The 72,089-nt window shown below is 43.1% G+C and overlaps 1 protein-coding gene across 2 annotated transcripts; it reads right to left on the reverse strand.

Moving 5' to 3' along the window:
- Positions 1–1,240: 1,240 nt before the first annotated feature.
- nwd2 (NACHT and WD repeat domain containing 2) lies at positions 1,241–56,773 on the reverse strand. 2 transcript variants are annotated; one of them, XM_080905477.1, is made up of 8 exons: positions 56,612–56,773; positions 55,491–55,662; positions 43,669–43,757; positions 31,776–31,892; positions 14,349–14,552; positions 12,383–12,533; positions 9,924–10,513; positions 1,241–5,269 (listed from the first exon to the last, which is right to left on the reverse strand). In XM_080905477.1, exons 1-8 carry the CDS (start codon positions 56,624–56,626, stop codon positions 1,373–1,375), a joined length of 5,235 nt encoding a protein of 1,744 aa, XP_080761603.1. In that variant the 5' UTR covers positions 56,627–56,773; the 3' UTR covers positions 1,241–1,372. The 2 variants fall into 2 exon arrangements, with proteins under 2 accessions (XP_080761603.1, XP_080761604.1); XM_080905478.1 differs by lacking the exons at positions 31,776–31,892; positions 43,669–43,757; positions 55,491–55,662; positions 56,612–56,773 and adding an exon at positions 18,801–19,010.
- Between the last annotated feature and the right edge of the window lie 15,316 nt (positions 56,774–72,089).

The following is a 72,089-nucleotide window of genomic DNA, read 5'->3' on the forward strand; positions in this document are numbered from 1 at the left end:
ATTCAGAATCTTCAGTGTCTTGTCCAAAGTTTTTACACAGGGTGACAAACAATGTCAAGTACCGACCCATATTTAATACCACTGATTACCAAAGCTGTTCCACTATGACGTCAGCTGCTAAAACGACAGCATCGACATTTGTAATGATACCAGGCACATATGAAGAGACTAGCATTTCAAGTGAGCCCGCTGTAGCCTGCAAGTGCCCGAATAGCTTGTGTCTTTCTGTAGATAAATCTTAAGACAAACCTAGATCACTTTCAACAATTTATACGTCTCATATGAATAAATCTAATAATTTCTCACAAAAACCACTTATAAAGTGCTTCCACCTACAGCCTACACTTCTAAATATATTCACACGGCCGAGCTGTTTCAGAGAAACATTGGGCTAATCACTCTTTTCTTTAATACTGAAACACTTGAACAAACGCCACTAAGCCTAAAGCAAATACACTGGTTAAGGCGTGAATGTGCATGGTGCTATGCTACTTTTATGCTCAATAGTGGTGTTTCCCTTAAAAAAACGAACAGCAGACAAACTGATGGAACTGCAGGCAAATTCACATCCAATTTACGTAAACTGTTCCAAGAAATTTCTACAACTATCGTTACAGAGAGCAATGCCTTCCATCTCCCGCGTTGTTGACCAGTACACTGATCGCTCACATCTGGCGTCAATGCAAGTATTATGCAACGGTGCGTAGACTGTGTGTACAAATTCCCTGCATTTTCATAAATCTTGTAATCTGCACATAAAGAACATTTTAAATTCCAGGCACTCACTTTGATTGCATTAAGCACAACATAACTTTTTTGTTTAGTTTTTTTAAGGACAAATTGCAGCAGCCAAAAAGAGACATGTACATATGTTCATAGTTCTTCCATTTTGTACAGTACAGCCTGATATTAATACAAACATGAATATACTCTTTTACGAACAACAGTATGGCTTAATGTGCACAATATAAATAAAGATATGGTAGGATGATAGTGGCTGAGATCACTGGAATGGCTTTGTAAATGTTTGAACGAGACTTCTGAATCATAACTTTGTTCTTCAAATGCAAAAGGACACATAATGGCAAACTAATACTTCACACGATTTACATGTGTTTTCTTTTGAAAAAACAGTATTTTCTAACAGTCTTAATGCGTAAAACAAAGTGTGTCGTAAGTTGGAAGTAATTCATACATAACTTGAGTGCAGCGATAAAAACCGGTCGGCCCATTAACTACCCATAGGGCTGACATCTGCAGCTGAATCACGTGGCTGTAAACAAGAATCAACTGCGACCCCAGAGATTCTAAGCTTTGTCGCCTGTCTCCGCCCTCCCACCTTAGCTCCTCCCACTCCTCTGTTCTCCACCTGTCACTGCAGCAGTTCAGTCTTTTTCGTAGGTGTTGTCGACTCACCTTCTCCAGAGTCGGACACGTTGATGGGGCTGTCCCTGGAAAAGACCTCTGTTGACTCTCTCCAAATGCAGTCGGCAACAGTCTTAAAGGAATGATTGCTGCATTTGGGACGGACCTTCTGGGAGGCATTGTTGACAATCTGGCGGCTGTTGGAGGTGGCTATCTTTATCTTGAGGGCAGCATCCACACGATCCACTACTGTGTACGTGCCAATGCTGCCGTCCTCAAAGCCGATGATGATGTTTAGTGCTCGCTGGGAGAGAGACAGGAAGGTGGGGGTCTTGTAAAGCGAGCATGTGCCAATGCTCTTGCCATCGGCAAGGCGCATCACGATCAGGTTGGACACAACGCCCGCGTCGTCGTCTTCGTCACAGTTCCGGAAACATATGTATACAAGGTAACGCCCATCTCTTGATAACTTCTGACGCCAAATTATACCGGCGGCATGAACAAGCCTGAGCTTCCCACTGTGAAGGTCCAAGACGTTAATATTCTCGTCACCTTTGGAGACAATCCCTAATTTTCCGTTGGGTGAGATTTGGAAGTCCTCTAGATTTTTGAGGAAATTGGCTGGCAACTGGACTCTCCTGCAAACGGACTCATCTGCAACGCTCCAGATGAAGACTGTCTCGGTGGACGTGATGAAGACTACACAGTCAGGGCAGTCGGGAATGAGTTTGAAGTTGACAATGGTAATGCCATCATCGCAGACAAACTTCTTTGATACGCTGCCTGACCACAGGCTGACAGCGAGAAGCTTGTTTTTTGACGTTCCCACAAGGAAAGTGTTCGCTGTGGTGATCAGTGCATTCTGGAGGGTAACTAAGATGTTGCAGACTTTGTGCCCCGTAGCAAGCCTCCACACTCTGGAGGCATTCTGCTCACAAAGGGACACCACAAACTGGTCATTGTGCGTAATTAACAATTGTGATATTCTCTGTCCATTGATGCGGAAGATGTTTTCTCCTGTGTTGGTTTGCCAGACATACTGACTGGACTTGTCATCCGAAGTCACCATGAGATCCCCTGAGGAGGTTAGGACACAGTTCTCTACTATGCCCTCGTGCTTAAAGACTGTCTCAATGAAGCCAGTGCTAAAGTTCCACTTGTGGACAGCTTCTGAGCCGTCCATGGTAAACACATAGTCCTCTCTGCCAGACAGCTGCAAGGTCTGGATCTTCTTCCCTGTTTTGTCAATGTTGGACATGGCGGTGATGATATCAATGTCCCAAACAGACAGAACTCCACTGCTGGCAACCGAAAGGAGCAAGTTGTGGTGGATTGATTTGATGAGTTTCACGATAGCCCCTGAGATCTCAATCAGGCTAGCCATGCACTGTCCACTGTCTCTCCTCCAGACAAAGATAGAGGAGGTATTTTCCATGGAGGCCACAATGCTTTGGCCATTCTTGGAGAGTACAGCGGCAACAAAGCGTTCACTACGTTTGGCTTTAAACTTTTCTACCATCTTCCATACTTTTGTGTCCAGCACCTCTATACTTCGAGCCTTGCAAATGAGAATGGAACGTTGGTCTTCTGCTAACTCAATGCCCACTACTTCGGTCTCATCCCCTCTACAATCATAATCCTCCATCAGCTTCGGGTTAGTGACCTCTTTGGTGTTCCACACGGACAAACTGCCTTCATTGTCAATCATCACCATTTGGCTGAGAGTGTCGAGTACAAGAATGGACTTGACAAACCCTCCAGAAAACTCAGACGTCACAGTGGCCAACTTGTCACCATTTCCAAGATGAAAGATGGAGACCGTGTTGAGGTACTGGCCACAGAAGGCATACATTCCATCTGGCGAGCACTGGACACAAGTCACCTCATACCAGCAGTGGAACTGGTACAAAGGCCAACCATAGAGGAGGTCAATGACGTTCACATCTTTACTAGCCTCAAGCCATGCCAAAGCATGATGGGTAGATAAAGTAAAACCGTTAATGAAAGCAACGCCACCAGTGATGCCAGCATGCTTGGAGCCCTTGATTTCAACCTCAGATAAAAGGCAGGACTTGTGATTATCATAGATGAGCAGTGTGTTTTTAGTTGTGGCCACAACCAGATACTTCTCATCAGAGGTTAACCTGATTCCCAGCACAACAGATCTGGCTGTGTCGATCTGCCGTAGAAGTTGCCTGCTCTCTACATCCCAGGTGCTGACAGATCCATCTTCCAGTGCTACGAGGACTATGTTTGGGGCTAGAGTGGGCAGGATCTCCACAATCTGCATGTAGCTGGAGCAAAGAGGAAGCCTCTCTGGACTGTAAGTAACATCCATAGAGGAGTGGAGAGGCACAATAGAGCAGTACTTTGGGCCATCTTTGTCACACTCCAGAAGGAGGTGTCTGAGTTTAGGCAGGGAGGTGACAACTGGCAGAAGTCTTTGCTGCAGCTCTGCAGACAGCGACGCCGGATTCTTCAGCACTTTTACTTTGATGCTACGGAGAGTTGTGGCTAAAAACTTCAGCTCTTTCTCTTGGGTGTAACTGTAAGCTAGGTCAATGTCTGTTAGAGCCTTTTCAAACTGGCCAATCTTGATCATTGTGTAGAGCCAGCTGAAGTTCATTATGACACCAAACATGAGGTCATCTGTACGCCCACTCCTGGTAAGGTGGTACACCAGCTCTGTCATTTTTCTGTGGTTGACAAAGAAAATGTCAGGCTCCAAAAGGTTGCACTGGAACACCCAAGGTTGTTCAGGAGTCTGTCTGTCATAGGAGTACTTATCAGAAGATGTCTTTTCATGGGACTGCTGATGGTGAGGGTTTTTGTGATGAGAAATGTTCAAGGAAGTGAAATGGTTGTTATCATAGGTAAAGATCTTCTTTCTGCCCCCTGACCATGCCCCTAGAAAATACTCAGCTAAGAGGCTATGCATCTGATGCACGTCCTCCTCATTGCTAAGGTACAGCTTCTGGGCAATAAGGTGCAGGTGCCTGTTGGCCCAGACCATCAAAGTGACGTTCCGTACCTGACGTTCCACCAGATACCCCTCAAGCTCCTCTCTGAGCTTCGCAATCAAGTCATAGGCGATTCTCAATGGGTTTTTGAGGTAAGTTGCCACAATGACATCACCAAGAACTATGTTATCAAGGGACAGGATATCTTCCAGCTCAACTTCAGTTAGCCCAGCCTTGGCCATGGTGATATACCCTAGTGCTCTGAAGACAAATCGTTGGCCTAATTTGTTTTCCACAGAGTAGAACAACTGCTCTATGCTTTCGTGCACCGTCGAACAGAGCGACTTATCGTCCACATCTTTATGTGACCTCCAGTGAACTACTTCCCTGTAGATGAGGTTAACAAACATTGGCAAAGTACACTTGGCAAGTGCCTCATTGACATAGATCTGCTGGCCTGAGGTGACCTTTCTCTTCACCCCCAGCAGTTGCTGCTTTAATGTCTGACTGCAGACTTTGCGGTCTCTCTGGATTAATTCAACGTAATACCCCTCATCATGGATGAGGTGGCGAAGCTTCTGCAGGATGCCGTGTTTATTGGGCAATGTTGACACCACAATGCGGACCGTCCGAGGGAGGTGTATGGGGAGCCACCACAGCTTGCGAGCTTCATCAGCTTCAGAGAGCTGCTCCAGGGCATCTAGGACAATGACCAAGGGCCTGTGGAATGACGGTTCCCCTAAGAGGTTGATCAGGAGTTCCTTCATCTCCTGAATCTTGTTAGGCAAAAAGTGAATCAGGCAGCGGTAGTTTAATGCAATCTGTTCACAGATGCTCTGGAGGAGGGTTCGTAGGTCTGTGGAGAGCTGGCTGGAGCCGATATAACGAACAATGACCACTGGGTCGCTTTCAGGGCCCATCTCTTTCTGCAGCCACGTGTAGGCCTGAAAAACAGCATTGAGAGATTATTACTATGGATAAATCCAACATGGAAACCATTTTTAATCATTTTCTAGTTACTGGACATGTGTAATGTGTAACACTCCGTTAAAATATTCTGTAAATGAGAACTACTCTAGTTTTGAAGCTATAGTGATCTTATAATTTCAGTCATGAATTCATTAAATGGCCCAGAAGAGATTTCATTTGACATTAAAAATGTTAACTGACATATTCAGGGCAACACGAAGACACTCCACATTTGACTTTCAGTGAGTTTGAGAGAGAGGGAGAGAAAAAGACAGACACACACAGACAGATTCGGTCTACTGCGTATTTAAAATGTTATGTTTTACATGTGTTTGCATCTCCATTCCTCATTCTGCGGGTAAGGAATGTGAGCAGACGCTGAATTTATAAAACTGTAAATATCAAAGACCAAACATATGTGTAGAAAAATCATTTAACATTTTTCCTCAAACAGTGTCTGGCACCTTTATTTAACTCAGCAGGCAGAAGATAACAGCCTTTATTCTCAGGCAGGTTTACATTAGAGCACGGCTTTTGTTTCTAAGACCTTCTGTTTGAATAGTATACTGTCAAATACAAAGTCTCAGTTTCCTGTGCTCAAAGATAAATATTTTTTAAAGTTACTGCATGACGCTAACTGTACTTCAGCACATTATAATGATAGACATCCTCACAACAGGCTGTCTTTGTGCACAATCGGTTTATTTTAGCAACGCTGCGTTCAAGGTGTCCAGGCTTTTATTACCAACATAGAAGTAAAAAAAAAAAAAAATGAATTTGAAGGACTTGAAATGCAATAAAACAGCAAACTCATAACACTGTAGAAAATGTTTAAAAGCTTTGCTTCTGCAAACCTGGAACACCAGGCTGGTGCTGGGTGTTTATATGGTAATGTAAAGAGCCTACAATAATACAGAGAAATTATAAATAATCACATAACTCCCTACGAGCAAGCACTTGTTGACAGGGAGAAGAAAAAACTCCCTTTTAACAGGAAGAAACTTCCAGCAGAACCAGGATCAAGGGGAGGTGACATTCTGCTGCAAATGGTATTAACTGTGCACGCTTCTCACTCACAGCTGTAATCACATGACTGACTTACATCAATGAAAGACGACAGTTAACAGTAACACAGAAGTTGTTCAGCAGAGCAAACAGTATGGCACACAAAATAAAGGATTTCTAACACTAGGAACTGCACATTTACAAACGTCAGTGAGCCAGGCAACACAGCAGTGTGTTAGCAGCTGTGAGGAGCTATGTTCACACAGATGCAGGATGAACAAAAGAGAGCAGCAGCACACACACACGCACATAGAGCACCTGGGCACCAGGTGAGACAATGACAATGTGTTTCTCAAGGCTAACAGGCGTTTTTCGTGATAGCAAAATAATCCGTTCTGTGAACTTATAAAAAAAAGAGTCCGTTTCTTATTGTTTTGGCTGTGTAGATTTTTCCAACTGCAAACCTATATAAAGGGCGACGTCATTGTTATAGTCTTCGTTGGTGTTTGTTTCACATGTTACGTTTCAGTAAGAGAATAACAACCCTGTCCCAAATGAAAACGTGTCAGCAAATTCCTGAAGGGAGCATTTCTGAAACTATCAAAAAAAGAAAAAGAGGGAGTATCCAGGAGAGAAAATGAATCTATGTCATAACTTAATGTAACCAGAAACCTCTTTTAACCCATAACCTTCGACACTGCTCAGTCGTCCTGGCGTGCACTGACCCTGCGTGTAGTTACATGTCCCGGGAAGTGCATGTCAGGTTACGTGGAAGGTTACGGCGTAGGGTTAAAAGGGGTTTCCAGTTCCATGTCCAACTGGAATGAGTCTAAATCGGCTGTTACAGGTTTGAAACGTGACACTGATGACGAGGTGCCTTAAGCCTGCATTCTTCTTAATGGTCACCAGGGGGCGAGAGCTGAAGAAGAAAGACTGTAAAGAAGTCTATGGGAAAGCGGCTAATCCAATCTTTGATTATCCAGGATATGCTCATTGGCTAACAAGGTGATTGATAAGTGATTAGCCAATGAGCACGCTGTTACACTGTCATATCCACGCCTGGCTTTTAAAATACCAATCAGACAGCGGGGAAAATGTTGATCTCGAGGCTTCAAAACAGGACTTCTGAAACCACTGAGCGTAGCTACATCCATCTTAATTACAACCAACTAATATAGCACATACATAAAATGCAACATAACCGCAACAGAAACACCACAGAACTATAAAACGCACATTTGTTTTGAAAGTGACTTGATTATAAATGTGCATAACTTTAATTAACCCAATCCTTAAGTACACTAAATGCCGACGATTATCACGAGCCGCAAACTCAGCAGCCTCTAAAGACTAATTTCTGCATAGCCAGTAATCTCTAACTGTGCCAAAGCAGCCATTCCACTCTTAGGAACCCATTACCTATTGCTGTGTATTACGCTATTAAAGTCTCCTTAACGGCTAGTTTAATTTATCATCCGATATATTTATCTTAATTCTGCATTTCTGTGTGGTTTGGGTGATGATATGAAAATCTGTTTTATTTCCTCGCACATCTGTTATCATCATAAAACACGACCGAGGCCTAAAGCTACTCTGAGAACTGAGGTATTTAAGCTCCAAATAAAAAATCCAGTCTTTGTCCTTTCATTCTTTTCAGCTACTTCCTTAAAGTGTGCAAAGAAAATCAGTATTACTAGAATAAAACAGTCCAAACTCTAACACCAGTGTAGGACATTTTGACTGGGACTGGCTAAATACTACATTACACATCAAAGACATAGTTAAATAGATATGCAGTGCACCTCATCTTCAGATGGAAATGAAGATTGTGTGCTGGCTGTCCGGGTCTTCTCCATCACAGATGCTTCACAGAGAAGCAGGGTAATAAAATATGCTATTTAGAGGACATAGCTGACGGTTATTAAATAATCATTTGTAGCGTTTACATTTCCGTTAAATTGTTTCGTAATAAAAATGCTCTTCTCTCCACAAACACACCACAGTGTGGAGGAACACAGATCTATATTTTCCAGCAGACCCAGCTTTGCCTAAGCTTGGATTCAAATGAAACAAACCCAACAGGCCCAGTGTGAGTCGTGCACACCGGCCTCGAGTGGCTGCAAGCTTCTACACCTTATTAAGCTCCTTGAATCTAACAGCGTCCCTTTCTCATCAACCCCAGGCCCGCCGAACAGTTCAAATACATTTATTTTCTTACTAATTTGCTGAAAGTGACTGGAGACTAATACACGGGTTAATGCTGAAGTTCAAACTGAGCATTGTTGTTGGTACCAGAGATGCTGGTGTGAGTATTCCATAAACTGCCGATCTGCTGGGATTTTTCCACTAACCGTCTCTAGAGTTTAGAGAGAAAGATCTCTGTGCGAAAACGCCTTGTTGACATCAAAGATCATCAGGGAAAGATCAGACTGCTTTAAGCTGATAGGAAGGCAACAATAAGTCAAATAACCACTTGTTGCAGCTAAGATATGCAGAAAAACACCTGCGAATCCCTGAAGCAGATGAGCTGTGGCAGCAGAAAACCACACTGAGTGCCTCTCCTATCAGCTAAGAACAGGAAACTGAGGATAACGTTTGAAAAAAGATTCACCAAAACAAAATAGAAGATTGTAAAAATGTTGCCTGATCTCATGAGTCTCGATTTCTGCCGCAGCTTTCAGATGTTGGGTCAGAATTTGGTGTAAACAACGTGAAAGCAGTTCAGGCTTGCTGTGGTGTGATTGTGTATGACCACAGTGAACCATCTTCTGATGGCAACACAATCATCTCAAACTGGTGTCCTGAACACGACAACGAGTTCACTGTACTCGGACGGCGTCCACAGTCACCAGATCGTAGAAAACAGATAAGCAGTCCATACCATAGATCGTTTTAATGTTGCTGTTTAAACTGCAGCGTCTTCTTACACCCTCCCACTCATCCTTTTACTTTGAAGTTTAAAACTTTTCCTGTCGTCTCCCGGAAATCTTTACCGCTGAACTTTAGGCTTTCATCATCATTTTGTTGCACCTTGTAACATTTTTATACCACCTCTATAGCTCCGCTTTTGGGCAAATACTTGAATGGTGCTTAAAATAAATGTGAGATTTATTACAAAGGTTGGACAGGAGGGGTGGATGTGTGGGTGTCTGCTGTGTGATCTTGGCTACAGTGTGATCTTAATGTAGCCGGGCGGCCAGATGGCACACAAAAGCCGGAGAGTGAACAGAGAGTGAGGTGCGTGTGCACAAAGAGAAGTCCACACACACACATTGGCTTCCACTGAACAATAAATGTACCCATTGCAACTGTTTCAATAAGCAAACTTTCCAGAAGTTCCACACAGATGTAGGCAAACGTGTACACACGCAGTTGCATGGCTTCGTGGGAAATTAGAAGCATGTGCATGGTGATGGACTGCCTCTTGGCAGACACACAGATGGTCAAGCAAGCGTTTGATGAGAAGAGATGAACAGTCTCACGCTCCCTCATGCTCTGTTGTACAAAGATGGACACGTGCTTGGATCAGACAGACGAGCGCGAACGCACAGCGAGAGCCAAAATGAGAGGAAAACTGAGACGTGGGTGGCACAAAAAGACGAAGTTACCGCCTGCATGCCTCACCTGTTTTGCCACCTCGGACAGCAGCAGCGTCTTTCCGGTGCAGGGTCCCCCGTACACCACTAGAGGGCTTGTCCTGCTCCCCTTAGATGGCATCAGATACTCCTGCACGTAATCCAGAGACTCGGTCTTGTACTCGTAGAGGGCCGCGTAGGACTTACACAGGGACAGGTGCTGCAGGATCTCGTCGTACAGCGGGTCAGACTCCGTGTCAAAGTTCTGCTGGACCGTGGCCTGGATGACGTCCACCATGTCCTCGTAGAACTGCTTGCACAGACCTTCTACATAGTGGCTTTCCACTTCTTGGGAGTAGCCTAACTTCATGTCGCAGTGGGTGACAGAAGAATAGACGCGGAGATTGGAGGCGGCCACGACCGTGGGGATGAACTCATCCCGCACCTTCAGGAGGCGTTCGTAGGCCTCCTGGTTGCGCATGACCCGATCGCTGCTGACCACGATGTCCATGTAGCGAGCCATCTCAGGGAGTTTGGCGAAGCGGTCAAAGTTGGAGATCTTGCGAATGTAGCAGACACATTTCCTGAGAAAGGCAGGCGTTTGTTTCCCAAGGGCAAAGTCTAATTCATCCTCCAAGGCTGAAAGAAGAAAAAAGACATTTTTTAATTGATCATATTCGAGTAGCACACAAAACCCACGAGCAACCTGCAAAGGTAAAAATTCATGACATGACACGAGCAGAACGGAACAGGTTTAAGGAGCTTTTAGCCTCCCATTATATTTCTCTTGAATCTTATTCACAAGAAGGTTTGTAAAAGTCTTACAATGCAGCTTTACTGAACTGTATCACAGGCTCGCCCACAAAGAGCCCACTGACTGAAACTCTGCTTTCAGCTGAGCTCACAGGGCAGTCTGCTAATGACGGAGGGGAAGAGACAAAGAGTGAAAGGAATGCTGGGAGTTCTGGGAGACGGCACAACTTCCTCCACAGACTCTTCAATTAATGTGCATAAAAACTAGAAGCGTCCTTGTTATCTAAAATGATAAAACTCTAAGCGACACTCCTTAATTAGCTCATATTATTCCCGATTTCCACAATTTAAACGACTAAACTGTGCCTGGTTGATAAGACTGTCATTAAAGTGTCATTAGTAGTGTGTTGCTTGCACTGTGACAGCATCAGAAAAGAAAAGCAGATGGACCGCCTTTTATAGAGGTGACTTTTAATGCAGAGAGAGTCAGAAAATTAGATGCAACTTCAGCAAGTTGTAATGATTTTAATTTCTTATTTTATTCATTTTAAACATGCATCGGAAATATGGCTGCCCTGAGAGTTCATTTAGATTCATATTCTATTACTCTCATTGTATACTTGCAATGACACATTGTTCTGCAGTCACACTAGAAAAACACCATGGTTGGAGACTGCAGCTGCAACTTTGTGCACTTAACTCGCAATCCTTGCCTTTGAAATAACTGCTTCTGAGACGGGGACCAGGTCTGCACCAATTGCAGTCAGTTGCTGTCTTCGAAGCAACTTTGATGCATCAAAGTGGCAATAAATAAGAAACAATCAGAAGCCAGTCTCTAGTATTCAGTCGGTTTGTGATTGAACGCAGTCGCGTTATCAACTGTGTGAAATCTGCTTGTGATGAATGAAATGCAAAAATCTGTTGCCATCTACTTACAACCAGGGCAAGTGCCACCACATACATCTCCATTTAGACACACCCCTGCTGCTATGGGGCACAGACAACACAGAAAACAGACTCGCAACAATAATAATAATAATAAATAATAATAAAAAGTTGTGAAAGGCAACCATCAGCTTCTTTCTGATTAAAAAAAGAAGGGTTGTCTGACACTGCGACACGCTGCTTGGATAAATAACTCGGAAGAGAGGCGAATATGTGATCGATCAATCACTGTCGTCCGCTGAGGTGACTCTGATAGATCCTGATTGCATCTCATCTCTTGTTATCAATTTAGTTACAAGGTGACAGGCTCACTTATTAAATATACGGCCTTTGCCGTGTGATTTTTTGTTCCCCACAAAGGTTAATGTTGTTTTTATTCCAGCCAGTTGCAACCTTGGCATATAAGTGTTCTTTAATTGGGTATTTTATGTTGTGCGCATAAAACAACTTTTTAATTTATTTATTAGGAATAAACTCACCGTGTTTTATTTACTGTAGCAATCGAGGCTGCGACCAACAAACTTTTTTCATTATTGAACAATTGTAAGGAGAAATTAGCTGGCTTTTATTGTAACATCATTGTAACAACCCCAAGCCGACTTTTTAAAACTTGAAAACATCCAGCGAGGTATCACAGAAGAAACAAATCAATTTTTTAAAATCTAAAATTCCAATAATTTTCAAAAACCAAATGAAAAGCCAGAAACATAAAAGTGAGCAGCAGTCCAGCAGACAAAGACGTGTTCCTATTTGAAAAGAAGGTATCGAGAAAAATATGACATGAAAAGAAAAAGCAGACGTGAAATTTACCAGAGCAAAGGAATTTCTTGGCCTGAGCGCTCTTCATGGTCCCTTTCTCTTGCAGCTGCAGCACCGCCGTTCGGAAGATCCTCTTGATCTCCTCTGACACGTTCCTCCAGGCCTTGTCGTTCTTGGTCTTGACTACGCTGCTTGACTCCATCTAAGCAGAAGAGGGGGCAGAGAGAGGACAGTCTGACTGCACAGCATGGACTCTTACCATGTACGGAGCGAGTGCTGTCACTCGCTTCTGTGCAAGAAGACGTGTGCGGCGACACAGGAAACATTCAAGTGTTTCATATGAAACAAGCTCATCATAAAGCTGACTTTAGCTCCTCTCCCTTTAGGTTCATTTTATTCTGATTGGTTGCCACATGCAAACAGAAGGTTTGAAGAAAAGGGGGTGGGGCTTCTTTGCTCATAAAGATGAACATATTAGAGCTATTCCTCTAACTGAGAGTCACTCAAAAACTGTCTACAAAGAAGCATGGATGTTCTGAAGAGATTACTTGGACTTATTATATATGCCTCACTAGTAGATGATTAGACCCTGTTTTGCCTTCAGAACTGCTTTAATTCTTCATGGCACAGATTCAACGAGGTCCTGGAAACATTCCTCAGAGATTTCTGTCCATACTGACATGACAGGATCACGCAGCTCCCATTCCACAACATCCCAAAGATGCTCTACTGGACTGAGATCTGATCACTGTGGAGATCATCTGAGTACAGTGAACTCATTGTCATGCTCAAACAACCAGTGTGAGACATTCTGAGCTTTGTGACATGGTGTTATCAGAAGATGGGTTCACTTTGGTCATAAAGGGTTGGACATGGTCAGAAGTCAAAGGAGCTTGCAAAGAAAAGCGTCTGGACTTCTTTAAGTTGCTTGAAGACGTTTCACCTCTCATCCGAGAAGCTTCTTCAGTTCTAAGGTCAAATGGTGGGGAGTCCCCGATTTAAACCTAGTGGGAGTAACCCCCCACAGAGGGACAAAAGGACCCCCTGATGATCCTCTAATCGCCTGGGCCAAGGTGTGAAACTGGGTGTGGGTCCCAATCAGCCAGGGTTTCGGGTGAGCTCATTGTGAAACCTGGCCCCACCTTATCATGCGAATTCCTGAGATCAGATGGCTCAGGATGTGAGTGGGCGTTAAGGCGTCTGGGGAGGGAACTCAAAGGTTTATATCTGGGACTCTCCACCATTTGACCTTAGAACTGAAGAAGCTTCTCGGATGAGAGGTGAAACGTCTTCAAGCAACTTAAAGAAGTCCAGACGCTTTTCTTTGCAAGTTCCTTTGACTACGATGACCTGGATGACTGAGAACCTTCACAGACAGACATGGTCAGAAACAATACCTGGCTGTAGGCTGTGCTGTTTAAACGTTGCTCAGACTTTCAGATTTTTCCATCGCCATGTTCAAAGTACCTAAAATGATCTTTCTTCCTCATTCTGATGCTCAGGTTGAAGTTTTTGACCCTACAAATATCTGTGTTAAAAAATGTGCGACGAAGTGTACCTAAAAAAAATGGCCGGTGTGTTTATGTATGACATCGAGTAAGGAAAGGCAAAACGACTGGTTCTCTTTAATGCTTAAATCTTGAATTTTCTCTGTGATTATTTTTATCATCAAAGTCTTTCACAGCACTTTTTTTTTTTACTTCAGCGAAGCTCAAGAGAACATCAAGATGGTGTACTTAAGAAAACTGAGGCGTACTACTTCTTGAAAGTTAAAGGCAGACCTTGGACGTTTTATTTAAAATAAATGTTGCTAACAGATTCTTTAAGTGGCTTTTCAGGCTGATTTGCAAGGATGTGAAACATTTAAAAAGACAAAGTTCACTCATCGACCTCAAAGAACAGCTGCTCTTCTTTTTCCTGCACGCTGAATTTAATTCATTCCACACAAAAATCAAGGACACGAACAGCGGGAGCCTCCTGTTAGTGTGACTGAGTGCGATTGAAGCTCTGGACTCACAGAGTTCTGGTAGTTCTTGAGCATTTGGGCTTTGGGTTTGAGGTAGTATGCGGGTGGCACCGAGTTTTCATCCCTGCAGTACCACTCTTCCAGGATGTGTGTGTCCAGCCCCGCCTCCACCGCTGCATCCAAGATCATCTCAAACTCCGCCGATTCCACCTCCCCCGGCACTCGGATGCTGCCGTACTTTTCTCCCACCAGACCCTGATGGAAAGAAAAAGGAGAAGGAGAGAAAGGAAGAGGGCGAGGTGAGAAGGAGAGGCGGGAAATGCGTCTCGTCGCGACAGTTTCGGGGGCTCTATTTTTTGGATCAGTGGCGCGGGGTGAATGGCGAAGTCAATGATGCGCACAGTGCGACTTATTTAAAGCAATTTCAGAGCCACGGGCGCACACGCGGTGCGGTGGGCACATCAAGCAGCCACTTTGTGACGGCAGGGATGTAACTGCTGCCGCAATCCCCACTCCCGTGCGCACCGTGCTGAGCGATGACAGCTTTATGGAGGATGGAAATTGCTTTACGCGACAGTTACAGTAAGGAAATGATGCGCCTCTTTTCCCCACACAGAAATATTTATTCGGTGAGGGTTCAGAAATAATGCTCACCAAAAGTTAATCACTATCACACAAATATCACAACATACAGCGCTGTGAAAGAGAAACCTTTAGTTTACAGAAGGAGACACAAGCTTTCCACCAGTTATTTATTTTATTAGTTACTGTTTGTTTAACCCTTCATACATGAGCCAGAAACACTCAAGACATTAAAAAAAGCAGGTAAAGAACCATGAAAATGTCCTAATACTGTTTCACCTGTTCTGCTGACTTCTATACACTTATGTTCCCTAACTCAGGTCCGTGAGTCGTTTGGTACCGGGCCGCGAGAGTTGAGGTTCAGGTGTGAAATGTATAGTTTTCAGGTTTTTTATCGTTTTTCAGCGTTATTTTGTTATCGTTTTTATCGTTTACTCGGTTTTCCTGGGTCTTCTCACGTGTGTTATGAATAAATTTTCTTTTTTTCGGTACTGGTACTGGTTTTATTTTGTTGTATTTATCTGAGACACCTTAAAGGCCGGTCCATGAAAATATTGTCGGGCATAAACCGGTCCGTGGCGCAAAAAGGTTGGAGACCGCTGCCCTAACAAGTCTGTCTCTTGTCCGGTCTTCCTCGCCTCACCCCCAACCAGTCGCAGCAGATGGGCCTGGTTCAGTCAGAGGTTTCTTCTGGTTAAAGGGGAGGTTTTCCTTCCCACTGTTGCCAAGCGTTTGCTCACAGGTGGCTGCCTGATTTTTGGGCTTTCTCTGTGTTATTGTAGGATCTTTAACTTATGTTTTGAGACCTCTGCTGTTGCAATTTGGCACTATTTTAATAAAACTTTTTTGAATTTATGAATGGATCCAAACGAGGTTAAAAAGGTAAATGGACTGCTTCTTATTTAGTGCCTTCTTACTATACATGAGCACCCAAAGCGATTAATACATCATGCCTTATTAACAAGCATTTTTTTTTTGCACAAGGAGCGATTTGGGCTTCGGTTTCTTGCCTATGGGTACTTTAGTATACAGACTAGAGCAAATCGTCAACCTTCTGATGAGTAGATGAGTTGCTTTACCTCCTGAGCATCGGTCAAGGCAGTGACTTTGAGTTGGCTACTCAACAATCAGAAGCCTTGTGTGTGTGTGTGTTCAGATGCTTGTTAATGCGCATATGAGCTAATTACATGGCAGCAACTTGATGTTTTCAGCTGCTATATTGATGCTATATGCTAACCTGTCAGGTTGACTGATGATTACACCATGAGGTGGATAAGCAGTATACGCTTTTACCCACAGAGCTCAGAAACTTTTTTTCGTGACAACTCAATCAAATTTTTGTCTTTTTACTCAAACAAAAAGACTTTTTTTTACTTGTTACGCCAACCAAGCACTAGCAACATGTTACTAATGAAGTGGCTGGCAGGTATGCATTATTTTCTCTTCATGCTGTATGCAGAGGTGCAGACAGGCAACCAGTGGGATTGATCTGTATTGCAGTGGGTGGGCAGTACACAATGAATACCGTTGCAGTATTTTTAATATTTCCTAAACCTATGCTAACACGATGACATGAGAAAAATACACTTCAAATTATTTTGGTGCCTGGTAGCCAGTATTGTACGTGTCCACAGGCAGGTTTCTGCACGCAAGCATGAAAACGAAAGTGCTCCGACTCTCCTGCAGGCACAAACACAGACCTGTCTGCATCCTGCTTTCAAACTGAAACCAACCCGGTGGCTAACATGCAAACATTCTTATATATTATGGAAATATATACACCTGAATGTATGTCATTTGAAGAGGGAAATAAGGCATGAAGCTGCCATATTACACAGGACTATTTTTCAGGAGTTTGCAGAGGCATCTGATTTAGGCTTCAGCTTCATGCAAAAAAGCAGCTGCCAACTCGGCCCTTGTTGCTCGAAACTCAGTGTATAAGGCATGTTGAGGTAATAATAATAATAATAATAATGGATACTTTATTGATCCCCATGGGGAAATTACTTGTTTTTCTCTGCATTTGACCCATTCACTCAGTGAAGCAGTGGGCAGCCCACTAAGCAGGCGCCCGGGGAGCAGTGTGTAGGGACGGTACCTTGCTCAGGGGTACCTCAGGGTAGCCGTTAAGTGGATTCGAACCGCCGACCTTCCGATCATGGGGCGACCACTTTACCTACTGAGCTATCCCTGCCCTAGATGTTTTTATTATAATACCTGTTCTGATTTTTCCTGAATCTTGCTTCTGACATGTGCTTTCAATACAGTAACAATTAAAATGACTTAAAAAGGGAACATTTTCAGAGGTTAGCGCTGTTGCCTTACAGCAGGGAATGGTCTGGGTTTAAATCCACCATCTGGCTGGACTGCGTTTGTGTGGTTTTACCACCTTAAGTATTCAGGTTTCCTTTCAGAATCCAAAGAGATGCAGTTAATGAGAACAAGTTATTCTAAATTCCCCGTATATCTGAATGGTTGTCTGTCTCTTTGTCTCTATCTTCTAGTCCTGTCACAGGCTGTACCCCATCTCCTGCTGTCTCCATGCAGCTGGAATAGGCTCCAGCCCACCTGTAACCATGAGGGTGATCAAAGTCAAGCATATATACATATATAGATATTAGGGGTGCAACGACACACAAAATTCACGGTTCGGTTCGGTTCGATACTTTGGTGTCACGGTTCGATATTTTTTCGATACAAAAAAAATGTTCATGCCTTTTTAATTTGTCATTTATTAAAATTATAAATATATATTTTAACTCAAAAGTACAGTTTTTAAATTTAACCCTAACCCTTGTGCGCGTTTTTTATTTTGACAGCGAATGCGCACCTGCGGACCACTTATGTGCAGCCCTGGTTATTTAGCTCATCATATCGCAGCCACAGAAATTCTTTTGTCCATGAAACCATAAAGCTGCACTTTCTTTTTGCCTTATAGTCTCATTTGTCATAACTTCTCCGTTTTGTGGTAAGCTTTTCTTTGGCTGTCACTTCTTCACCCTGACCTGTCTTATTTGGCTCAGCAGAACTAAAATATATATACTGCTACTTTTACACACGGACTCACATAAGCTCAGCGATTCTCTGCGCGATCAACCTCTCACATGTTTAAGCTTGCTGCGGGAGATTTCACTTGTCATGTTTGCGTAGTAAGCTAACGATTAATAAGACGATGTCAGAGGAATTGGTGCACAAATTATCATCACTCACAGATCAGTGCTGTCATTGCAAAGTGAAAGCAAAAAAACAAGCGCAAATTCAAACGCGATTTCAATATGTCACATATTGACAGTGGCTCACCGATGCCAATGACATAATTACCCAGCTACATTTCTGAAAGAATGCAAAAGCATTGACATATATTTTTCCTACAATAGCCCGACGGGCAGGGAAGAGATAGATTTTGGTAGCCCGACTGGAAAGATCGCTAGCTCCGGGACGTCGGGCTAGCGATATTGCAAGCCCTGTATCTGATTGAGGAATCACTCATCTTTGGAAAAGAGAGTTTATTACAGAGAAATGTCTCTTTCCAAAATAAAAGCTATACTATCTGCTTCTTCTGGGCTATATTCTCAGCAGCATAAGGAGAATCACGTGCTAACAGCTGTCTAAATGACTCGGCTAAAGTTAGTAGCATGCTTGTTGTTTTTGTCTTTGCACTAGGATGATGTCGGCGTAAATGTGCAGTCATATTCGTTGTGTTCCCACTAGTGCTTTCAGGTTAATCTCGTTGAAATGACCTTAACGCCACAACACGGCAAATCTCCGTTAACGAGCTACCGCCGATCGCCCCGTGCATGGGGCTAGACGGCCAACACGTTAACGAGCTAACTGCGCTAACACACTAGTTCACACCAATGTAATTAAGCATTGCATGGCACATCCAACATACTGTTTTACTTTAGTCCATGACTCGCTTACCTTCAGGGTCATACGTCACATGAAAACCAAAATAATTCCAAACGCCAGATCTGAATGAGGGTGGGGGAGGTCCATCTTGCAAGGAGAGCTTAACTTCTGTCTCGCTAGCTTGCCCTGCGCTCTTCCTCCTGACTATGCTGTCTGTGTTGAGCGCTCAGTGGATCTGCGCTCGACAGTGCAGCCTAGGCGGAGTAGTCGAACGCAGATTCACTGAGCGCTCAACACAAACAGCATCGTCAGAAGGAAAGTTGATAAAATAAATTACAAATGTTGTATTGTTCGATACATATGCGTACCGAACCGAAAGCACTGTATCGAACGGTTCAATATCGATACGAATATCGTTGCACCCCTAATAGATATATATATATTCAAATAAAGCAGAGTGCACCCTTAAACATAAGCAACAATCTCAAAAAACAGATTTGTTCTGCTGGTGCACAAAAACATTTGAATGACAAGTGGCTGTAAAATGCACAGACATGGTCCAAATTTTCTAATTCCCAGTAATAAGCAGTATTAGGGAAAATAAGCAGATTTGCTTTTCATATAGAGCAGACGGGGCTGTTTTGAAGGAAAGGAACTGAATGCACTAATTAAAGGGAAGTGGAAGTTAGGATTGTGAAATTGAATTTGTGTGCTATAAGTAAAGGTTATTATCATCACCATCATATGCCAAGCCAATACCCACAATCTCATCCACAATCTTCTAAGTCAGATGCAAGAACACTGCAAAGAGTGGACGAATAATTAGGCAGCATCGAATCAAATCACAGCCTCTTCATCCCGCTATTATCTCGAACTCCGCGTGGCATATCTGCCAAGAGTTCCAGTGAGCCGTCGAGCTTCCCGTCAGCTTTGGAGTGACAGCACATTCAATACCACTAGAAATCATCTGGGCCATTTTCTGGCGCCTTTCTCGCTGCTCTCTATCAGCCTCATCTGAGGACAATGAGAGCAAAAATAAATAAGATACTAGAAGACCTCCTTTGTAAAACCAGCTGATCTTTACTCCACGTGTCATGACACAAACCGTGCGAGCTACAAGCCAAATGACGGCGAGCTCCGATGAGCGGGAAAGCCACGGCGACAGTACGCCCCCCTCTTCAATGACGATTCAAAGCCGTTCCACGCTGGACTTCTTGTTCTCTTGGCAGTCGCAGTGGGAGAAGATGCAGAGAACGATCAGATGACGGCATGTGTCCGTAGGACGGCCTACCGTCGCCTGAGTGAGATTCATTTACATTCAACCAGTTTTGTGTCCATGTAGCGAGCGTTCGTTTGAACGTACAAGATGGTTGTGTCAGTTGCTTCGGAGGAGGAGGTGTGCCGTGTTTGAGTGCAACAGCATATTAAAGATGGTGCTCTGGCAACAAAAAGCAAAGCTAAGGGCTTTTATGAAACAACAGGCTTAGCGCTACTGTGACTTTATTTCCAATAAAGCAAGAAGCCCATTAAAACAAGAATGCCAATGTGAGAGCAAAATAAGTGCCAGGCAAATTTAAAAGACAGACACAATACAAGCAAGAAATGTCAGGAGAAGGCTGGGATTCCCCCTGTGCGCGACTCCCCGCCTGCTCTTCCTGCCAAAATAAAGAGTTTCACAGAAAAGTAGGGCAGGCTGCTCGCTATCTTCAGTTGTGTCATGAGCTGGATCCAAGCCCAAAATGTTTCAAGTAACGAATGAACTGTTTGGCTCAGAGTGCTCCAAATAAGAGAGAATGAAGAAAACCATGTGGTTTCTTGTCTTTTTTAACATTTGCACTCCAAAAACAAAGACAAAAATATCGCATTTCCTTTTGTTACTTAAACCAACAAACAACCTGAAACCTCACTGAGATCAATGTGATAACACAGGTTTTGTGTTCTGTACAAGCAGCAACATCTGAGACTGAGCTACTGGGACAGCATGAAGATACATGTGCAGGAAGTAAGTGTGCAAACCTTCAGCCACCAAACTGGATCTGTGCTCTGGTGTTGGTGCCTTTTGGAAAGATTTTCACTGCCCTTTGACCTCTTCGTTAGGAACACTGGGTTGGACCCAAGTTTGCGCCTTCAGAGCTGTTTTGATTCTTTATGGTTCAACGAGGTGTTCCAAATGTCCCAGATTCCAGGTTCATGTTGACATGTGTTTCTTATCCTGATCGAAGCAGTGATCAGAAAGGATGGACATGGTTAGCAACGGTATTTAGGTGTTTAAATGATGCTCTGCTGATACTAAGGGGCCCAAAGGGTGCCAATAAATCCCCCCAACACACACACCATTACACCACAACACCTGTTGTTTACACCAAATTCTGATCCTAAAATTTGAATGTCGCAACACAAATCAAGACTCATCAGATCAAACAATGTCCTGTGAGCCCACCAAAGCTGAGGCCTTAGCGTCCTGTTTTTTAGCTGACAGCAGTCGCACTCGGAGCGGTCTTCTGCTTTAAGGTTCAATGTTTGTCCAGAGACGCGCTTCTGCATTTAGGTTACTCTTTCTTTCCTGTCAGTATGAAGCATTCTGGTCACTTTCAGACCTTTTTCTTTAAACCATAGAGATGGTCGTGAGGGACAATTTCAGCAGATCAGGAGTTTATGAAATACTCAGACTAACAACCATGCCACATTCTGATGCTCAGTTTGAACTGCAGCAGGTCGTCTTGACCATGTCTACATGTCGAAATGCACTGAGATGTTATGTGATTGGTTCATTAGGTATTTATTCCAATGAGCAGTTGAACAGGTGTACCTAATAAGGTGCCTAAAGTTTTTCCTTTTTCTCAGGAGAAAGTGTCCAGTGGGCTTGTACAGAACTAAAACAACACTCAAACCAACTGATGATCACGTTTTCCTTTTTAAAGTGATCTTGTTGGGGTCCCTTGAAGATTTTATAAATGTAACTCTATGTGTCTGACTGACATAAGCTGTGAGAATCTGTGAGAATTTGTTTTTCTCGTGCAGTGAGTCTATTTGCTTTAATAACTGGACAATCTAATTAAATCTGGAGGTTAAATTTGTATTTCAGCATTTGTATTTTCAAACATATTTTAAAAACTGGATAGCACTGCCTATTCTTGTATATCAGATTGAGTTTAAAGTAGCCTGGCTCTATTGTAGCAGCAAGTACAACAGAGTAGAATACAGTGGATGTGCTCTAATGAACTATAATAATAATAATAATAATAATTGATCTTAGAATGAATGGCCATTGGTCTTTGTAGTTAAGCTAGCTGATGGCTTTCTTCAGAGCCAAAAGAAACACAGATGTTCTTCCACTCCTCCAAACTCTATATTGAACTCACCTCTTGCTACAGCACCATACACGCTGCTCAGGCACATGGAGAAAGCCACAGAGTTCAGCAGTTATCCACATTGGGGACACTCAGGTGGGCAGTGACCATTTTGATCCAGCCATTTTTTTACGTTATGTAAGATCAACCTATTTCAGAATCAATGTTTAGGTGCAGCTTAGATCTTCCAGGAACCTGTGAACACTGAAATGCCCTGCAGGTCAACTCATCTGCCTACCTCAGATGACCTTCTGTGACTCACGGCACTGCAGTGATGTGTCGGAGAGGATGGAGGCACTGGGCTGAGCTATAGTAATACTGAGTGTGTGTGTGCGTGCATGTGTGTGTGAGAGAGAGAGGTAGAGAGAGGAGAGAACAGTCACTCTCCAAGTTGCTGACAAAGTCTCTGTCAGCTTGCATCCCAGTGATGTAGGGCGAATGGAGTAGCTGTGTGCATGCACGTGTGTGTGTGTGTGTGTGTGTGTGTGTGTGTGTGTGTAGAGATGGGGATTAAGATAAAACCATCTGATGCTTCCTATCAAAATTACAAAATCAGGTGTTCAGATGCCTACACAGACACAGACACTCACACCAATCCACCCGTCTGTCACTTCTGTCACCTACTTAGCTTACTGAAGTCAAACTGTAAATGAAGAAACAAATAAATTGCAAATATTGTCCGGGTGGCTTTAACACCCGTGTCTTAGCCGGAGAGCAGATACGCAATGGTGGATTACTGCCTGGAAGCTGACAACTTCCTTCTTGTGTGTGTGAGTGTGTCACTCCATATGCTAGTCTTTTGAGAGAAGTTACTTCTTAATACACTTTAGGTTGTGCAGAAAACACATGAAGCCAAAGTGGCAATAGCAAAGCACACAGTGGCCAAATGGCAGTGCCAACTCTGCCTCCCTCCCGCTTTCTCTACTCTGTTTTTTTTATCCTTGAAAGGGGGGGGGGGGGGGGGGGGGGTGATGGTAAGGGGCTATATACTCTGACTAAGTGCACTTTATCTGATGAGCCAGCTGAGAGAGGCAGCAAAGATTTTGTGCACAGCTACAGTATGAATTAGCAAATCAATCACTCACACGGTCAATTAATCAATGAAACACACAGTCAACTGTTCGGGTATTTGCTGCATAAGCTTTTGCACAGCAGAGGGAAATATGGCTCTGAACAGAAGCAGATGATGAGAGAAAAAAACGTTTTTTTCTGACACTGAGAGCTGTGTTACATCTCACTATGTGCAAACTGGAGCCTATCAGCATGTAGTATGTGCCAATCGTCATGGTAATTTTGCAAGAAATTAGTTTTTCACCATCATTTTGACTTCACTAGAACAGAATGGTTAAAAAACTGTTCAAATCTGAACTGATTTGTGTATTCTTTATCCATGTCATACTGTTTCTTGGTGCAGTCACGTTCTCCTCTGATTCATCTACTGTCCATTTACTTCTTCTGACTGGCTGTCCTAAATAGATAGAATAAACCAGCCTTTAGAGCTTATACATGACGCCAATGCAGAAGTGCAAAAACAGCATATTTTCTAGGATCTACTTGAGACTGGCTCCAAAAGGACTCCTGTGTTACAGCATGAAAAAGCATGTTTGGGGCCTAAAATTAGTTTTGGCTTCCTGGAGTGGGGTGAAAATTTTTTTTTATAGCCCATCGATCCATTACTGAGTGACTGATAGGTCTTCTAACACAGGCAGCTGAGACTCATCCACGACTTGGATTGGACTTCTTCAATGTGATTATGCTGTTTGTTATATTTGGAGCACAATTAACGTATTATCTAACGAATGTTATGATGTTGCATCCACCCAACATGTTTGTGCTTTATATGGGGGAGTGAAATTCTTGGATTTTTATTAGTTGCTTAGCACTAATCTGATATGTATCTCTGTGCATTGCACATATGCAGTTTATAAATCCAGTTTGATAACCCAGCTAAACAGCACCAGCTGATTAGGGCACTCAACTCTCTCATCCATGTACGGTAACTTGTGGCTTTAAAAAAAGCAATACTGCTAAAAGCGAAACTTTTAAATGCAGATTTCAAAGTACATGTATGATACGCTAGTATATAATATGAAATATGGTAAGTGAATCCAAATGCATAAGTGCCTTGAACCTGCCTTTTTTTAAATTCACTTAATTCACACCCCTGCAGTACCTTTGCAGCCCACCAGGGGCCCGGGCCCACACTTTGGGTTTCACTGGTCTGGGGAAACGGCCTGCTGACTCTGTGAACACTTCCTGCAGAGTTTATGATCCATTTTGTGAATTTGGGTCATTCTGAGTGTCAGAAAGGAGGGTTGTCCAGGATTTGCTCATTGGCTAATGATTTGATTAACAAGTCATTAGCGAATGAGTGGGTGGGTTCAAATTCAGATGCACCCCCTCACTTGTTACAATTTTGATATGCCAAGAAGAAAAAACTAATCTCATCTAATGAGGCTTCAAAAATATGACTTCATTAATGGCCTGGTGACAGCCTATCCGGTCGTTAAGTCTGACGTCACTAGCCGTGTCTGGGCCTAAACTCCGCTGCAGGTCCATATATCAAACGATCACTATGGCATTACTGAGAGTTGAAAAACTGTCTAAAGTCTTTCATCTTTAATACCAGGTGTAACAATTGAGTTTAACATCCAGCCATCCATGAAAACGGAATTTATGACATTTAACTGAGTTAGAAGTTAGCAGGAAGTTAGCTCGCTAGCTTCTATCTAAATACAATATAGCATGTCCTGACTGCGGGGTTTTGGAAACAAATTAAAACGTACAGCTCTGTTATCACTTCCAGCATAAATGAAGACAGAAAACTAAACAGCAGTGATGTTTGTAGGGTTACTGAAGTTTGGCTAGCTGGTATATAATGATGTGCTACGTGACCGCTAGCGACACAGCTATGTTAGCATAATATAAACAAGCTAACTTTTTTTCCACTCGATAAAAGTTAACGTGAGTGTTGTCGGTGGTCAGGAACAAATGTAATTGCATGGCAGGATGCTGTAAAAGGACCAAACTTCAGCCAGGAGAACAACTGAGATAATCCATCCACAATACGAGGTTAGTCATTCATATACTGCTGCATGGGCTGGGCTGTACATCCTAAGGTTTTAAAAACTGAGCTTAAATAAATGATTAGCGGTAATAAAAGCCGAGGGAGGTCAACAGTGATCACTGACTGTTTTAGAAGCTTTTTGAGATTAAATAGAAGAAAATACATAACATTAAACATGTTAACAACACAAAAGCCATATTAAACGCAGACTACTTTAGGCCCGGAAGTAGGATTCGTCACGTCATCACTTAACGACCGGATAGTATGAGCAACAGGAGGGCGGAGCTTCTTTGCAACCTGTGTGTCTCTGTGTATTTAGGGTATTTACTTCCTTTGACATCACACAGGCAACGAGTGAAGAAAACTGCCTCAAACTCAGCATCTAAAGCTGTCTGAAGGCTGAGCTTTGCACATGGGAGGTCTTCTTTAAATGAACACTGGAACAATATTTCAGTCCCACATGTTTTCCTGCTGCTTTAAGAAGCCCCTAAAATATATCCTAATTACTCCTGCATGAGTAATGCATTGTATAAAAAAAACTGCAGCACCCATTTGAAATTCATGAGCCTTTCTGTGGCATGATTTTTTTTTAAGATTTGCAGCTGAGTGGGAACAAATGCGTTCAGGAGAGTAAGAAAATATATCCAGATGGACTAAAATAACAGTAGATGATCTGGATTTTGAGTTGAAGGTTAAGATAAAGAAATAAAAGGTCAAGAAATGTTCCCACCACTTGAAAAGCATTTGATTTTCTGAAGCTGTGAGGAGCAGCTTATCAGTGCAGTCAAGAGCTGGGTAGGTTTAATACCAGTATGCATCCTGACCCTCAGTACAAACACTCTGTGGCCAAAACTTGCTTAGAATAAGCGTGTCGGATGGATTTGCATAAACACTTCACACTGTCCAAGAAGCTACGCTTGAATCGGAGCAATCTTTCCACAAGCATGAAGACATAATTTCCAGTATCATTGAAGAAAAGAGGTCTGGGATATCGTATTAGCGCTTACATCATGTTAACTGAATGGAGGAGAAGCAGTGGGAAACAAACACGAGCTACAGTATCCTCAACTATCCTCTTACATCCAGTAAAGCTGGGGAAGCAGAGCCGGAACAGTTTGCTGATACGTTTCCTTGAGGCGATCGTCAAGTTTTAGTTTAGTTTTTTTGTAACGGGGGGAAATCTGAGACCACTGGAGAGCGAAGGACAAGAAAAGAAAAAGGAAAAGGAAAAGGAAAAAAAAAAAGTCATGGCTCATTGTCATGCTTAATCTCCGGGTCAGTGACACCATCACCATGCCAACCCCTACCATCGCCATGGAGACCAGCTTTATTGCATCGGCAGGTTAGAGAAAAGCCCCTCGTAGCCAGGTGTGTGTGTGTCTGTTTCACAGCCCCGCACTGGCACCTGTCTTGTGTTGAGTTGTGCATTTTGAGTGACGCTCGCTGCATGTGGCTGTTACTCATAAAGAAAGACTGACACATCCAATAACAAAGCTGGTTATATAACAGTCGAGCCTGTCTTATGAAGTGAGGCGACTCCAAATCTAGATGGTCGCACATTCTCGCCGTGCCTCTGGTGTTTCTCTCGCTAACACTTGCAGCGCTGTGAAAAACGTATTTGTCACACTGACATGTTTCAGATCATCAAACACATTGTAAATACAAAATGCAGTTTTTAAAATCATGTCTTCATTTTTTAAAAGAAAAAGAGATCCAAGCGTACCTGGCCATGTGTGGAAGTAACTGCCCGCCCTTGTTAAATCATGAATTAACTGTGATTAGCTGCATTTTTTTGACACACACAGGCCTGATTACAGCAAACCTGCTGAATCACCTCAACAAAGCCTGTGTGATGACGTGAAGCAGGCTGAAAGATCCCAAAAAGCAACATCACGCCACGATCTAAAGAAGCAGCTGAGAAACAAAGTCACTGACATCTATCAGTCTGTGTTATAAACAGGTGATGCTTGTGTGTGACAGGTGATGCAGCTTTGCTGACGTTACTTAAAGCTGATGGTGGGAGGGGCTAAGATGATAGAAAGGCAGGAAATGAGGAGGCATGTCATCCTAATTAAAAACAGCCTGCATGTGTGTGCTGCAGCTGGGACACCTGCACCTCATCATTGAAAGCTGTGATGCCAGACCGAAGCTCTCAGCCCACCTTCATTTTGCTTCTTAAATGGAAATCAAACTACTGTTATGAAAGAGAAGAATTCCTGTAGAAGGAAAGCTCACACTGCTGTAGTAGTTTTTCTTTGTTTTCTTTATTTGCTTTGCAAATTATTTTATATAAGCAACATCATTGTTAGTTTGCTGAATTTTGATGTGTTTTGTTTTGTGTGAGTGTTCTCCAGTTCTTTACTTTTCTTATAGTAGGACAAGATTTTTTTTTATTAACAGATTTTTTATTTTCCAATTTTATTTTGCTGATTTACTGTCACTGAGACTTCTATTCAATTCAAACAGTTGCCTCAAGGTACTTTATAATATAAAATAAAGACCCTACAATAATACAGAGAAAACCTCAACAATGAGACGACCTTCTTTGAGCCCCACAAGGGACATGGGAGAAAAAAAAATGAACATGAACTTTTGCAAGATAGTTTTAAGATTACTCTTTCTTACTCTAAGTAGCTGCCGCCATTGTTGGAAACTGGAATTGGCTGGGCCACGCTATGAATTATGGGATAGGTTGGAGAACAAAGGATACACCCAACCCATCCATCAAATTCGGGGTTAATGACGGACGCATTTGGAGTGGCATTCGAATTGGAACAGCCTTTGTCGCCCGGCTGTGACGTAATCGACCTTCAAATGCGACCTGCGAAGGAGCAGCCTATTTTGCGAGATCTCGCAAAAGTAGCTCAGGAACTCGCAAAACTTTAGCGAGATCTCACAGAAGTTCATCTTTATTTTTTTTCTCCAATGTCCTTTGCGGGGCTCCGTACTTTGGCGATAGTGGGATCCTTTTAACAGGAAGAAACCTCCAGCAGAGCCAGGCTCAGGGAGGTTGGTTGGGGTTGTTCTATTTGGTTAACAATTAACTTGTAACTCCCACGTCCAACCATTTCAGTATTACTGTAGGGTCTTCACCTTACAATGTAAAATACCTTGAGCCAATTATTCTTGTGTTTCACTACAGCACTAAAATTGAACTAAGCTGAAACTTGACTGCAGAACTCTGTAAGGTTGTGGCTTGATCTGCTGAAAACTTCACATATTGCCCAACCATGATCTATAACTTATATCATGCTCTTATTGGATGCTAGCAACAGAAACGTGTTAAACTTATGTAGCTCGAGAGAGGAACGGCTCGAGGCATCTGCACAGGAAACAATTCACTCATCCCTTTATTGCTGATGGTTCCCAGCTCTGATTGCCTTTACTGTGTTTACCAAGGTGTTACATGTCAATCAAAGGTCTCATCTGTAATCACTTCAACTGCCAAGAAGGTGAGAGGATTGTCTGATTATCGAATGCACATGAGCTTGCAGGTAACTTTAGAGAAGAGAGAAGTAAGAGAACAAACGTGGATCTTTACCTTATAGTATAAAGCACCTTGAGGCAACCGTTGCTGTGATTTGAATGTGAACATGTGGCCATCTCAGTAGCACAATATTGCAGTAGTTTAGTTAGTGCATGCAATGGTGTCGTGGTTACTGCATTCACTGGGCACAGATCAGTCAGGAATGGCTTTAAAGCTGCCAAACAAACCATGCAGCGCTACCCGCTGTGGCGACCCCTTGTGGCAAGAGAGAAAATGAACGTTTTTGTTTCAGTTATTAGAAGCGAGATATGTTAGACAAGGTGTCAAAGCTGTGAGTTAGAATCTGAGTACAGCACAGCATGGAAGCATGTGTAGAGAGCCATGTACGTACCAAACAAAGTGTAAAAGGTTTCCTGTTGTTTCACAGATCCTCTGTAGCAGCAAGAAACACACCTACACTACACGTCAATCCTTTCCCTCTGTTCCCTCTGTAGTGTCTGCATGCAGGAAAAAAAGTAGCTTTTCATAGTTTATTCCTTCATCTCTTTCCTTTCTTCTGGCCATCCCTCCTCTCTGGTCGATGCACTGGGCTCTGTGACAGTCATTGTGGGCTGCATACCCGGCAGACCTGTCTGTCTTTGAAGTCTCCTCTTACTGCCACGTGTTTGTGTATGTGTGTTAGCTGGGGTGACACTTGGACAGCCCCTGAGAAGGTCTGAAGATAACTGTGTCTGGAAACCACGAGAGACTGCAGCTGAGTTTGCAAGGATGTAAAATACAAAAACAAATAAGATAAATAAACGTAAGGATGCAAAATGAGAAAACTGAATCCTCACACAGCCTCACATCCTTAAAACCTACGACCTACCTTGTTGTTGAAACAACAAGACCTTAAATTCTGTTGACATGCTCCCCATCCTCACATATATATCTAGGTCTACCGCCCTGTAAAAATAAACGGGACTCCAGAGACAGCTCAGACAACCCAGAACTGTCATAAATGAGGATCCAAGTCCCAGATCAAAGGGCCCGCCGCCGCCACTTTGAGCTCCCCAGTCCTGGAAACGGGGCCGCCATCCCGCCCGAACGGCCTGCGTGGCGACGACAGGGAGCCGCGCTGCAGGGAGCGCAGCAGCTGGCTTTGACAAGTCTGAATGGGACTTAATCCTGTGGAGGTGTTGCGGACTCCTCGGCATAAATACATTCACCACGGGGAGCGCAGGACTAGAATATTCTATTAAAGATTTAAGCAGCCAGATGGGGGAGGATGTGTGCATGCTTGTGTACGGGTGTGTGGAACAGTCTCGATCACCCAAAGTTAGAAAACACCCGAGGTGATTCTCAGTCTCCCTCAGGTCACTGTGCTCTGTTTGCAACGTCCTGTGAGGGTGTTTGTTTGTACGCTGGAAAGTAGGATAGAAGAAGAAAGGTGGATTGGAGACAGAACAAAGGGGTGTGTGTGTGTGTGTGTGTGTGTGTGTGTGTACCTGTGTCTACTTTCCCTGAGTGTGCAGTGTGGTGTTGCTCGGAGGTCAGTTGGGGTTAAATTGGTGAAATTGCAGCAGGGACAGAGAGCGGAGAGGCGACAGGAATGAATGAAATCAGTGCGGCGTGTTCAACACTACGACAAACACCGGGCAGCAGCACAAAGAGGAGGTTGTGCCACTTCCTTTTAAATCGCATGTGATCATTTTAGGCCAGTTTAGCCTGCTTGGGCTGACGCTATATCACAGAAACATTGGGAAATGCTGCGACAGAGTGCCGGGAGAAAAGATGTCGCAAGAAGTGCACTTCCATAGAAATCTTTGAGCTTGCAAACTGTTGCATATCCACTCAAAACGCTTACAATGGTTATAGCACTCATGCTTCAAGGCTGATGTGCACTTAGTGGACTTTTGAGGAACTGCAACCCTTAACTGCAAAGGCTTCATTTTACAGCTCCAAACAAAAGCTTGACTCTGGTTTCTCACTTACTTACTCAGCTGGGCTGAGGTCGGTTTACGTTCAAGAAAACTGATGAGTTAGGAGTCTCGATGCCATATTAAGAACTATTAAATATACTGTATCCGTCCAGCGAATGAAATTTCCCCATGCGGCATTAGGTGTCTTGTTTTAATCAGCTGGAGGAAGTGCTCGAAATAAGTAGCCTCACTCCACTGGATACGAGGTACGATGAATCTGAGATGTAGTGAAATGTGTTTGTGACAGACGGCGATGACAACAGCTGAATTAGAATAGCAGTAGGCAGCAGTGCGTGGACGATAGGAGAAGAAGGAAATACAAAAGTCATTCCGAGGATGGGGATTATTCCCTCTAGAGACCAGCGCTCCTGCTACACCCATAATGCATTATGTCTCCCTGTGATCTCTCACCTCAATTTCAACCTCTAGAAATGGATCTGTTCCATTTGAATAATTCACCATCAATTTCTCTTCCTGTCGTTTTCCTCGGTGCAGTCCTGTCTCCATCCTTTCCTCCTTGGGCCTGGTTTTTTTTTCCTTTTTATGTGCCCTAAAATTATCTAAAAAAAGATCACTGAACTGTCAAGCGTAAAGATGTATCACACCATTCTCTCTCCTTCCAGAGGTCTTCACATCTTTAAGCGCATCTTTAAGTTTGCATTGAGCTTCCAGCGCTAATACAATCGCCATTTGTAGGAAATACTGTCATATCATTCATGCTGACAGGCGACAGAGCATTTTTGTTACTTTGGTGAGGTAGTTTTATTTTTGTTACTGTTCGAATGCTATTCTCTGAAAGGAGGATGGCCCCTTTAACAACTGTACACGCTGAAAAACAGAAAAAAGGCGGCCCATGTATTGTCGTATTGTCCGCTGTCAAACAGAATAAACACACATTGATTGCACACACACTCCACACAAAAGCTGCACAAAAGGATTTCGAAGGTTCGTCAAAGTCTTTGTTTCAGCACAAAGACAGGTCTAAAAGTAAAATGCGATTTCACTCAAAGGAACGTGAGCCCAAAAACAGCCCAGTTTTAATCCCACATCAGAGGCAAGTAACGAAACGAATAACAGTCGCAGAAGGAAACGCTTTCTTTACAGAATTTTTTGTACTTATCGTGTAAACACAAAGTCAACAGATCATTAAAAAGGATAACCTACGCAGTGCACGATACTCACGACAAAGCACGGTCCAGCCGAGGTCTTCAGACATTCCTCCAGGAGTTTCATTCTGAGTCGCTGCAGCTCTGGACTGTCCCACTCCTCTGGATCGACCCCCCAGTACAGGTCCACCACCTGAACACGCAAACAAGCAATTCTCAGTTTTAATAAGAACAAAGACAAATTAGAGACATGCAGAATCATTATTGTTCTGGAAATTGTGCCTTGCAGCAGCTTAATATTTTATAATTCATTACCAGTTTAGGCAAAATATATTATTATTCCCATCTGCACTCATTTAAATTCGGTGCTACTTTTGGAGCTACAGTTACTGTAGCATGGCTCATGACTCAATAGCTTGTAGAACCACCTTCAGCAGCAATGATTTTATCAGTGTGTCACATGGTTGTGGAGGATTTTTAGCCCACTTTACAGCGCTGCTGCCTCAGTTCATTGAAGTTGCATTTCAGTCACGCTGAGGTCTGGACTTTGACAGCAGTTTGATTCTTTTCTTTTTCAGCCATTCTGTTGCAGATTTGCTGTTGTGCTTGGGCTCGTTGTCCTGTTGCATGACCCAGTTTCAGCTCTAGCTGTGGGACAGATGACCTCACATTTGACTCTAGAAAACACTGGTGTACAGAGGAGTATATGGTCAATTCAATGACTGCATAGTACCGAGTTCCTGTGGCTGCAGAACAAGCCCACTCCTCCACCACTGTGCTGACAGTTGGTATACCATGTTTATTCTGTAATGCTGTTCCTGGCTTTCGACAAATATGGCGCCGTGCATTACGGCCAAACGTCCTCACTTTAGTCTCGTCCGTTCTAAAGGACGTCGTTTCAGACGTCTTGTTGCTTGTTTAGATGCAAATGTGCAAACCTAAAATGTGCTGCCAAGTTCTTCTTGGGGTGTTTTCACACCTGCAGAGTTTAGTCAGTTTGAATCAAAGTCAGGTTTGATTTCCCTTTGTGAACACAGTAATTACACCTGGGTGTGGACCAAAACAATCACACAAAGACTCTGTAGAGGGGGTGGTAGTGGCCCGGTACCGAGCTCTAGAGCAGTCTGTTTATGGTGTGAATTTGATTTGAGCCAACTACCAGGTGTATGCTGAAAATTTAAGCTAAACACCTACCGTACACAGGTATGCTTCACTTTCTGGGATGCACCAGAGTACTATAGATGTGCAGAGTATACAAATCGTCAGTACGGGCCAGCAACTAACCATAAAATTAATGTAAATTCTCCCTGTATTTATTCTGTCACCCACAAACAAAAGAAACTAAACCAAAGCTACAACTTTACAAACGCATCAACATCACGAGTTCGACCAATGTAAACCAACTACAGGTGTGAAGACCATCCGACTGCCAAAATGTATGCTTTAATAAAGGTGCTCACAATTACTGATGATCAGTTAAGTGTATTTCTTAATTCCTATGGAAGCAGTAAGGGTGTAGTTTTTATAGAAAACCTTTCAGAAGAGAGCAGGACACAACAGCAACACTTATGATGCCACATCAAACAGAGTGGGTTGCAAAGCAGCTTGCAGTGGTAAACGAGCCATCAGCTGAGGCGGGCTGGCATTAAGCTCAGTCATCATTATCTAACATCCTATAGCTTACTTAAACTAATCTCATAATCAGTCTCCATAAGAAAAGAATAAATAATTCACTGAAGCGTTCTCCTTTTCTTTTAAAAAAATAAAACTATGGATTTCGTGCTGTAGCTGGAGAATATTTGCAGATCCCAGAAAACTCTGTTTGGCAGTAATTTAAAAACTTACAGAATGGCCAGTTTCTGTGGACACACTGAAGCATAATAAGCTTAGCCGTATAAAACAGAGGAAATCATTTAACCAAAGTAGTAATGTATTCACAGAAAATTAAGGAAAACTGATGCCAAGTTTTGTCATTTCACAAAAGGGACCACGTATAATTAAACAAAGCAAAACGTCTCAAAAGGGGATCAGCGGGCTTAAAGTCTGCAAATCAGTTGAAGCAAAGCCAGTACTTTCTTTAAACACACACATACACACACCTGCTTGCTGTCAATGAAACCCACTACACCAGTCACACACACACTCATCCTCCCTCAACACATTTGTCACAAGTTTTGGCAGTTGAGACAAATCCAACTATAAACACGCCGCAGGGAGGATTTCTCAGTAGATGAGGGAAGGCTGAGGGAACGCCTGTAAAGATGTGAGTGTGTGTCTCCACCACGATGCTGCTGGTTCAGGGCTCACCAACTACCATCTTCCTGAAATCAGCCCGCTGGATTGGGCCTGACTTGTGAAGGCTCAAGAATAATGGATGGATGGATGGCTACACATGATGGCCTTTTACTACTTGGAGCTCACGTTTCAGCAGCCTTATTGTATGAGCATCATCCCATGATTCATCCCTCTTCTGCTGCTCGTAACTAGCTGTTTTTCCAGACTGACTGCATGCTTGCTGAGCGTAAGAGGCAAAAAGGAGGTTTTTCAGAGGGTTGAGATGAAGCCAAAGTGATACAGCATCGCTGCTGTCTTCCTTCATGCTCTGCTGCTCACCACACTTGCTAGTTCAAATGAGTTTAGCCTGGCACAATGACTGACACATCCGCAGCTTGGCAGAGAACAGCAGTGACTGGCAGGCCTATATAACTGGACAGCAAAGAAATTGAGAGTGTGGGACAGTCTGGGAGATATTCGCTTCTCCCATTATTGGTAAGAGCAGCAGGAGGGCTGGAACTACGCCTCAGCTCATCTGCTTGATTGTTGTGCACCTGTGAGCAGCTGTATTACTGTGAAAGGCGACAGCTGTCAACAGCATATTTATTTCTTCCACAGCCTCAGGCAGGCAAATATTATCATTGGAAAACAAGCCAGTTGCTCTAACCACTCAAGTTTAAGATGCTATAACCAGAGAATATCTTCTTTTTTTGTTTTAGCTAGATGGTAAATAAACAGACTGTACATGAAAGACGGAAACTGCTTCCCATGTTGAAGCTAGTAGCCTTGAATATGCTTTCTATGTAATGGCCAGCAGGGGGCACATCTTCTGGTTAAAAAGAGAAACGTTTGCAAAGAAGTCTATAAACTCCAATGCTCTATTTTGTAAGTGATGGTCTTATTTAAATTAACAGACATAATAAAGGGGGTTTAAAAGTTAGCTAGTTTCCCCCTATGATTGTGCAGTGTTTGTTTAATTTGTAAGAGCTGCAAGAGTAACATCCCAGGGAAACCGAGTTAACGATAAAAACCCTGAAAACCATAAATTTCACACCCGAGCTTCAACTCTCGCAGCCCGGTACCAAACGACTCCGGGGTTTTGGGACCACCGGTATAAAACAAGGATGTAGATTCTGGGTTGGAAATCTGAAGCCAACAAGGAAGTACCTTAAACCTGCATTATATCAGAGACCACCAGACTGCGATTGAGACCCAACCCTCTTCATCACAATACAATTCCTTAAAAAACGCTAACCACGAATGTCCAAGTCCATCTTTTAAAAACAGTTTATGACAAAAAGACAAATTAATTTGGCACCGCTTGCATAAACATAAATAACTGTGGCTTTCGTTAGAGAAAGACCCTTTACCTTTTCCTCAACTACCAGAAGACTATAAGTTGAAAAAAGAAAAAAAACTGGAAAAAAAAACCCCTATCCCACTCGTTAGTGGGAACACATGATTAGCATCCGTCGAGTTGGCCTGTAGTGTAAAACTCATCATTTGGCATCATCAGTCACTGCGTATCAGCGCCACTAATCTACTTCCCATGGCCGTGTGCGGGGGACGGCAATCGTCCGCGTGTTGACAAAGACCGGAGGGAAGAGGAATGAAGTGAGATGAGCGCCCCTGATTACAATAGGTTCCTACTGGGCTTCAGCAGGTGATTGGGGAGGATGCACTGTAATTAAAAGCTAAATGACGACATTAGTCATATCTGTTCACTGCGTGCATGTGCGTGGGGGAGGATATACTGATTAAATTTGCCCCGTCACCTGCCGCGCTTCACCGGAGTACAGAGGGATGGGGAGAAACAACAAAAACAGTCAGGGGGAATGTCGATCCAAAACAGGCAAGGACACGTAAATGAAGTTAAGAGGGAAAGCAGTTGGCTGGGGGAATAGTTACGAAGGCTTATTGGGTTAGATGAAGAAAGCTTCCAGTGGGACTGGATTTGGCTGGAACCGTTTCACAGTTTTCTTGTGTCTTTTCGCCCTCCTTCTCGCTTTTTCTTTTATGCCAACTTTGTCTTTGCCGTTCCTCTCTCTGATAGCTTTCCCTCTCCCCACGCTTTCCCTAAACTAGAGTGGTGGGGGTGCCGTTGCTTACGTAAGAGATGGAGCAGCTTCTGCTAAGCAGCTTTCTAATGCCCTTGGAAGGCGTTTGCCCGTGGCGGGTCAAGAGCAGGAGAAGCCTTTTTTTTTTCCTGTTTTTTAATGTATTGAATGTCGGACTATTAGACTTTGGGATTATGCAGGAAAAGCAGGAAAAAAAGGGCCTGTAATCAAAAAACCCCACCAACAGAAGCACTCTCAGGCTAAAAAAAAAACAAGGGTAAAAATAGATACAGTTCTAACATGAATATATGTTAAGCTCTGTGCTGCAGGCAGTTTTATTAAGAATATGTAGTAAATCTCTAAGAATGTTTGATGAATACCGGCCCATTTTGGAAAGCTCAGGTTTAGCACCCAATGCATACCCAAATATACATTTCTTGCAGTGATTTAAACACAAAGTGGCCACCTAAGGGGCGATGGGGTTAAGCAGAGATTTTGACTTTTATGTTAGCTCTCTTAATGCCGTGGTTACTTTCTTATTTTAGCAATGATAAGAGGTTAAACTCTCGACTCTAAAGGCTAAAGCTGTCAATAATGAAGGCAGAGAGAGGATGACTTTGAGGAAAACCTGTCAAGCACTGACACACCGGGGTAATTTGGGCACAGTGTTTCAGATGTTGCAGCTCAGCCACCGAGAGCTGTCAAAAGTGTGAGGTAATAAGATCAGCAGCAGAAGAGGGAGTGGGCTTTTAGCAAAAATGGCTGGGGAAGATGTATATTTTATGGCAGAGGGTTCTGCACGGTGCACTCCGAGGATGCCAGTTTCCTCAAACAAAATCACATTTCGTCTTATTAAGAGGCTGTCGAACTCTGCGCTGGGACCAGCGTTCCTAATGCAAGATGAGGTTTGTTTGCTTAATGGCGTCCACAACAGATGGAAGTGCTTGAGAGCTAAATGAGAGCGGGCGCAGCTTGGGAAGCTCCTCAAACCAATAAGCAAAACCCAAAAGAAGGCCTGTTGACCAACGTGGGTGTACTGTGGAGTCGTAAACAAAGGATCCATTTATGCCAGCTGGCCTGCGCGCGCTGCTGTGAATGAGAATAAGTCTGCTTCTTGTAAGCTAAATACCTCCGTGCCTGAAGGCGGGGGGAGAGGAGAAGCAACGGATGTGACAGGATGAAACGCAGGAGGAACAGGATGAAAGCCAGGAGCTGGGTTGCAAAGCTGCTTGCAGAGGTGCAGCAATTGTGGGCCAGCCGAATGCACCGATGTGCCTCAGTTTCTAAAACTTGTCTGAAAGTGTGCAGTTGCCTCTTCTGGGAGGTTCAAACTTGAACCACAAAGCAAAATATCTGAAATTAAATTATTATTCCTGCAGCTAATCTCGCCTTTGGGATTCCTCAGTCTTTATCCTTTTGATTGTGGAGTCAGGATACCTGGCTTGGGAACTAGTATGCTATGAGTGAGGACAAAGAATATGCTTCTTTTTTAGACGTCCCATGGCCTAATCAATGTGGAAATGTCTGCAGACGGCAAAGAAACAGTTATGCAAAACATAAGCAGTTTGAGATGAATTAAAGTGTTTCAGAGACTGTATATCCCGGGGCATACAAGCTGTTTTGCATTTTAACCACTCATAAACCTGACAGCACAGACTCGGCAAGTGTAAGCACACCGCTTGCGCTTGTGGGAACCAGTTGCTCTGAGTCTATTCATTTCTCTAATCGAGGAAACATTGCCCAAAGAACATCATCTGGCTAACATCGCTCTTTTAATTTATTTATTTTTTGCACCTCTTAGTTAGGCTGGCCACCGGCTATAAGAAGGTTGAGGTGAGCTCAAACCTCCCGACGGTTAAGAGTGCAGGAGATTAAGCGTAGGTGTTGCTGGATGGCATTTGGAAAGCAAATGTGAGCAGCTTATATTTAGTGATTCGTGTAAATATGCAACGTCTTAATCATCATCACGCAAATATTAGAATAAGGTCTGTGCTTTTGTGATTACAGCCCACCCTCACTTATTTTTCTGTCCATCAAATTTCCCACAAACGCTCTCCTCTGAAGCATCTGACAGCAGCGAACATACAACCGTCGTGGCGGAGGTAGGGGTCCTGTGTTTGTGGAGTGAATAGTTCTCTATGTGACTGGAGCTGTGTTTTATATTTGATTCTGATTATCTTTGTTGGTTGTCGTATCGGTCCTGTGGGGGCTGTTTGTTGGTATGCTGACATGTTTCCGTTAGAGATGAAAGAGATGTGAACGGAGATGGCGGCCTGCTGCCCACGTGTGAAGGCACAAAATCTGGAAATATTGGCATCCAGGTAAACAGACGGAGAGTGATAAATAAACCAGAAGTCCTGCTATACTTATAGGCTTTTTGAAATGCTTTTTATTACCAGAGTTTCGGTGGGAAGACACGGAAGGAACGTGATTAAATGTCTTCCGGGAAATCGCTTCTGTCCAATTTTACCTGCGTTTTCCCGCAAACTCGTGCACGGAAACGGATTAAAAAAAAACTTTTAAGCGTGTGACATATTTCGAGAGCACTACATCTTTTCCGAAGAAGCCAAATTGACAGCCCCACCCCTCGTTTTAGCATAATAGAATGCATGAATAGGCTTTTTAATCATCGCGGAACGTCGTCTCACCCCTCATCTCATCTCTCGTCGTGCCGCTTGTGTTGGGAGATGTAAAAGCCGTCAGAGTGACAGCCGCTGAGCAGATTTGCGCAGCTGTGGCCAGAAAACTTTTATTGGAATTGCACTGGGTGTGTGTGTGTGTGTGTGTGTGTGTGTGTGTGTGTGTGTGTGTGTGTGTGTGTGTGTGTGTGAGACGGCCAGTAAGTTTGGCAACCACATTATTAACAGAACCGCTTCCACTGGCCTCGAGATTCAGTTTGACTTCAGTCTGTGGGAGGAAGCGATTGTATTGTTACATGATTTATGAGACTAACAAATGCAAGATGGGTTGGAAGTAAGCGGGCTGGGTATTTTAGAGCAGCACGAGATGAGAAATTGACAATAAAAACTGGACTAAGGACCAAATCTATAGGCTAATCAATGTGGTAGGAGGAACCGGTCGATAACGGCGAGGAGGACTCTCGCTTATGACCCCTGACAATAACACTGTGGTGTTTTTCCTTTTTCTTAAAAGGCCTTTGTGGAGATTTTGTGAGCCTCTAACATCAGATCCCCACTGAACCAATCCGAACTAAAGCAGAACACCGTAACCTTATGGAGGCAGGCTTGGACTGCTCAGCATTAATTTTGATTTAGGCGTGTCTAATAAGCTGAAAAGCCATCAATGCTGGTTTGATCACCAGAAAAGCTTATTATTGTCAAGTGCTGCAAATGACCCGTCTTTTAAAATCAACTCTCTTAATATGTTAGGGTACTAAGTATATAGAAGTATATTTGTTAGCAGCAGACAACATATAAGCATGAGCAGCTTCACAAAAACTCACAAAAATATAAAACAAGGGACATTAGAACTCTATTAAGATGCAAGTTACCAATATATTTATTATCCATCTATTTTGCTGGTGGACAGTATAAAGGATGGGTGTAGCACTGTGATGTCATCCATTGGTTTGGGAGTGAAAAGTGTCCTCATATGGATGAAAGGGTGGAAAAGTAATTTATCAGCTAGTTTGGTTAAAAAGCTGCATTTATAAACTGCATGAATGCAAAGCTAAGGCTAGGTCCACACGAACACAGGTGTTTTTGTATAAACAGAGATTTTCCGTTTTAGCTTTTTTTTTTTAATTTAAAAATGTGCACTTTTGAAAAAATATCTCCGTCCACATGTAAAGGCTAAAAATGAAATGTTGGCCAATCAGAAGTCTAGAAGCCTGGGATGGAAAGAGTAAACAGGGTTTTGTACCCTCACAAAACCTTAAGTAGTTCTGGAAAGTGTTTGTTTTTCTGGAAAGACAGATAATTTTGTGTTACTTTTCAAGTGCCTTCATGATTTCAAATGTTATTAACTGAAGACAGTATTTTAGTTTGGAATGAACAAAATGCACACAGCATACATAAATTGAATTTTCAAAAAAAGTCAATTTTGTTAGAAACCGACGTCGGGATTTGGGTTGTGAGAGCTTCTGTGTTGAATGTTGAAGCCACGTCCGAAGTTCACTCTGACGCCTCTGTCTTTCTAAATGGAGGGACAGTGACGCGTAAGTGTGTAAAAACTGCTGATTAACCGCCATTGCAGAAATTTAACCCCTGTAAACAATAACATCGCGTGTAGCATGACATAAAAAAAACGGCGTGAGTAATTCTCCGTTTTCCTCGTCCATACCTAAACGCAAAAAGTTTTCGAAAATCTCCACCCTGCAAGGAGTCTTTAAAAATCTCCGTGACCCAAAACGCCGTTTACGTGTGGACGGAGCCAGCCTCAAGTGGCCATTAAAGGAACTGCAGTTTTTGCTACTTCTTTGTTCTTTGCGTGCAAGCACAAGTCGTGCTCTGTTGTCACTCCGGCAGGTCATGCATCTCTCAATTTTTGTAACCTTGCTTGTTTGCTACTGTAGCTATTTTTTAAAATAGACAAGCTTGAGGCAAGACTGTGAACGAGTCCACCTGTACAGGCATTTATACGATGCCCATATGGCACCGAACTCCTGGTGGAAGATCTGCAACGGTGATGGGAAAGATTTGAAAACGGACCAAAATGTCGTAACAGTGACTATAAATGGACGCGGCTGCGTGATGATGTCACATTGGTGCAAAAGCAACAAATGTGTTGAGCATAAATGGACCACAACCCTGGCAATTTATGTAAAAACAGTGATCACACACACATACACATGGGAGATGAAAGAGAGAGAGAGAGCAGGAAACATTGGGAATAAAAATGGTTAAAAAGGGATCATGGCACCTCATCCCCCCGCTGCTGTTGAGCGTTGACTGAATGAGGACGCGGCCCTCGGCCCCTGGGCTGGATTTTCGTGCCCTATCCGCCCCCGCATCTCCTCAAATCCATCCTCCATCAGGTTCTGGATAGAAACTGAGTCAACTGCTGAGGGACCTGGGAGAATTGGGTTTCGCCAACCTGGCATAGTACATGTGTGTCAGTGTGTGCCAGCGGAGAAACGAGGCGCGTGTGAAAGGGGAGGCGGGATTATGCATAAATTACAAATCAAAGCAAAAGAAAAGAGAAATGGAAAAAATGTCTTTGTCCTACAAAATCCTGTGTGTGGAAATCATGTATGGTTTTCACACGTGAAAGACGTCCTCGCCACAACATCGTATCAACTAGGAAAAATCATGATCAGGCTCCAGTTTTATCCAAGGTGTTCTCACATGGTGTGGGTGAAGTTGAGGTGTGGGGGGTTTGGTTGAGGAGGAGGATGAGCAGCGTAAGTGAGTCATAGTATTAACTCCCAGGCCTTCTGCTTAATCACTTCGGCTCATGCTGCATCACAGCGAGCTGAATCACCAGACAGACACGTGGCCACGGGTACCGGAGCCAAAACGTCTCTGCAACACTTTGCTTCTTTTATCTTGTAATTCTCCGTCACGTCCAGTCATCTCAGAGATGCTTGTAATACTGGAAACTTGTGTAATTCGTGTAAGGTTACTCAGCTCGCCGTAGGGTTAATTATACTGTATATTCAATGTAGGTTTTTCTCCCAATACTGTGCTGTGTACTTTGCTACAACAGTGTAATGAATTTGTCTGCGGTTGAGCACATATAATACAGAATTTGGGAGAAAAAGTGCTCCGATGAATTCAATAATCACAGAAGACTGTGAGCTAAATAACAGCTGATGTTTAAAACATACAAATTTCCTAAAGGCAAGGAGTCTTCATTCCATGTTTGGAAGAGGCTTGCTTCTAAATTAGCAGTCACGTATCGCAGCTGTGAGCCGTGTCTATGGTTCACTACAAACTGTGACATGGTCAAATGCCGTCTTTGCAAATAAATCAAATCAAGTTAAACAAATGTAGTGTAAATCAAGTAAATGCTGTAGTGCCATTTTTAGAGCATTTCAACTTGCTGTACATCACTACAACCTTTATATCTCAAATTGTATTAATGTGTATATAATAAGTCCATTGTAAATAAACAACTTAAAAAGACAATAAACCATAAAAATAATAAAAATCGGGGGTTTTTTTTTTAGTTGACATGCATCCAACAGTTTTAGCTAACAAGCTAATATGCAACTAGCATGTTTTGCTAACAATTAAATGTTTTTTATCAATACTTGTAGCTAACATTTTTAATTACTGGCCATTTTAATAAATAGTTCCCAATGTTGTATTCATACTGTTAGCTAGTTGTTTTACCTGTCAGAATATTTAGCTAAAGTTTTCACTTTATCTATACTGTAAGACAAAAATACAAACAAACCTTATCAACAGCTTACATGCTACTAGCTAACAATTTTGAACATTAATCCCGCTTTAAGCTTGCTATTTCAGCTATTTCAATCATGTATGCGTTCCTCTTTACACCATATTACTTTCTTTTAGTTAAAATTCATGTGCAAACTTGTTCAGGGCCCCTGAATTCTTTATGTACTGTGGTCCATTCTGCTGCTCCCTTATTTCCCAAGGGTTCGCCACAGTGGATGGATCCACATATTTGATTTGGCACAGATTTCACACCAGATGCCCTCCCTGACGCATCCATCCCATTTATCCAGGCTCGGGACCGGCACCAGGAGTACACCAGCTTGCAAACCCCTGAGGCTGGGATTGTGCCTTCTCTTTCCCATGCAAGGCGAATGTTTTAACCGTTACACCATGGAGCCACTGAATTCTTAATGTACTATGGGTTTTTAATCGTAGGCCACATTTAATATCCATTTCTCTGGGGTGGTCATTTTAAGTTTTATGATTAGAAATGATAAAATTTAAAACAAATGATAATTCATTATGGAGCCACATGGTAGTTTGCTTCCATAACCCCACTGACAATGAGAACATTAAAAGAGGATCTGGAAGTACCACAGTCACTGAAATATGAACGATACCCAAGTGTCTGAGCAACTCTTATGCATACAGGGGGAGATAACCTGAACACATATGTACCAAGATTTTCAGATGGTTTGTGCTTGGAGCTGTTTTGATCCAAACATTCCTGGCGTGAAATGAGAATTAGCTACCGAAACCCCGTTGATTACCGTTCTCTAAAACAATTCATGGGTCATAAGCCCCCTCATCGGAAACAAATCTCCACAAATCCTTCCAGGAACAATCTGAGGCAGCCCACCTGGATTTGTTAAGCAAACAAAACTCTGATAGGGATCTTTCTGTGAACACTGATGCTAATTTGCAATGCAAATGATCTCGATCAGTGGACACCGCAGGGAGAATGCAGCCGTCCTCTGACAACAACAAAGGGAAAGCCCTTGCATCATGCTGCCTTATCCATAGCTAGATTTGTGCCAGCCTTCACCGATGGAAACCTTATCTCTGCTGGCCTTCTGTCCGCTTAAAGGGACGGGCGCCTCTGCTAGCAGCTCCGGGGTTCCCTCCGGGCACCTTATAGCTGTGTAAGCTATGATGTAAATATGAAAGCACTAATGCTCTGGAAGTCACAAGAATCTGCAGCTGTTAGAAGGTGAAACGTAAAAAGAATAAATCAACGTTAGAAAGAAAGAGAAAGGAGAAAGCAGCCATTTACCTGGAATTCAATTCCATAATTCTCCCTGCAGAAGTCTCGTAGTTTGGGATAGACGTGCTCCTTCAGCGCGTTCCTCTCCGCCTCTGTGTCTAAAAATAGAAAAATGGATAAAATATTAAGAGGTGCACATTAAACCGTTTTTACTCGCAATCTAATGAGCTCCACGCCTGCGAAACGCCAGTGAAAATAATAATTTATTGTTGGGGATTTTTCCAGAAAACCATCACTTATTTCTCAAATGCATCCAAAAAAATTAGCCATTAATAATTACTATAATCTGCTTAATAACAATTCATATTTCTGCAAATCTGCCTCCACGCTGCCACAGTTTAGAATAGGGATACGTATTTAACGTTAATTGAATCTGGCTGTTACTTTTCTTATTCAACAAGTCGTCCTGCGAGCTGAGGGTCATGTATGTTTTTAAATTCCCTCTTTTATTCATCCAGAAGTTCAGAATCCCTAACAAGGAACAATTTTGCAATCACGTTATCTGCTTCTGTTTGATGCCAACCAAGGGTCACCAAGGTCACAAGTTTTGCGACTGTCCTTTACACAGCTGACAAAATGCTTTCACAGACGTAAGGATTCAGCAGCTTTCAAAGTACTCAAAAATCTACATATTAGGTGTCGCTTTAGCAATTTAGCATCTCAGTCTGAAAATTGAAGCTAATCCATTTAAGATCCTTAAACCCGACACGTAACATATTGCGCTATGTGACAAATTTTCGGGATGTTACGCTTTCAGCCATCCAAACGTTGGGAAAAAGGAGGAAACATGAGAACCGTTTGGACTCAATCTGCACGTGTACATGTATTTTACTTTAATTGCTTTGGAAAACACTACCTAACACCTTTCAGGTCATGGTTAGGGTTAGGGCTGGAATACACGGCACGCGTATCATAGGGACGCGGTTACCTTTCGCCTTCCCATGGGACGCCTCGGGACGTGACAAATTGTCGGCATGTTACGCGTCGGGAATGAGAACGCTCTGCTAAATCGCCGCTTTTTCCTACGGCCAGCAGGGGGCGACTGCTCTGCTTACACAAACAAGTCAGTCAATATAAGTCTGACAAAAAAGAGTTTTCATTTGATGTTTGAGCTGAGTAAACATTTTCCTTCATATTTTGAAGTCTTTACTCAAACATGATGTTCATGCTATGTTCACATTTAGAGGAAACAGTAAGTTTTCTCGGGGGCGTGGTCACCTAGTCAACAACAAGCAGCTAATGTACACGGGTTCATCGTATCCTTAAAATCAGCCAGATTCCCTCCTGAGCTTATGTCCATCTTTTATATACAGTCTATGCAACACGCATATGCAGGGCTTAACAAATTTATTAGACCAGCTGTCATAATCTCTCATAAACTAAGAAAAAAACCAAACGTCTTTAAATTGATAAGAAGAATTGTTCTTTAGCATTAAAGACATCATTTAATTTACAGAGCTTGTGCATACTGCTGGATTAATCATTACAGAAACAAAAGATGATTTCAGTTATTTCCAGTACTGTTAATTTCAGGCAGCTGTGGTATAAACCTCACACTGGGACTGATAGTTTCACCTGTCAGCTCAAATTCAGCCAGTGTGTCAATGTGTATGTAACTCTCAAATGTGTACCTCACCTTTCTTTTGTTTTTACACCTATAAAAACATGATTAGCTAGAAGAGCCGGCAGTGTTCACACTCTTGAAGAATGTGGGATTATCCAGAATTACACAGGCAGTGATCATATTGGACAGTCAGTGTCACAGAGCGAGTGCCCAACGGCTTGTTTTTGTGTCCCACTTTCTTTCCTCCTCTCCCCTCTTTTTCACTATCTACCAAATGGTTGCTGTAATTCATTTGGACAGTCCCGGCCTCTTTCTCCCTCTCTTTATCTGAAGGGTGTGGACGGATAGTTAAAAACAGAATATGCCCAACAGAGAGGCCCTGTGTGACCGAGTAGCCGGCTCGAACACGCGCGCACATGCGGGCACGCGCGCACACATGGCGGGTAAACAGCCCTTCAGCTGCTAACTGTGTCATATGCAGCACGAGTAGAGGAGCCCACAAATTTAGTCTGACGTATCTATCTCTCATCTATCTTTAGTAAGGCTTCGGGCCGTGACCGTACATGTATCTGCCCACAGCTAACCCAGCAAAATGTCAGCTCGAAAAACCGAACGGCTGTAATCGTATGCAAATTAAATAAATGGCAGTTGCTGCATCAAAGGAGCGCTCATCTCATTCCATCAGCGATACGTTTGACAACAATAAACGTGTAATAGTTTACACTGACACGGATTGGGGGGGTCACAGCAGAGGGAAAACAGCAGAATTTGAGGATTTTGGCCTGTCGTGTGCTCGGGACGACGCAGAAGTCCAATCCAAATCTGCATCTCGCTCGACCTGACAGACTAAACTGTGTTGTTGTTTGTTTTTGTGCTGATAACAGTGAGATGCCTTCCTCTCCCCCTCCTCCTCTCTTTCTTTCTTTTTATTTATTTTTTTTGTGGGATGATGATGAGTTATGGCAGCCTGATGTATGTGTGTGTCTGCGCTCCCACGTGCAAAGGGACAAAGACTAGATCCTTCACTCGCCCGCGTTCTCGCTCCGTGTGTGCTTGTGTGTGTCCCTCCCTACAATTTTCCAATCTGCTCATTTCAATAGCACCGACCAATCTATCTTTCCTTTCACATATGTCCTGTCAACTTGCTTTATTTTCCTTTCTAGCTTCCCTTTCTCCCCTCTCCTCCTCCCTCTCCCTTGTCCTTTTGGGTAACGAATGGGCAGTCAGTTGAACAGAGAAAAGCAGCCAAATGTCCCCGACGCTTTCCCTGCTCTTTTTTTATCATTTGTTTCATCCTGACTTATTTTAAGCATTTAAAAAAAAAAAGAAGAAAATAACAGGAATATCCATCAGAAGTCCAAAATGATGGCGTCAGATTGCTTGTTTTGTCCAAACAACCGTCAAACGCCCAACTGGCTTGATTGAAAAATGATACAAAAGCCACACTTTGGAAAGCTGCAACGTTCGGTATTAAAATCTCCACATTTCCCTCTATAGTTGGTTATGCTTGACATTGCTTCTGCTGGTCACTCATTCCCCCAGATGGCGATCACTCTACAGCTGCCCTCTCTGAGTCTCATCAACAAGGCTCTGACAAAGCAATCACTCTGCTCTCATCAAGCTTCACTCCAGAGGCACTCAGTATACACAACTGCTTTGGGGATCTTTGATTAAAAGAGAGAGAGCGTTGTCCACAAGACGGGTGTCTCAGCAAACAGTAGAGTGGCGGGACAGAGCGGTCATCCTCACTGTGTGTGTCTGTGTGTGCGTTTCTGATGTGATTTAAGGGTTTAAGGGCCAGGTTTAGTCTGTCGCTCAGATTTCTGCCGGATACCACAGAGGTCAGTGGAATTTAATATATTCAGGAGAAACTCAGACTCACTGCTGCTCTGGAGGATCTACAATGCATCAGTGCTTCCATTCACCTCCACTGTACTGGAGCAGAGAAAGAAAGTCTGACAGACACAGTCCAGACAATTACGGTCCTTTTTTGTCATCTTTGGTTCTGCAGGCTGACCTGATACGCTCATTTCCAGCTCCATTTGTATATATTTTTAAACTACACTAGAGTAGTTTTTAAAAAGTAGTGATATTAAGTATCCTTTGTTTGGAGATGCTGCCAGGTGAAAGCCTCTTCTCTCTAAAGAGAGCATGGCAGCATGGCTTAGCTTTGCAAAGTTGCATCTCAACAAAGCTCAAGACTTGTGGAACAATGTCCTTTAGACAGATGAGACCACAGTGGAAATGTTTAACCCTAATGCACAGGGCTATGTTTGGTGAAAACAAGGTACAGCATATCAGCACAAAGACCTCGTACCAACTGTGAAGCACGGTGGTGGAGGGGTCATGATTTGCGCTTGTTTTACCTCCATGGGCTTTGAGTCGACCATGAATTTGTCTGATTACCAAAGTACTCCAGAGTCTTCTGCCATCTTTGCAGCAGGTAAAGTTTGTCCAAAACTGGGTCATACAGCAGGACAATGACCCAAAGCACAGTTGCAAGCTGCTGCTATGCTCCAATCAAAGTCCTCAAGACGACTGAAATGCTTAACCACAAACTTCAATGGTCTGAAGAACACAGTAAAGAAGAGTGAGCTAGAATTCCCCTGTAATGGTGAAAGAGGCTGATTAAAGTCATACAGAACTCTTAATTCAAACTATTGCCGCTAAAGCACAAGACTTGTGGAACAACGGGCGATCGTGGCTCAAGAGTTGGCAGTTCGTCTTGTAATCGGAAGGTTGCCGGTTTGAGCCCCAGCTCCAACAGTCTCGGTCGTTGTGTCCTTGGGTAAGACACTTCACCCGTTGCCTACTGGTGGCGGTCAGAGGGCCCGTTGGCGCCAGTGTCCGGCAGCCTCGCCTCTGTCAGTGCGCCCCAGGACAGCTGTGGCTACAATGTAGCTTGCCATCACCAGTGTGTGAATGTGTGAGTGAATGGGTGGATGACTGGATGTAGTGTAAAGCGCTTTGGGGTCCATAGGGACTAAGTAAAGCGCTATACAAATACAGGCCATTTAGGGGGTTTTACAAGTAACCGAATCTTATAATGTAAATAAATAATGACATGGCACGAAACAGAACGGTGACCTAACCAGGGCGTACCCAGCACCCCCGTGACCCTGAGGGGTTAAGCGGAAGAAGATGGATGGATCTGTTAAGGATCACGTGTTTTTATTATTATCTTCTAATATGTAAAACCTTAGAATTTTATGGGGTTTACATTTTCACAAAGCAATTCAAAAACGCCCTCTCGGTCATATGCATACATGAACAAGATGGGGATTCATAACAATCATGCACATCTGCACATATCTTCACTTTAATTCTTCTTTAACAAAATAAAGTCTGCGTAGAATATCATCATACCGCATTAAGGTCACTGATTGGGCTGATCAGTATCTGTTCTCTGATGACATCATGAGTTTCTGAAAAGTCAATTTATGACGTTTTTAGTTGGACAGTTTAGTTCAACTGTATGTTGTGAATAATGACCAAAAGTTGGAGTCAGATAAAAACTGAAGAACAGATGTTTTCTAGGATGATACTGTGGATTGTCTATTTGGACGTAATGAAACGAACACAGACGAGAGACACAACAAACTGCGGTTTAGGGTTTACACTTAGACTTCGACTGGATGGTGATGCACTGGGCTAAAACATGAAAGCATTTCCTTCTCAGGCTGTTCACTGTACCACACAAGCGTCAACTGTGGAAAAGTAAACGCATAGTCAGTGAGCAAATCAATACCGAGTGACCTGGAAGATACTGAAGGCAAATTGTGGCTGTGTAAATCGGCCATCCATAAAGGCCAGATGTTCCTGCATTTCCTGAGCACAAGGAGACCGAATCGGGATGTAGGAAAACCCGCCAGAGGTTACCGCGGCCCCTCCACTCGCGCTTGATGACGCGCATCCAGGGAAAACAGCAAAGTACAGTAATGGATGGTACCTCGGTATTGCATGTAACCGTGACTAGAGGACTCCCCACGGTCTCTCTGCCAGCAACTTAATTTGCATTTGATTTAACATCCACAACAGTGACCGCACGCACAACCGGTCTACCAAACATGAAAATGTTCATTTTGTAACATCTGTGCTTGCAGCTGTTCACTCAAAAGCCACTCGTGTGGGGCAGTTAGGGCTTGACATGTTCGCATTCGTGCCTTAAATGCACAACCTTTTACAGCTATGTTGCAGCGAGCCGCAACGAGCGGAGAATTTCAACATCTCACAGGCTCTCCTCCCTGTAGAAGATGGCAGTAACCATGGACACGGCATGCTACCTTGTAATTCATGGAAGTTTCAGACTAATATCTTGCCTCCTCACTGAGACTCACTCAGCTCTCTGGTTAACCCCTTAAGCCCCAGGGCTGAAAAATACCCAGAAATTCAGCCCCAAAGACTGAAAAGCTGTCGAAATTACCAACACTGGGCTCAGATCAGCCGGCCCAGAGTTCCATTCGCATGTGAATTACAGCGCAAATAAACACCTTTTATACCAATGAGTCACAAATTTCTAATGTTAGTGCACCTGTTTCAGTCTCATCTGAAAAATTACCAAAAAATTTTAGACAACAAAAATGAAGCACAACAAATGCTCCAAACATTTTAGTCACAGTAATTTCAAGTGGAAACCCTCTGTGACCCTCTAAAAATAGAGCCAGGTTGCATTATTATGCATTTTATCCATGGCGGACGGGGTAAGGTTTCCTGAGTTATCGTGGCGCTCCACATGTTAGTAGGTGGAGATGACTTCCTGGATGTTTTTTCTTGTTTCGTAACATCAGCAGATGTGGAGGATGTCGACGCTCCTTTTATATAATGTGCAATCAGACGCCTATTGGGCTCGTATTACATTTGCTTTGGATTTTTAAAGTACTGTTTATTCAGACTCATTTATTCTGGCTTACAGTGTTTACATCTACTTTATACCAACATTTTCTAATCTTAGCATTCATTTGAATCCTGAAAGTATCCGTTTTAGGCGACTTGCATGCAGTATGACCTTTGTGAAGACAACTGCAGTATATTTACTGAGTGCTTGAAGGAACTATAGAGGAAGACCAACAGCTAGGTTTGCTATTCTATGCAGAGTGTAAGCTTTGTATGTGCAGCTGGACCATGACCTCATGGACTGACGATGGTCACAGGATCGCCAGCAGCTTCCCAATCAAGGTGATGTTTTTCTATCAGTTCCATTAAAGCTATATTAAAATAATTATAAGAGTCATATTAAAAGCAATCTACCTCGTGTCAGTATCTCTGCATAAAACTCCAAATAAAACCAGAGAAATCAGAGAAAGAGTGTCTCCATCTCTTCATTTGACTTTCAGTTAGAACTTAATGTAACCGTGTGCGTGCAGAGACACTGGTTTATCTCCTCTCATCAACTGTTTTTCTACCAGGTGTTTGTATTTGTTGGTGAAAGACTCGGCTGTGTCTGAGGAGAGAGGGGTCAAGCATCTCTGTGTTGAGTCATCTTAAGCTGCAGGCTCCACTCCTGGTGACCGAACAGGTCAGCAGAACTATAGGCTTACAGAAAAAAACAAGTATAAAGGAGCAAAAAGGCAAATATTATGTCTATATGATATCCCGCCATTGATCATTACTAATTTTGGCACGCTAAATTGTTCAACCGTGTCTGTGAATGAGGCTCATCATCATGGAACAAATTAAACTCCCAGGTGTGCGCCTCCTCTTGCTCCTGCTGTGTGGAGAGTCTGCTTTATGGAGGGTGCGCAGTGCCAATTAAACCCTCCCCGGACCTGCCCCAGTGTGTCAGTTATTGGCAGTCTAACACGGGATGATAGGACAACGTAACTACGGAAACGATCCAGTTCAGAGTCATGGTGGTTGGGCCGTGGGAGGGGGTTACACCCTGGACAGGTCGCCAATCTGTTACAGGACTAACAGAGAGACAGACGCTCATATTCACACCTGCTGTACATTTAGACTCACCAATTAAAATAACCCATAAACGATTTATTACTGTAAATGAACTTAAGGTAAAGTAGATGCTAAATAAGTGTTGGAGCTGCAGGCTTTTCTCCACGTTTCCATTTCTGCTTTGTAGTTTATGTATGTGACTCCAGCCCCCTTTGCATGCATGGATGCTACTGTGACAGCTATCCTGAGGATGAACGCTGGCTGCAGGTGATTAATCATTTCAGGATCGTCTGTCATGTTGCTGAACTTTAACACTGCTGTCAGCCACATAAACCTGGAAACCAAGCACACTATATAGACAAAAGGTACTGTGTTACCTACACTTTACACCAAAGGGAGGTCATGGAAACCTGCGCCATGCTCCGCTGACATCCCGAAATATGTACAAAAGCGGCCGTGATACAGCTTCAACTCCTGGATCGAACCATGAAATTCTCCCTGCTGCTGCCTTCTCCTGATTACTGGATGAACCCAGAATCTCAGTTTTTTCCTTTGCTTGCTTAGAAACATCAGGACCTGCTCATCATCACTTGATGTCGACTCTGTTTTTGGCCCCTGCATGTTTTTTCAGGAGGAATTTTTTGCAAAATCATAAAATTCGAAATTGAAAAATGTAGAATTTTTTTTCACAATGTATTTGATGCCTTGAATTCAAATGTTACAGAACTGAGTCTTTACACACGGCAGCATGGAACTGTCCAAAGTCTGATCAGCCACCTCATTCAAGTCGCAGCAGTATTTAAGGTTGACTGTGAGGTTGATGAGGTAGTGGGACGTGATCCATCCTGATTTTGCGAGTCGAGTCGGACTTCAATCAAAAAAAAAAAAAAAAAAGTGTAACAAAGCACCAACATTTACGGTTTTCAACTGTATTCACAAATACAAATTACTGTAAAAGATGTTCCCGTCTTTTACAGTGTCTTTTTTCCTTTCCTCCTTTTACTTTGATCAGTTTGGAAAGTTGCCTTTCTCTACTTAGTCCATCAGTAAGTTTAAATAACTGGAAGTCAATCTGACTCAGAAACCATTAGCAAATTTAAAATATCTCTCAAGACGCACAAAAAAACATTTACTGGGGCGTGCTAGTTTCAATATGAGATTGAAAAGCGCCCCGTCTCTGTCTCTGAAGTGCAGTTTATGTGCGCATTCACACACAAAGACAACGATTGGCTTATTTAATATAAACCGATTACAAGTCGCATCTGTTTTCCAGGAATTATGGGAGCACGTTGCTTCCTTTCATCGCTGTCACTCCTGACAAAATATTTTACAGTGCGTTCCATGAAATGGCTCCAACACCCAGGGAGTTAGACGGGTATGACAGGGCAGCTGCAGAATTTGTCAGAACAACGTTCCCGGAGGGAGGTTGCCGAACTGCTCCGCAGCACTCTGGAAAATTCAGAGAAGAGGTCACTGAAAGCTGCTGCCAAACTAGTCGGTGTGAGCTTCCTTTCTACCCTCAGGAGGAAAGCAGACGCCACAAGAGGGTAAAAACCGCCTCGGCGGCACGTGTCATAAACTCGCCGCATAATGGGGTTGGGCTCGTCCCGAAACTCCGGCACTTGCCGGGCCCAGGAGGAGCAGTTCACTGAACAAAAGCCACGCTCTCCGCCTGCCATCTCCCTGCAGCTCCTGCCTGCCGATCCCTCCCTCCCACTCTCTCTCTTTTGTTTTCTTTCACCAGACACAATCCCAAAAAATTAGGAGAGAATTAGGGATGAATTTTTTTAAAGGAAATCTGCGCTCAGAAGCCACAAAACAAGCTGAAAAGAAAGTTAAATAGAGCCAGCTGGAACACTGGGAATAATTGCAAGGTGAAATGTAATATAATTAGTGGTCTCTGTGGTGACATGCTGTAGCCTTGATGGCGGTGCGTTGGAGGTTTAGGTGATTTCATGCATCGTATCCCTAAAGGCCCGGTGCCTTTTATCAACTTTAAACAGCTTAGGTGATGTGATAGCTTGCATACAAATACCTCACTATAGTGCATACCCAGTAACAGAGCCCCTGGGGTGACTAGAGCAAGGTAATGGAGTTGTATTGATACGTTCATATGAATCGAGACACACAAAGATGGGCCGGTAAGACGGGCCAAAGATTTCTCTTTGGTTTGTTGCCGCCGTCTGACTACTGGCAAGAACAGATAGTGGGGGTTTTAATTGATCGGCTGTACCCACACACACAGATCCACCTGAGCCAAGATTCATTAAAATCCACAGGAGGAGGGATTTCTTTGCTGTACACTGTGGCAAGGACGCGAATGCCTCTATAGAGTCTGTATCGCCGCACTGGCGAGTAAACTTTCTGCAGTGATCTTGTGCTCTTTTTTTAAATTACTGCTCAAATTGAGTGTCGTGCCCCTTTTTAGGCGATGTAAACAAACACAGCAGAGGTCCGCGAGGGCGAACGCACCGGAGACCGTGCTCTGCGGTCATCTGTGGCTTTCTGATTAAGGTGCATCAGGGTCATTGTATTCAGCAGAGCCTACACCGTAACACACGTTGCAAGCGTGTGTGTCTGTGTGTATATATATAAGTCAAAGCAGAGATCCCCGGATCATCAGGCGCAATAAAACCAAGCAGTTACACTTTTACGACAGCGAGGTGATCACTTCCAACAGCGCTGTTCCCCTTTCTAGTGTCTGACGTTACAAATAGTAAATCTATTGGGTTATATGCAGCATATATTTCGCCAACTGTTACCAAGGGAAAGATTGAGTGAGTCCACCTGACCATCAACTCCTGCATGTGGAAGCAGAGCTCATCTTCCCATATCTGAATGCAGCTCAGACAAAGGGCTGCAAACTTGACCTTTGTCTGAGTTTCCAGCCTCAATCCCGACTTGCTTTTTCACTACATGATGAGTTGTGGAAAAATGACGTAAAAGTGTGATGTCGATGTGCAATAATGCACAACAGCTGTCTGAATGCACGTACAGTTGTGTGAAGTGCAGTAAATAAATGCATGGATAGCCCCCTCTAGTGAACATGCAGAAAGAAGCTCTGCAGTCAGGCTGTGGGCTGACCTGGGTGACATCCACTAATAACAGCCTTTCTTTTATGCTTTCCTTGCATGCAGCGCCTGCAGACATAAACAAGAAAGTTTAAAAGTATGGGAAAGTACCTGAGAACAGTGCGAGCGTGTTATGTAAGTGATAATGTGGCTAATTGCCTGACCTCTGACCAAAGAAACCAAAAGAAACGCACAGAACTGCTGTTTTATTTGACCGAGGTGAGGCTGAGGGAGAATCGGCTGTGCCTCTGCACCTCTACGGCTTCATTAGTAGAAGCTGGATACCAGGCATCTCAAAACAGCAGCTCATAATTAGCTGTCTTCGTGCCTCGGGCTGAGATGCGGGTCTTTCCATTAGTGCGATCGGTGTGAAAAGAACTCCTCGGAACGTCCCCCTCGTCCTTATTTTCAATCCACGTGTAGACTGGAGCGTTAAATTCGTGCTGAGGCGGTACGGTTTAAACATCTGACTCAGCTACAGGTGGCTAAACAATGCCAGACTTTTCAGCGGTGAGAGGCCATTACAGTGCAATAATCCAGGGTCAGCTCATTCAGGTTTTTCTGGGGTCCAGAGCAATTTTGCTCAGTGAGGGAAGGCAAATGACAGTGACGTATCGACAAAGGCAAACTCTCTTTTTAAATCCTTGGCGTGCCCTGCTTCTCTCCTCCTCCTCCACTCTCCCTCCATCCCTTTCTCTCGTAGCCTACTCTACTTCCCTTGCCTTGTTTACTCCAGTTTTGCAGAGCCTATTTTTACCCCCTTACCCAAAGGGCATATTCAAATACAGAGCTGCAACTGGGTGTCTCCCTCACGACCCGACTGTCTTGCACTCTGCTAGGTTGAAAGCAGTCTGCTCTATATTGCATCAGTGACATACACAATTTCACTTGAGTCAAAGTTGTCACATGGTCTAATGTAACCTCATCTGAGACGTCGCCAGCCGCTAAAGTAAGCCGGTCTTTAAATGTCGCAGCTTGTGGCTCAATCTGAGAGTCCTGACCCGTCTTTCCAAAGGAGACCTGAATCAATAGTGGATCACAGGACCCCGAGCTTCAAAGCGGCGGAGCTGCACGAGCCTCTTGCTGCACTTTTGAGACGCTGTCTTGAAATGAGCGTGGCTGATTTCACCCAGAAATTCTTTTTAAGCCAGAGTACGGCTCCAGACATGAAGAATATGGTGAAATACTCGAGAGCATTGTGTCACTGTGAGGGTGCACGGGCTTCAAAAGAGGGAGAGGTAGAGGAGGAGGAGGAAGGAGTGGTGGGTAGGAAGGCAGAGAGGGGGGGGGTGTCACGCTGACACTCTTACCGTCGGGGTTGGCACAGATGAAGACCCGGACGCTGCGGCCGGTGGGGACGTGGTGCGGCGGCAGGGCGTTGATGTTGCCGCTGATGGCCGCCCTGCGCAGCGCAGACTCCCGCGGGCAGGGCTGCCTGCTCCCCACTCCCGACGGCCACATAGGAGGCGACTTCCAGCGTGGCTGTACACACGCACAGAAAGGAGGGAGGGAGGAGGGCATGTTAGCACGGCCAGGGACCCACAGGCAGGCACATGGAAAACACATGCATGTTTGCGCGCAGATTCACCTGATCCATCCACACACACGCACGCATGCAGGGAGCGTTAATTATGGCAAAGGCATGGAGCTGTGTCTAATAGCTGTTTGCTATTATTTTATTATTATAATTTGCTACTAAGTTTGACCACCTTTACAGGCACTGGTATGGCATGAACCCTAATTAGTCTTAAGGTGGTTAAGCTTACTTAAAATACTCTAAAATCTATTTATAAAACATGATCTAGTAGTCTACCTTGTCATAGTCATAACGTCCATGCTTCACACACACCAATCAAGTTAGGATGGATCTGTCAAATCTTCTCCAAACACAGGTATGAGACTGAAGTTTGTTATTGCATTCGTGTAGTAGGGGTATAATAATAGGATATTACGCACAGACTACTACCGTCATGGTGCATGCGTAATTTGTATACATGTCCTTGGACGCATTCATGAATTTTCATGCCACTGTGGGACAAACAGACAAACAAGAACGAGACGATACAAAACTCGTATGGACGAACAAGGCAAGCATCAGTCGTGTTCCCACCCCAGAGACGATGCTTGTGAAAGGCGAATAACCGCTAACAATGGTTATTCCGCCGGGAGCAGATGTGAAGTCGCCGGTTTTCCGGAGTTGGTCTATCCTGAAATCTTTGTTTCAAAGACGGAAAACCTCAAAAAGAAAAAAATAGACAACAAAAAGGCGGGAGGGGGAAAAAAGTTGGGTAGTCCACTACTGATCACTACATCAAATCCTCTTAAGAATCAGACAACTACAATCACTTAGGGGCACCGCATCCACAGAGAGTACTTGACTACTAGTGATGCTGGAGACAGGCACAACAACAGGATACTTCTTGTTGCTCACATTCATTCGCTTCATTTCGTGGCTTCCGAAAATATCCAAGCGTCGAGGGCGGTAAAGGCAAGATAAAAACGCCCATCAGAGTTGCCGTGACTGAGAGACGACGTGGGGAGACGGTAAAACGGACGCCGTGTGCCGGAGTGCTCCCTTTGGCATCCTGCTGTCTCTGCGAGCCGACCGAGCTCTGAGAGGCACAGGGAGCGCGAAGCCGGACAAAATAAGAGCGCGGCTACCGGTGGATATTTTCAAAATAAAGCTACAGCTTTTGATCATGTCGCTTTTCAAGGGTCTACCAAGAAGTTTAGACTTCGTTAAACCTAGGGATATAATTATTTCCCATATCGTATGTTTGTTAAGCAAAGAAATATGCACAGCCTTCAGCTCAGTACTCACCTAACCTTCGTTCAGTGAAGTTGCGCTTTTATGTTGAAAGTGACAACTTCAATTCCGGTAGTGCCCCAGCTTTTAACGTCTGACTTGACGGCGGTGACAGACGAGAGAAGCTCTGCTGGATGCTCTTTTTCCACTGTCTCCCTCCACTCCAGTGGACGGACTGGTGCTCCCTCAGTCTCTATTAAGATTGCAGTGGACCGCGAAGTCAGCAGTGTGCTGCCGTAAATGACGTTACAACTCTTTAAAACAGTCACGACGCAAATAAAGTAACGAGCAGCGACGTTACATTTACCCAGAAGCCCTTAGTGGTAGTCTTTTATTTATTTTTTTTAACCCAGTAGACGTCAAGTAAAGTTTAAGTGCCTATTTAAATTAATTCTATTGTAACATCTCGTCATTGTATTTTGACTTTTTTTCCACCATATCTTATAACTTAGCCCAACTTTATGGCCTTAAATGAACCTTTTAATTAAATGCTATATTACTTTTTTTTTTTTTTTTTTTTGGAGTAACAGGTACCTGAAAGCCCCCTTTTCCCAAACATGGGGCAGGCAGCAGCCAGAGGAGAAGGAGAAAGAGGAGGAGTGGTTTGAATTAATTGCTTTATCGATAAATGTACCTCTGCTCTGCAGCCTCTGGTTATTCGTGCTGGAAGTTTAAGTGCATTGGATTTGTACTAAACGGAATTGATTACTGTGCTGTTCTTGTGGGGTGGGTGGATTGGGGGGTGGGGGGGAGACGCTGAACCATATATTTTTCTCTCCCTTCTCAGTCTCGGTGTTGAAGCATTTCTCTGAACCTATATGATGAACAGTATGTCTGTTGCTCTGAGCTGCACAAATGCTTTTGAATTATGGACCCACACAAGAAGAAAAAAGGCCTGCGGATGTATAATATCCATGGCTACATTTTTATATAGGAGTTTAAGCATATTACTAACCTTTAAGATGTCTACATGGATCCATATCATAAGTAATGGAAACAAAGAAAAGATTAAATCTTTTAGCAGCCAGTTATACAGACAAATTCACAATGAGATTAAAAAACAAAACAGCTCCTTTACCTTATGCTTGGCTGATTCCTAAGCCTAGGCAGAGCAAGTTACAATGAATGCAAACACCAAATTAAATACATTATCCTCATACATTAAATAATCAGCTTCTATGTGACTTACTTACAGCTGCAGGTCTCGAGGATGATTCAGGCTCTGACGGCTCGTGCCGACCCATTTAAGGCAGCCTGCAGGGCATCCAGCTCACACCAGAACAAAACAGACTCCGGAAAAGCACAAGTGGAGCACCGGAGACCGGAGCCTTGTTCCCAACAGCGGTGTGACCTTTCTTTACTTGGTTGTTCCGCTTCCTCTTATCAGTCAGTTAATCATGAGCACCACAGTCTTTCCAAAAGACTTCACACAGCTGGTTGGGCGAAATGTGATGTGGCAGGCCAAAAAAAGGGTTTCTGCACATGCACAGAAGTTAAGCGCCACTTGGAAGCAGCTCTAAGAGTGAAAAACAACAGCATAATGTGCGGTATGTTCCAGGGCTGCTGTCCAGCTCTGTCTCCTTAAATCATTTAGTATCGCTCCCTGGTTTGGTGCCCCTGAGAGTGAGCAAACACCTTTGGGTGTGTTTGAGCATGTTAGTGCATTCATGCGCAGACACAGTAACAGTAAGTCGCTGGGTTTGTAGCCATGTGCTTCTCCTCGTGTTCCCGCTCCTCAAACCTTGGACCACTCTGAGCGAATGTGAGTCACCGTTGTGACGAGATGCGATGTGTCACCTGGGAGACACACGCAGGTGAACAAGACAGACACTAGCTGTTCACTTGGCGCAGGTCCACACGCACACCAGCTTTTAAAATGGCTGGTGATGGATGGTTGTTTCTTTAAAAACAGCTGGAAAGAAGCAAGGGGAGTGGGAGTCAGGGAGGCAGTTGGGAATGTCTATTTCTGTATGCTACCCACTGGCACCACTACATTAACTCCTTAATTGAAATCCTCACTCTGGGTTTATTTTCTTTTTTAGGTAGCTGACTCAGAGATCAAGGGTGTAAGTGAACAAGAGGAAATTGTAACTTCGTATATTCATGTATAGATTAAGAAGAGCAAATTGCCTCTCAAAATCCAATACTCCCTGTGAACACTGCAAATAAAATCTTAAAGGAAAAAAATAGAATAAATGTACAAATGACCAATTCATCTCCATTTCTTTTTAAAAAGGAAAAATAAATAAAACACCAAGGTCTCAAAACACTAGAAAGTTATGCTGGCTTCACATGCTGGACCACAGCCACAGAAGGTAAGTGATGCTTGGTGACTTGACGCGACTACGACCACTGGCCATGTGAAATTGGCAGGACCCAAATATGCTTTTCTCAACTTCCAGGCGAGTGTTTAAAGTGACTACGAATCAGAGCACAGGTTAGCATTGACTAACATATGACCTTGCTGTCCATACTTTAGAGTGTTACCTAGGTAACCGGAGCTTGGAATGTCCACAAGTTACCAGCGGCCAACTTCAAAGTGAAAACAAGGAGTTGCTGCAACCTACCACCTGAGCTAATCTGTGGCATTTTGTCCACATAGGTCGACACTGTTTATATTCTGCAGCTTTCTGTTATACTTGTACTGGAAATGGTACCGAACCGGGCTTAATGCCATTATAATTTACCAACACTTGTTCAACAACAAAAAGGATCAAAGGATTATCCTCAAGTGTCTGTACGAAATCTTGTGGCAATTTATCCATAGTTGCTGAATTATGTCAGTGTGCTGAGTGGCATGCTTTTCCTTTCAGATAAACAGAATATACAGTAGCCAATAGGGGAACTCGCTACAATGAATATGTCTCTTCACATAATCAAAAAGGCAGAAGACTAAATTGACATGAAATGCTGTGAAAACTGTTTCTGTGATTTTCCCTTGACAAGTCCTTGAATCCCCCAGTCTGCTTCTGGGAAAGCATTCTCATGTTACCATGCACTGTGACCCCACCTCATTTCGTTGCTTAGTGTTCATTTCCATAAAGTGTTGAATGAATTTGTATGAGCAGAGATATTGCCTGTGTGATCGCAGTTCACTTTAAACTAACGCTTTCATGAAAGCCTCCCTTCTGCCACCCCTTGCAGAATTTGCATAGAAAGAAAGCTAATTTCTGTCATTTTATTTACATGTTCAGGTGTTTCTGTAGTGTATAAATAATGGGGTAATTTTCTGACTTCCTCACTTCGATTTCAAGCTTGTCGAAGGAACAGATGCGGCTTAACAATTTATTTATGCAAAGCAGATTAACTTTGGCACCTTCCGAATCACTGGGTTTATTCATGAGTGAAAAAATCTCCACAATCGATAAACAAGAGCTTCTATTCCAGCTTTGATTGTGATGCATTAAATGATTTGGCCTCTCTGAGCATTAGATTTTTTTTCTGTGGGAGGATCTGTCCACCAGCCTTTATATTCAGACATGCAATGGGTCTTTTCACGTGATAAAAATGAGGCAGATTCGCAGGATGTAGCTGAATGAAAATGCAACAGTGCTGGCTTAGAGCGGCTCAGTCATAATCCCGCTTTTAGCCAAGACGGGATCCCAATCACAGCTCGACAGCAACGTCCCTCACTGTTCTACTATTTAACCTGAAAAACACTGCGGTGACAGGCAACCCCCAGCCCCCCAACCCTCATCAATATATGGGATCAGTAAATCGCTGGGAGTTTTAAAAAGTTGACCTTTTTCAGTTGCAACTAGTTCAAATACCAAGAAAAACACTGATCTCTATCATGGTACTGAATAAAAGACGTCTGCAATAATCCAGAAAGATAGCACATAAAGATAAAGCAGGGAGTTTGCTCCAGGGCTTTGCATCAGACTGGCTTTCTTAGATGTAGTTAACATTTCTTATACAATATATTTTAACTCAAACCATGTAGTTTTTTCCCCCTAAACCTAAGCAAGGTGTAACTGAAAACTACAAATAACATTAGAGAAAAGATGCTTTCTGCCCTATAGCCTTTCTGGTGCTAGCATTAGCTAACGACATGGTGAGCATTTAAGCTGTTTAACAAATTATATATACTATAAGCACTTTATTATTTTAAATGACAAATGTATCACTAATAGATGCATTATCTTGAGTAATTGCTCGACTTCATTTTTTAGAAATCTCAGAAAAAATATAAGTATATAAACAGTCTGTGTATATATGAGAAGTTTTAAAGCTAGCAGATTTAAAAGTATGACAGAAAGGTGCTTTGACCTTAGGGTCAGTGTGGTAACAAGGTTGCAATTATGTGGCTAATGTGCTAATACTTGGATAGTTTATAGATATGTTTTGCTTTTGCTAGTTTAGCATGCTAATGCTCGCTAATTATCGGTGGTGCATAGGGATTTAAAAAGTTTAATGCCCCGTCACAGTGTTATCTCTGCTGTCAAGAGCATGTCAAATGCTAAAGGTGGAAGTCACTTTCTGATTTTATTGCTGTTCATACTATAGATTAGATATTTCGAAATTCAGGGCTAAAAAGCTTAGAGGGAGAAAAGATGTATCTCTGGTGGGGATAAAAACACTATAGCAGAGGTGGGACAAGTAATCCACAGAGGGTGGGATCCCCACCAAGTACTCTATTACTGAAGATGCTAAAACCCCGGCAACTCAGTTATCTCAGTTTATTCTGCAAAGATTAGCAGCCAGATTTTTTTGGAGCCAAACTAGTGAATCTTGAAGACTTGTAGCCAAATTCAAACAGACTTTTGCACAACATGTACATATCTCCTCCTACTCCTCCTGATAACTTCCCTTGGAGTGTGAATCCTCCACCACAATAAGCATCAGCCAAGGCACTGTAGTTATATTTGGTCACTGGGAGGGTGAGCTGCAATTTGGCTATGTTTGCAAAACCTCAATGCCAAACTACAGTTATTCATCCGTATTTATAGCCATATCAACTGAGCCACCTTTCATCGCTCACCAATTAGCAGGTGTTTGTGCTCCTGCTTTGACCTTTGGTATCATTTGGACCTATTTTTGTTTTTTTTAATTTCTTTTAAGTGGGTGTGACTGAAGGTGTAATGACTGAAATGGAGTCTTAAACACACAAACACACCGTACACGACACATAGATGCATATGCTTGCTTCCGTTGCATAATGCTCATGCTCACAGGAATACAGTGCTTGCAGATATGGACACATAGATTCACAAATGTGTGTATATCCGTGCACAGACGTGCATAAGCAGGAATACCCACACAGAGGAAAGGTTCAGCAGCCATGTTTAGCTGCGGAGCCTTTAGATGGAAATTAACACTTTAGAATTAGATGAAGACAGATCAACATGGAAATTAGCTTCCTCCTGTTTTGCAGCGAAAGCTTGGCTATGATTTGATTGCTTTAAAATATTCCTCTTTACTCAGTCTGCTGTTCATGAGCTCACCAGTATTACAATTGCACAGCACTGGATATGACTGCAAGTGCATAAATACGCATATACAGAGTGAGATTTATTGGTTGGAGAACATTTTATTCTGGTCTCTTAATGGGTGCACTTAAATGTGCAAACTTAAATCCACTAATAAACATATTCTTGTTCATAAAAAGATCGGATGCGTAATGTTATTATTTCAAATTGTAATTCACTGGAAAATCCTAGTTTATATTTGCTTGTGGCTTTACACTATATCATCTAAGGTTAGTGAAAGATACACCTCACCTTTGTGAGCTGATTAGGCTTCTTTTCACAGGAGGAAGAGCAGAGGTCTAAATGATCAAGATGCACCGTTGTCAGGAGGTCCGAACTTCTTGTGAAGTGTACTGACATGCCTCTAAACTGGGATTAGTTGGAACAGAGCCTCTGTTTATGTCAGAGTATCTCCTGTGAAAAGACCAGTGATCACTGCCTGCTGCAGTCATTCAGACCCAATTATGTGCATGATATTGACGCTGCTCTGCTCCAAGTTTTGCAACTTTTTAGTCTCATATTTCTATGTGCGTGATACTACATCTGCACTCGTCGCCTGAATCACAAAGAAATTTCATATTTGCCTGGAATTTTTAACTAATTAACTGTTTCCTGTGTGTCCTTGTGCACTTTACTGGAAAACAAATGATTTGCCAGCAAGTCTATAGCTTCAAATAGATGCAGCAAATTATGCAATCAATCTTGTGTTCAGCACATGCTGAGACGGCTCTGGCACTGGAAGCTGCACTCGGTCCTGCTGCGGAGATGCCAAAACAAGTCATTGGCATTCACAATCTTGTATTTTTCTAAGATACAACATTTTTGTGCATTGCAGTGATTTGCTCGCTTTGAATGGAGGTTTTATTGACGCAGAATCAACAACAGTAGAGCAGACTGGCCCCAGAACCTGTGCTGGTTGAGTGAGTATGGGTCGTGCGATGGTTTCCTCTTTAGATCAGACCTCATGGAGATGTTTTTTTATTTTCTTTGCTTCCTGAAATTACTGAATAGAGGAGTTTGGAGTGAAACCTGTGAGGAGGTGGCAAAAACAAAGTGTGTGAGGGAACCACTGGGCAATCTAGCTTGAGTAATGTTAAATGAAGTTGCTGTTTCTCTCTCCACAATTTAAACTGTCAGGCTGCCAAGCGCAGGGACGGCTGTAATGGCTACATATCGGCTAATGCGGAAAGAACACAGCCCTCTGCTCTGTCTGTCATTAAGCCGCTTTCTTTAACTAACAGCGGGTGGGGGGCAAATAAAAGACCATAAAAAAAACCCTTGAAACTGCAAATGGGAGATCAATCCACTAAACAGATGATTCTCAGGTTTCCCGTCATGCACAACAGAAACAATACTTGCATGTTGCATGTTTGCATTATTTATGTGCAAAGCAGGAGCAGAAACACAGCTGCTTTAACATGTCAGATCCAATAAGGGATCAGACTTGCATGCATTTGCTTTAGGAGATGCAGTCAAGCAGGAGGTATGCATTGTGTGCAAAAATGGCGGCAGCATCGAGAAACATGAAAGGATGTTCCCCCAACAATAAATAAATTAGACCAATAAGAAGAAGCACATGTGGGTGAAATTAACAGGGAGACAGTGACAGATAAAAAGTGACAGATCAAACAGCGATCCATAATACAGAGAGATCCTTACAGCTTTTGTTGTGATCGGCGAGCGAACACATTGTGCCACATGCCTCATGATTTCAAAGAAATAAGCTTATGGAAGCAGATTCCCTGACGCTCCCGTCGTCCTGCTGATAGAAAAGAAAAAGACTAAACAGCCTGTCAAACTTGAGAAGAGGAAACAATAGCTGGAGTAATAACAGCGACTCTTCCGCGCTTTGTTCGGCATGCTTGGTGAAGGCGTGACAGCAGCATGGACGTAACCTATTGTCACATTAATCTAAGGATGATGGGTAGCCTGCGACCTCTGCTTCCTTGTCACATGGGATTAATATGATGTCACGACAGGAAATATGAACCTCCATCCGGTGGTAATTAGTTGTGTCAGCTGCTTCCTGAAGAACTACTTCAGAAAGAAAAGTGTTGGGACTGTTGCAGATTTGTCAGGTGCGCATCCATGATGCAAGTCTCCTGTTCCACCACATCCGAAAGGTGCTTTACTGGATTGACTGGTTGTGTTCAAGAAACCAGTGTGAGATGATTTGAGGTTTCCTAGTTATTCTTCAGGAATCAGCTGATACAAGGCAGGATGGATCCTTGCTTTCAAGTTTACACCAAATTCTGACGTTACCATCCTCATATCACACGGCACTCGAGACTCATCAGACCAGACAACATCTTTGCAATCTTCTAGTGTCCGATTTTGGTCAGCCTGTTTGAATTGTAGCCTCAGTAGACGTATCTAGTGTGGTCTTCTGCTGCTCCAAGGTTAGACCTGCTGTATGTTCAGGCTGCAACAAGTGGTGATTCAAGTTATCGTTGCCTTTCAGCTCAAAGCAGTTTGACCGTTGTCCTCTGGCCTTTGCTTCAGCAGCTTGTCTCGACCATATCTAATTGCCTAAATGCATTGAGTTGCTGCCATGTGATTGGCTGATTTGGTATTTGTGTTAATGAACAGTTGAACCTAATAATGTGGCTGATTATTGAATATGGTGGCATTTCTGTATACCCAATAAAACCTACAAATTTAACATTAATGCTCCAGCAGTATATCCTCATGGATATCTAGCTGCTGAAATGCTGATATCCACCTGATAGTTCATAGGTCATATATTTCCAATTTAAACATGTTTATTTTTTCTATGTGAAGAGAGGTGTCGTGTATCTGGAAATGAAACCGATGAGTGCGTAAAGCCAAAGCAATTAGATGAAAGATGCTAAAATGTCTCATAACTCTCTTTTCTACTTAACAAAGTCAACAGTGTTTGTTTCCTTGATATTATTGATATTTACCAGTGCAGCTGATCATGTGGGAAAACCTGGAGCATCTTTCAGTGGTGCCTGGTGGCTGATTCATTCAGACTGACATCATGCGTAGTGCACTGTGGTGCAATTAAGGTTAAAGATGTACAGTTTCTCTCTTACATCAGTGCGTTAAATTGGTAGAAATAAAATGCTACTGTTTTCTTAGAAGTCAGAGTAAGTTGTTTAAATTGTGACATCTGTGGGTGTATTTCTGCTACGATGAGTCTCCACCGTATGCGTGTCTTGGTGCCGACAGAGAGAGGATAACCCTCCCCTGCTTGAACCTATTCTGTGTATGCGCTTTGAAACTGTGTGTGCGCACAGGTGAACGTTCCACCGAAAAACAAGAAAAATAAAGACAAATTTGAGTCTATTGTTTGAAATCCCTCATCGTTTCTCATCTAGCAGCGAAACCGTTTCGTCTTTCAAGTCAAAGCAGTGTTTACAGCTGCAGCGTGGTTTTCTTTGAGTTTAAATAATAATGGTGTTAAAGACAGCCTCTGTGAAACCTGTTACATGCACATACATTTAAAATTTCTATTATTACACCTGAGTGTTTAAGCAGAAGAGTTCATTATGGTTGACAGAGATGCTGCTGTGTGAACGAGATCATGAGAGGGCTGCAAGAGGCGATCGGCTCATATGAATTCATCTCATGGTCGTCCCCCACCCTGGTTCAATAAATGAGCTCACATGTGCGATGGTGCTCTCTGTCTCATATGATTTTATCCCTATTCATGTCGCAGCTTTGCTGTCCGCTGGGTGGAAGAGCCCGACAAAACCTGCAGGGATTCAATTGAGTGTCAGAGGTCGCGGTAACGGAAATAACAATGTGCATCGATTCCAGCTGCAGACAATCAACGAGCTTCACACCACTTCCCTGCAAATTAAACAAAACATTTGAATTGCTGCCATTTACTTCTAATCTTTCTCTGATAATGTAATAAAATAGTAATAAGACAAGTCTAATTTAAATTTGTCACATTTAATTCAATTCAGTACAGCCATATTTTGCATCTATATCAAAATATTCTCGAGGTGGTTTGCATTGTAAGATAAAGACACCACGATATTAGGGGGAAAACATCAGCAATCAGATGATCTACTTTAATAAGCAACGTCTTGGCAGTTGGGGGCGGGGTGTAAAAACTCCCTTTTAATCAGCTGTGGATGACAAAAAAGAGCACTGGTTAAGTAAGGTTTGGTTTGGGTAAAAACACAACAGTATCCTGGTTTTAAAACACTTCATGAAATAAAAATGAGAACAGGCCAGCTTTTATTACCTGCATTCTTTGCAATGCCCACCAGGGCGCGACTCCTCTGGCTGCTAAACCAAGCTGGATTTTATTGTTGATGGTCAATGGTAATATCATTGTCCCCTATGGGAATTTGCAGCATGTCCACCCAGCAAACAACACATAGTTTGTTCAGCACTTTAACACGTAACATGCTAACTGAGTTCTGTAGAGTCTGAGATGTACCTCATGATTTTCTCTGTGCACTGCAGTGTCAGACCTTGGGGTAAATTTGCTGGGATGTTCACTACACACTTGAATGCTCCAGACCTGCAAACTAACAGAACTGCTTTAACACAGGTGCTCACGCCCGCTGATAATCAAGTGAATACTGTAAGGTATACTGTTGATTACTTGTGTACAATAGTTTGGCCCATTACCCATCGTGGATTTTGTTCTTTTTTTGAAGTCAAAGTAACCTTACAATCCCAGATGAAATTTCAGACAAGTTTCATGGTATGTGCTTGCATGTTTCAAACATCCTTTTACTTTTTTCATGCATAAAAATACTTTTCTACTAAGGTGAGGCTCTGTACGTATGACATATGCAGCAGATTTCTCTGCGAGCACGTGGAGCTTCAAACTCAGGTGTGTGCATTCAGGTAGACAAAGCCTTCCGTGTGTCTGGTAATCACTCACTTTATCCAGTGAGGGGAAAAACAGTAAGCAGAGAATTCCGATGACCGGCAGGGATACGCTGATTAAAAAATGAATACGAGTAAGTAAATGGGCTTTGATGTCGCTGCTCTTCAAAGATAGTCTTGCCTCTAGGGTGCGCGACCCTCCACTGTAACTCAGCTCTGCTCAAAAATGACAGGAAGTCTTCGCCATATTTTCTTTCCTGTTTTCTTCTTCTGTTCTTTTTACCAACATAAATCTTTGAAACATTTTTTTCTTCTTCTCAGTGTGTGTGTGTGTATGTACAGCAGCTTGAGTGGGACTGAAAGAAATGCATGTGAAAAATGTCGGAGAGGATTGGGATCTGATCCCCTGCCCTCCCCAGCTGATCCTGGCTGGTTCTGTACCATTCTGTAATGATTACAACCTTCTCCCTGGTTAAACTTGAAACCTTAGCAATAGAAGAGCTTAAAGTGCAAATTTAGTCTGAACCTTCTTGCAGTGTAACAAAGTTTGAGTCATTTTTATTCAGTTTTCTTGTTGTTGTTGCGTGTAGATGCAGTTTGCGTTGGGATCTGGGTGATTTCGAACAAATCGCTCAGCCATTTCCCCTCAGTGAACGTTAAAGTGACTCACAAATGGCAGATCTCTTGATTAATAATCCAACTGCCTGTCGTGTTGCAGATGATGTGTGAGCGGTGCAGAATAATGCATGCCATCCTGTGATTGTAAATGATCAAAAGCTCCTTCTTTTTTTTCCTGATGGGTGCAGTGCAGTGACAAGTTTCCTTCCTGAAACTCTAAAAATTCCCTACAGTGGAGGCGTGAGGGCTTTGATATTCCGCTCTTCAAGAACTGCTGAATAATGGACGTATGCTTTCACGGAGCTCATGGGCCGATATTTTCACACGCAGTTTCACTTTTGTGGCTCTGGGGCTTCTTTGTTTTCCAGTGGTGTCATCTGAATGACAGGTAAGGAAGACTTTGCATCTTCTAAAATATTTAAGTGCACTTTAACATGGAATATTTTAAAACCTGACACACTCTTTAAAGAAGTTGTGTAGCAAAGGCAGCACATCCTGCAAGAAGTGGCCTGACTGGCTCTAGATCTGGGAGCAAAGTTTGATTTTCACAGAGGTTCCAGCTTGGGAATTCCCTCTTTAATAATCTGCTAACACAGCTGACATATCAGTTAAAAAGCCTCTAATTAAAGTCCCTATATCAGGATCCACTCATTCATTGCTGTCAAAGAGCACTACTCAGATGAGACGTCTTTTTTCAAGTGAGACTTTGCCTCCGCAAGTCTATTAACAGGACTCACCTGTCTTTTGTAGCTTGGGCCTCGAAATAGTGCAGCTCCACTGCTGCACGGCGTAGATGTAAACATCTTTCTGGCTGTCAGACAGAGTGGGCTAATTGTTAGGGAGAAACAGATGGTGCACCAAAGCTCCGACAAAAAGGAGAAAATTGTTAAACCTGAGAAAAATGCTTTATTTTTCTGTTTGAGCTGCCATTAAAGTGGAAGGAAAACAGCGAGCAAGCCTAGTGAAGCGGCTTCAGTCGGAGAGATGTTTGAAAGGGCCGTTTGGCTCATCGGGAGGCATTTTTGGAGTGAAATAGATTGAGTGCGAGATGAAATAAAGGCATCACTGCAAAAAAGGAAGAAGATAGGGAAGTAGGGTGGGAGGCGGGGCAGATTGGTGTGGGAGGCAGCGCCACGAATGCCTGTTTCTGCCTTTGCGCTTCCTTCATTCATGTCGGGACCACTGAGGCAGAATGCTAAGCTAATGAGCTCCCGCAGGAGAGCGCCAGTTTGGCACACTGACAGACTACCCTGTATCCCGGCTTAGCTTTAGCTTAGCTCGGCAAACATCACAGCTGCACAGGCCCTCAGACCCTCCTCAGTTCTGAGTTACACATAAAGATGCCTCTGTTTCATATATACACATATATATGCTTGCATGTTTATTCCTATCTCTGGTAGCAGTTGCCCAAAAGAAAAACACAGGTACATCTCTCACAAATTTAATTGTCTTTCTAATCTAATTTTACTTTTCTGCTCGGTCGTCTGCCAAAGTATTAATCACGCTTAGCACACCTGGCTGTGTGCGCTCAGACAGACGCAGGCAAACATGCTCCCAGTCACACACTGAGCTGTGCCAAAGACCAGAATTAATTGTAATTTGCTTCCAAAGACCAGCGACAACCACGTGGAAGCATATTCATCTGAGAGCGCCGGCTGCTTGAAGAAAATTCTTCAACCTGTAGCAAACCCTTATTGCTTTAAACCACCTCGGTCATTTTCTGCTAACAGGTGATCAGGTTTTGTTATTGGCTGACTTACTGCATCTATATTATCAACTGAATGCTGTCCAGGAGCTAATGCCCATCAGGGTGCACTTGTCCTTTACTTTTATTTACTTTTGGTTTCCTGAGAGATTTTTGTACCCAGCGGCTGTGAAGCTGAGTCCGATGGGGAACAAATCTTAATGCTGATGGTGTCATTTTTCTGTGTGCACTACTCCATGATTGTTAGTTATTCCCACGGCTCTGGTGCCGGCCTGCCTTTCTCTGTGTCTCTAGCTGTTCCTTTAATAGACAGTAAAAATAATGATTTTAACTACATGTAATGTAAGCCACTGATTTGTGGCCTTCCCCTGCTGATCCTGGCTTGTTCTGTTCATCGGATTTTCTCCGCTGTCGTTAGCAAACGACGGGTCAGTCACAAGTTGCGAGCCGATAAGGAGATCCTGGCAAATCCTGCTGTAAAATGGACTTCATGTTTTATTCAAGGTGGCCTGAAATGCACGTCTGACAAAAGTGCTTACTGAGTTCAGGTCTGAGGGTTGTTTTCCAATAGTTCCACTGGCACTTTGCACCCACCAGGTATCGCCCCCTGATGGCCATTAAAAAGAATGCAGCTTTACGAAGTTACTGTCACGTCATTATTTTTCAGACGTGAAAGCTACGTAGATTTTTTTCCCACTGTTGATGTCCCCCCTGTTGATTCTCATTCACAGTATCTGAATGAGTGCATTAAAAATGATAGGTTATGTTTTATGTATCGCACCGTGCCGCAATCAGCTGCAGCTGGCCACGACATAGCAAATGCAACTCTGGGACAGACATTTTTGGGCCCTGACTGCCACGTTGTACTCATCTCACATTCTTTCTGTCTGTCTCGCTCTCTCTTAGTGCAGTGCAGCATATAACCTCAGCATATAGCAATGATCAGCATTATCAACATCATCCTTCCAGTTTTTGATGTCAGCACCCTGGACAACACCTGCAGCCAGAGGTTGGGAAATAGAAACATTTATCTAAGCTTTTGCTACGAGCACGATCTTTTTCATTTAGACTACCAAAAGCCCCAAAAATGATTCGGCTTTGCTCAAGTAACATAAACACAGCTGTAGAGAGACGCCCATTAAGCACAGGTCACCACAGACCGACTGGATGGGTCACCGTATAACAAGTACACTCATAAACATTTGTGCATTTGTATATACCACATGCACATATAAATTGCAGTATGAGTGCATATTTTCAACATCTATGGCTACATTCACACTGCAGGCGAAAGCGCATCAAATCCGATTTTTTTGACCCTATGCGTCCATATCCGATCATGGTATGACAGTGTGAACGGCACAAATCCGATATTTTCGAATCCGATCTGGGTCACTTTCATATGTGGTACTGAATCCGATTCATATCTGATGTTTTAGAAAGCGACTGCTGTTTGAACGGTCATGTTGCATTAAATCCATCTTTTACGTCACTGACACAAGACAGACGCCAATTATCAGCGCCGGAGAAGACATCGCGAACGCTTCCTGGCCATCCAGTGTAGATGTCAGTGAAACTGTTGGGAAGACAACGTTGGAGAAACGTGAACATTTTATTTGTACTGTATAATCTGCAGATTCTGACAGAAATCTGCAGCTATCCTTTGAAGCACTGCTCCTCTCTAAAACAGCAATAAGGATAATTATTAGGTTATCTGCATTATTATGTAAATAACAAAATAACTTAAAGCAAAAATTGGGAAACGTGAAGTCCGAAGTCTTTATATTAAGGGCCATCAGTCAAAGAATATAGTTTGCTCTGGGTCTAAACAGAGCGTGTTGTGTGTGACGTCTTCTTTTGCGCATGCGGGCCGCTTTGAGCGTTCACACTAGAGCACGTTTGCTGTCGCATTTTATTTGTAGTGTGAACAAGCAGACAAAAAAATTGGATTTGATCAAAAAATCGGAATTTAGCTTTAAGACCTGCAGTGTGAACGTAGCCTAATAATCAGGGTTTTTTTTTTTTTTTTTTACAGAAAAACAAACTAAACTACTCATCCTTCATCTTTTGAGCTTTTCCTTCAGAAAAGTCATCGACATGTCGACTTTGCTGCAGCACTGCTCAAATGCAAAGGGACTTGAAACATTTTAACATACTTAATTTACTTTCAATTAAATGTAGTGCAAATATGCTGTGATAATTTGATAATTGTGTTGACTGGGCCCCTTGTCCTAGATTAACAGTCATGCATCTTTTTTATTTTATTTTAAGTTTATTTCGCAACCTAACAAACTTGTTTAAATAAATTCTAGTTTAAAATATAATAAAATTGATTATTATCTCAAATAATAAATGCGTGGACGGTCATATTTTTGCTTTTGGATGTCATGGAAATCCTGGATTTTACACATTCACATTCCCAGATTGACCTCTGCTCAGTCACGCTGCTAACTCGTGTTGTTTTAGCCAGTAACTCAGATAAGGTAATATTTTTTAC

This window comes from Rhamphochromis sp. 'chilingali' (assembly GCF_963969265.1).
Source record: "Rhamphochromis sp. 'chilingali' genome assembly, chromosome: 1".
NCBI classification, from domain to species: domain Eukaryota; kingdom Metazoa; phylum Chordata; class Actinopteri; order Cichliformes; family Cichlidae; genus Rhamphochromis; species Rhamphochromis sp. 'chilingali'.

Coding starts and splice junctions, on each gene's coding strand:
- nwd2 (XM_080905477.1), bottom strand. Junction 14,553..31,775: donor CGGCTGGACCGTGCTTTGTC/GTGAGTATCGTG, acceptor TCTTTCCATCAG/GGTCTGGTGGGAGAAAAGTA. Junction 12,534..14,348: donor TCAAGAACTACCAGAACTCT/GTGAGTCCAGAG, acceptor TCTTCTGCTTAG/ATGGAGTCAAGCAGCGTAGT.